General features: G+C 33.9%; 1 long non-coding RNA gene across 1 annotated transcript; it reads right to left on the bottom strand.

Moving 5' to 3' along the window:
* Positions 1-26,402: 26,402 nt before the first annotated feature.
* LOC145271329 (uncharacterized) lies at positions 26,403-59,861 on the bottom strand. Its single transcript, XR_013865822.1, has 2 exons — positions 59,624-59,861; positions 26,403-29,098 (listed from the first exon to the last, which is right to left on the bottom strand). It is a non-coding gene; the product is annotated as an uncharacterized LOC145271329 (long non-coding RNA).
* Between the last annotated feature and the right edge of the window lie 3,806 nt (positions 59,862-63,667).

Below are 63,667 nucleotides of genomic sequence, written 5' to 3' on the forward strand. Positions count from 1 at the left end.
AACAATTTTTTTTAAATAAATGATAGTTTTAGAAATAAATAAATACATGCATGATACGAAAGTACTTTTTTTATTTAGTATAAAACATTTTTTTTAACCAACCAAAGATAATTATAACTGATATTGTTCTCTGATGCATATTATTATACGCGGAAATATTTAATTTAATACACAATATAATTTAAAATAAAAGTAAAATAGTTCACTATAAGTCAGCGATCGAATTGCTTCTACATTAATTATTTTAATACTTTTATTAAATACTTATTTACAATACTTTCAATTCTTAAATTCTATCTGAACTTTAAAAAATTCTTTTCACTGGAGAGCTAATTAACGTTTTTTAAATTTAAAATAAAAATAAAATAGTTCACTACAAATCAGCGATCGAATTGTTACTTAAACTTAAATGACTAACTTTTAAAAATACTTCTACATTAATTATTTTTATACTATTATTAAATTCTTATTAAATTCTTTTACAATAATTTCAATTCTTAAATTCTATCTTAACTTAATTTTTTTTTTAAATTCTAAAAAATACTATTAATTATTAAATACTTAGTTATTAAATTCTTTTCCAATTCTTTTTCAACAATTTCAATTTTTATCAATATTTCATAGTAATGACGTCATAATTTCTTTATCCAATCAATGGCATTCTTTCAACCGGTGTCAAACAGCTGCTGTTCCTTTTCTATCTTCCTAATTTCCATTTGCCCAAAGTGCAAGAGGGTCATTAAAAGACTCTCATAACACAACAATAATAATATATAATATCTTCAAATATGTAACCAGTATCAAAACTTAAATTCTCACAATGTATATTATGTAAAGAAAGTAACAATCTGTTTCCTACAACACTGAACAAAATCAATATGTACTAATAACAATGCATATCAAAAATCACTCCTGAATGCTGCTGTCATGTTATGTGGATAACAGTTTGTACACCATACATGAAGGACTTGTCAGAAAAAATTGAAAGAACCTTTAATTTATAAAATGTCCTGAATACTTCTACAAGGCCACAAACTTATGAGAAAAAACTATTCAAAATTTCTTAAAAATAACAAACCTTTACCATAAAATATAAATGCCATCAAATAAACTATTCCAAAACATTACCCGAATATATCCAGCAAAAATCGACTCTGAGAGTCTCAAAAAGTTTAAAACCTCATAGACAGCATTAAATGACCTAAAGACGGTCGATATGCTGGTCAAACACACAAATAAACATCAGAATTTTGTATAGATTAGTGCGTTGAAGAAAAAGATTCCGACAAAATACACCTGAATAAAATCGCAGGTAACATAGAAACATTGTGAAAATAACACTCAAAGCCGTCAACACTACTACAATGCCCCAAAGTTAAAAGAACTCTTCGATAATGAAAACTCTTAAACCATTGTAAATTTTCTAAAAAGTGCAAGCTTTTACCATAAAATATAAATGCGATCAAAAAACAAAGTATTCCAAAACATTACCTGAATATACCCAGCGAAAATCGACTCCAGAAGTATCAAAATTTTTTAACATAATTAATTGACCCAAAGAATGTTGATATGCTGGTTAAACAAACAAACATAAGAATTTTGTATATATTTGTTCGTTAGAAAGATTTCCAAGTTCGAGAAAATACATCCAAATAAGATATTCAGAGGTAACATAGAAACGTTGTGAAACTAACACCCAATATAAAAACAGTATTCTGAAGAATTCAAATAATATGAATAATCAATCCTCATCTCTACAATAAATGAATGTAAAATTTTTAATTAAATATTTGAAAAAAGAAACCATTTTCTTAACAAACCAGTATTGATTAAAACTATACTTATTTTATTTTGTATTTTATTATTAATAAATTTATATTTATAAAAATAAACATAATAAATTCAATTAAACTAAACGCTGTTTCTTCCAAATTTATTATTTATTTTCAGAATTTGCAACACTGAAAAGAAATATATTAATGAAAATGAAGGATCTTACATCATTGGTGACGTAAATAAGTTTATAATAATATAATTTCTTCAGATAAATTTTCTAAAGTCGAAATTTATTAGCATATCTTATCATACGTTCCATTGCATATAATTTTTCTGGAATTTGGTTCGAGCAAACATGGGAGACAAACCTCATTCTTGTGAAAGATGTGATTATTCATTTGCCCGTAAGTCACATTTGTTGAGTCATATGAAAATACATACGGGAGAAAAACCACATTCTTGTGAAGTATGTGGTTCTTCTTTTGCATGGAAGTCAAGTTTAATGACTCATATTAACAGACATACAGGAGACAAACCACATTCTTGTGAAGTATGTTGTTCTTCTTTTGCAGAGAAGTCAACTTTGTTGAGTCATATGAAAAGACATACGGAAAACAAGTCACATTCTTGTGAAGTATGTGGTTCTTCTTTTGCACGGAAGTCAACTTTGTTGAGTCATATGAAAACACATACGGGAGAGAAACCACATTTTTGTGAAGTATGTGGTTTTTCTTTTGCATGGAAGTCAAGTTTGTTGAGTCATATGAAAACACATACGGGAGAAAAACCACATTTTTGTGAAGTATGTGGTCTTTCTTTTGCATGGAAATCAAGTTTGTTGAATCATATGAAAACACACACGGGAGACAAACCACATTCTTGTGAAGTATGTGGTTCTTCTTTTGCACGGAAGTCAAGTTTGTTTAGACATGCAAAAACACATACAAGAGAGAAACCATATACTTGTGAAGTATGTGGTTCTCCTTTTGCATGTAAGTCAAATTTATTGACTCATATGAGAACACATACGGGAGAGAAACCAAATACTTGTGACGTATGTGATTCCTCTTTTGCACACAAGTCAAGTTTGGTACGTCATATGAAAAAACATATGGAAGACTGACAGTGATATTGGACAAGAGGGAGAAAGTGTCAACCCTAGTGGAAGTAAGCGTCTCTAATTATGTTCGCCTTAACAGAGCATAGAGGGGAAAATAACAAAATATCAAGGACTTATGTACGACATGAAAAGAAAATGGAATTTTAAGAAGATATCAATTATACCAGTCATTGTAGGAGCAATCGGGCTAATGGGATGGAATTTCAAAAACTATCTGGCGAATATACCTGGTGAACCAAGTGCAAAAGAAATACAAATAATAGCACTTAAAGGGACGGTTATAATCTTTAAACGATCTCTTGGTTGGAGTAACTAAACTAATGGGATTATATTTGGCATTCGGTAGAATGCCCCATCCCCAGAAAAAAAGAAAGTGATAAAAAATTAAAACAAAAGAGACAAACCATATTTTTGTGAAGTACGTGGTTCCTTTGGACAGAAGTCAGATTTATTGCATCATATGCTAACACATACGGGGAAACAATATCTGATGATCTTCCAAATTCCATACTTCAAAATTGTATACCAGCATCATGAAGCAAGAGCCAGTAGTACAACCTCTATCACATAGTCATCAGCCAACTATGTTGCACAAGACCATTTTACAAATATGACATGTCTGCTACAGAAATCACCAAAATGAATCTTTAAAAATACTCCAGAACTTTCATTACATAAAATTGAACAAATGAGCCAAACAATAGCATGACAAATCTTTTCTGGATTTGTTCATCCAGGAGTTTACGAATAAGGAAGGTTTTATAGACTGGCTTAAAAGAGGATAGCGCCACTATTATAAGGAAAGAATTATAATGACTGCTCATGATCAAGGTTTCATGTCCAATGCTTCTAATAAGATGAAGGATCTCAGTAGGACAAGTGTAATTTGTGCAACAGAGAAGTTAGTTTGAACCATTTGGCATTTGCTATAGGATGGCTACTATACAATGAAATACAATGGATTGTGTAAATATATCCATATCATCTGTAAAATGTTGAATATTGAATGCTGCAGCAAGTCATGGGAACAACAGTTGGACATATACACCATCGACTATGACTCTACGATTCCTACAGCTACGTGCTTAGAAAACGGAACTATTAAAGCTGATATAATAAAATGAGACAAGAATTAGAAAGGATCAACGTTAGAAGTTAATTTCCCCAATATTATTTGGTTAAACAGAGTGAGAAAAAATATAATGAACCACCAGGGTTTTATGTATGAAACTAATCTTTAGAAAATCTGTATTATCAGGAAGTTTTATTAGACAAAACTGCCAGCCAAATATTTCTTGTACTTGGTGAACCAAGTACAAGAGAGATTGGCATAAAAGGAACTTGTTGTGTCATATGCAAAAATATACTGAATCAAAAGAATTTTAATAGAACATACAAATATCTATGTATCTCATATAGAGTGTGAGCCACAGGTAGGAAGCCCTTTGATTTCTGAGTACTTTGACTTATCAGGTTAATAATACACTTTTAAAAACTTCCAATTCAAAATATTTACATTCTGTTATCAAAACTTGCTACTCCAAAACTTTACACTTTGTTTTCAAATCGTCCAAATCCACAAGACACCATTTTGTCAAAACTATTAACATCACAACTCGACATTCTGTTGTCAAAACTATTAACTCAAAAAATCAACACATTTCAAATTTTCTTGGACATGCCTACATACGCAGCACATATTTTTAACTCGTCCTCTATTCTGTACGCGTCTTTCTTAAATTCACCTGTTTTTTTTGCATAGAAATGGCGACATTCTGAATCACGGTCATGTCGGTTATCCATAAAATCAATCGGATGTAACCATTTTAAGCTTTCTTTCTATATTTTTGTTACACAACTGACCATTTGAATCATGCACACATGCAAGCTAAGTAAGTTCGATTCTCCCTACAAAGTAAAATAAGAAAAACTGAAAATAATTTTTGTAATATAGCTCTTCTGTCTATATGAAATCAGCTTTAGACAAACATGTGAACACACAATTGTACTGTTTTGAGATTTTGTGAATGTCTGGCATCTGGTAGTACGTTCTATTCACAAATGATAACATTTTGAGAAAGTTAAAAACCATATTTTGGTATTCTTATTATATGTGTGTGTGTTGGTATTCTTGTTATATGTGTGTGTTGATATTATTGTTATATGTGTGCGTTTGTCTTCTTGTCATATGTGTCTGTTTGTATTCTTGTTATATGTGTGTGTTGGTATTATTGTTATATGTGTGTGTTGGTATTATCGTTATATGTGTGTGTTGATATTATTGTTATATGTGTGTGTGTTGGTATTATTGTTATATGTGTGCGTTGGTATAATTGTTATATGTGTGTGTTGGTATTCTTGTTATATATGTGCGTTGGTATTATTGTTATATGTGTGTGTTGGTATAATTGTTATACGTGTGTGTTGGTATTCTTGTTATATGTGTATGTGTGTTGGTATTATTGTTATACGTGTGTGTTTTTTTAAAATATAACACATCTCCATAAAACGTTTTAACAGTTTTTATTTTTTATAAATGTAACACATCTCAATAAAACGTTTGAACAGTTTTTAATTTTTTAATGTAACATGTGCTACAAAAAAATTCCTGTCTTTCCTCTCTTACTTTCCCTCTCTGTTCTGCTCTAACCAAGTATGCTGACCTGTTCCACAAACCCCCAAATCCTCAACATGAAATATCTCAAAAAAGAAAACACGAATAAACCTAGAACCCTATCCTCCTACGTAGACCCCTACTACCATGTCTCCTGCTCCAACATCAGTGGTCTACATTCTAACTTTCCAGAGGTTGAAACCATTACAGGAGACGAAACCTGACATATTCTTTCTAAGCGAAACTGGAATAGGGCCGATCACCTCCCTAGATGAGTTCATAATTAAAGGATACTCTAACCTAACAGCTAAATCTGATCCCAAGATCGCCATGGGCATGGAATATGTGCCTACATTAAAGATGGCTTCCCATGTGGCAGGGATATCTCCAGAGAAGACCCCAATCTACCTTATATATGCTTCCGGGTTGCACTTGCTTACACCACCGCATTTATATTTGCCCTCTATCGTCCCCACAACAGTGGAGTTAGTGTCTTTAAGAGTATATCAGAAAAAATTGACCACATCCTGTCTGCTCATCCCTTGGCTAACATTCACATTTGCGGTGATCTCAATGTCCATAATGTGGAATGGCTGACCCACTCAAATAAGACTGATGATGAGGGGAGGTTCTGTCATGATTTTGCCATTGCCTATGACCTCACTCAGATTGTCTGCGAACCCACCCGTGTGCCCGATAGTACCGATCAGTTCGCAAGCCTCCTAGACCTTTTTCTATCCACTTCCCCTGAACTATGCTCATGTTCCGTTCTATCTCCTCTGAGGTCCTCCGACCACTGCGTCGTATCAGTTAAGATAAAAATGAAATATAATAAATCTACAGACGTACCTCTCCACCGTACTGTATATCGATACTCTATGGCGGACTGGGATAGCTTTCGTACATTTATATCTGATCTCCCTCTCCATTTCATGTTTAAAAAGGATGTGTCCTCTATAGTATCAGACCTGACCGAATGGTTACTTGTAGACATAGACCAATTCATACCATCCAAAAAATTCCAACAAAAACCTAACAGCCAGCCATGGTTCTCTCCCGAATGTGCTGCTGCCATCGCACACAGAAATCAGTTTTTCCATTGCTACCAACGTAATAGACGCACTGAAACCAAAGCTGCTTTCAGAACCGCCAGCAACCACTGTAAAAGAGTAATAAAAAATGCAAGAGAACTATATGCGCAATCCGTTAAGCTCAAAGTAGCTGAGCAGCGGCTTGGTTACCACCAGTTCTGGTAAATAGCAAATAGGATCTTGAACAGAAACGTGCGTTCTATCCCAACCATTATCAATGTCGACAGCATCTGACAAGGCCAAACTATTTGCCAAAAACTTTGCGGCAAATTCTACACGGTGTGATGAAGGCCATCAACTCCCCATATTTCCTCCTATAACAGACAACACGCGATGCAACATACAAATATCTGTGCGTAAGGTCGCCAAGCTAATCAAGAACCTTGATTCCGGTAAAGCAACTGGTCCCGACGGTATTCCCATTATAGTGTTAAAAAAATTACAACCAGATCTTGCCCCCATACTTTCCAAACTGTTACAGCGTTGCCTTAAGGAGAAGTGCTTCCCAATACCCTGGAAAACCTCCTCAGTATGCCCTGTATTTAAGAATTCAGGTGATAAGTCATCCCTCTCTCAGTACAGACCAATAAATCTCCTGTGTGTCATGAGTAAGTTGCTGGAATCCACAATAAATAGAGAAGTAGTCAACCACCTCAGCAGGAATAACCTTCTTAGCGACACGCAATATGGTTTCCGTTCTGCTAGATCTACAGCAGATGTGGTAACGGTTATATCTCATAAGATTAGTGAATCTCTCGACAACGGCTTCATTTCTAGAGCAATTGCTCTCGACATATCAAAGGCCTTCGATAAGGTTTGGCATAAAGGCCTACAACACAAGATTTCCAGCTTCGGTATAACTGGAAATGTTTTCTCTATCATTAAGTCATTTCTCTCAGATAGGCTCATAAGAGTAGTTGTTGATGGGCAGAAATCAGAGGCCCACCGTATTAATGCTGGAGTCCCTCAGGGGTCCATACTGGACCCAACTCTCTTCCTGATCTACATCAATGATCTCCCAAAACACATACTAAAATCTTTCGTTGACATCTATGCTGATGACACGACAATCTATGGCAACACATCAAAGGCCGTAAATGATGATGTTCTCTCTGATTCTCTCTCCTCTGATCTTGAGCGCGTGGTACAGTGGAGAAAGAGGTGGCTGGTTACCTTTAATGCATCTAAGACCAAGCTCCTATCTCTACATCATAAACGCTCTGATCCCCATCTGGCATCAATTGAAATGGATGGCTCTCGTCTAAGGGAGGCCCCAGGCTTTGATAAGCTCATGGGTTTGACCTTTACACCTGATCTTAAATAGAACACATACATCAAGTCTGTGGCCAAGGTCGCTGGGAAAATGGTGGGATCCTTCTACCGCTCCAGAAGATATCTCACTAATGATGCAATTCTCTATCTATGTAAGAGCCAGGTACGTCCAAAGATGCAGTATTGCTGCCACATCTGGGCGGGGGCTGCTAAAAACTGTCTATCCTGCCTTGACAGAGTACAAAATAGACTCCGTGGCTTGGTGGGGGATGCCCTTTTCTCTACCCTGCAACCTCTTTCCCACAGAAGAGACGTAGCTGTCATTGTTCTATCGTTATTTCCATGGCAGGTGCTCGTCTGAGCTCCATTCTCTGGTCCCCCCTCGCCAATCTTTCACGAGAAACACCCGTCTGGCTGAAACTACTGCCAATAATTTTCCCAACTCTTTATCTGTGCCTAAATCAAAACGTAGATTTTTTTTTAAATTCAATTTTCACCCCAAACAAGGCACAGTGCCACTTTGAAGCAGGGGGCTACTATTAGGGACTTAATTAGCGGGGTCATTATGAAGGGAGAAGAGTAGAAATATGTTTGTTAACATTACACTTGAACTTCTGCATATCATTGCAGTTGGGAAAGCAGAATCCCGGAAGGGAGTTCTAAAGACCCGCAGTTCTGGGGAAGAAACTATTGGAGTAAAAGGCTTTCTTGCACCTAGGGATCTCTACTGTAAAGGGATGAGACTAAGTAGCTTGTCGGGTTTGTCGGGGGTAGTTACGTCGGGGAAGTACAAGTATTTGCAGTTCGTCAGAGCATTCACCATTAAAGTATTTGTAGAACAGTCAGAGGGATGCAACATCTCGTCGATGGGACAGAGGCTGAAGCCTAGATGACAGTTCAGGATCTATCAGGTTGGCGACTCTCTTTTGAACCCTGTCCAGGAGCGAGAGACAAGCAGCAGATGCACCAGCCCAGATGTGACAACAGTACTCCATACATGGGCGAATGGTGACCTTATAGAGGTATAGGATACTGTCAGGCGTAAGTAGTTTTCTAGCACGGTAGAGGGAGCCAACCTTCCTTGCAGCAGCCTTGGCAATGCTCTCAATGTATCTATTCCAGTTCATATTCCCTGTAAACGTTAGGCCGAGGAGTTTAAAAGAAGTACTTTCAGGCAATGTGTTTTGGCCATTGCTATTGGTGATAGAGAAGGTTTCTTGTAGTTATTGAAAGGAAACAAGCTTAGTCTTAGCAGCATTGAATGTGACCAACCATTTTTGTCCCCATTCCACTACGGATTGGAGGTCATCCTCTAGTGTTTCTGCCATTTCCTTGGATATGTGTTCATTTGTTTTCCCCTCATATCTGTTATAGAGAGTGGTGTCATCGGCAAATATACCCATCTCCGAAACAATTTTATCAGAGAGGTCATTTATGAATATCAGGAATAATAGGTGTCCAAGGATAGACCCCTAAGGTACTCCCTTATTTATGTCATATTGTTTGGATGTACGACCGTCGAGGACAACTTTGATTTTTTTATTACTTAATAAGGATTTAATTACATTATGAATTCTTCCAGTGATTCCATATGATCTAATTTTCCTTAGAATACCATCGTGCCATACCCTGTCAAAAGCCTTAGATATATCAAGGGCCACCGCTCTACCCTCCCCTGTTTTATCCAATGAACGGTATATACGTTCAGAAACTACAGTTAAGATATCTGCTGTTGAACGGGCTTGCTTGAATCCATATTGTTTGTCAGTCAGGAGTTTAGCAGCTGTTGGGTGCTGGACTAGGGCTTGATTAACTAAGGACTCAAATATTTTGGCGAAAAGCGGGAGGTGGCTAATGGAGCGATAATTTAGTGGGTCAGTTCTTTCACCAGAATTCTTGAAGACTAGTACCACAGAGGCGGTTTTCCAGCAGTCGGGAAAACAAGATTCGTTAAGGCATTTATTGTAAAGTTTGGACAGAACTGGAGCAACCTCGGCAGAGCATTTTTTTAATAGCACAGCCGGGATGAGATCTGGTCCACATGCTTTTGAGGTGTCTAGGTTTTTTATTATAGCATGTACCTGAGAAGGGGTGATTTTCAAATCGTCAAGTGTGGCGTCTGTTCGCAGAGAAAAATCAGGGAGTGAGTGGTGTAACGAGTTCAGTGTGGAGTTTGAGGCAAACCGACTGGCAAGCAGTTGCCGTGCAAGCAACCTCATGATTGTTTGTTAGTGGGGGAATAGTTGACTGTCCATTATTAACTACGCTGTTGTAGATTTTCCAAAAATCCCGAGTTCCTAATTTCTGTGCTTCGATGCGCTTTCTGATGGTTTCAGAGTAATCTGTCTTAGCTGTCTCTATCACTCTCTTACAATTATTTCTAGCCGGTTGAATCTGCGGAACGCATGCTGCCTTTGACAAATGGCAGCTGCACAAGCAGAAGTAAACCATTGGGGAGAGTGGGGCTTGCTATAGAATTTCCGTGCGGGAATATGTGGTTCAATAGCAGTTTTGAACCATTCAGTTGTCTCATTTGCACACTGTTCCGCTGGAAGAGTAAAGATATTTTGCCATGGGGCATCTCTGATGAGCTCCCTTATTGTTTCCCAATCAGCCTTTTTGTAATACCTCGTTGTTTTGAGTAGTGGGGCTTCAGTTTTAGGGCGAGAATTTAGGCTGATTTCTACCATTATCACAGCGTGATCAGCATTCCCGAGTGGGATGTGGGCATGTGTTGTACAGTCATTGGGAACCGTTGTCAGAAAGAGATCTAGAAGTGAGGCATGTTGATCGTGCTGGTCTGGGAACCGTGTCGGAAATGTAACTAACTGAGATAGGGAATGGGATATAGAGAAGCTATGTGTTGCGCTACCAGCTACGTCTGTGTGATTAGAGAATCCTAGCCAGTTACTGTGGTGGACATTGAAGTCACCAAATACATGTATTTGTGCGCTAGTATCGAGGGAGAGTGCTATATCTATGCTGTCTGAGACTTTGAACAAAGCTTCTGCACACCTGTGGAACTCTGTTCCGCTTGCCTGTTTCCCTCCCGACTTCAACCTGAATGTCTTCAAGTCCAACACAAACAAATTCCTGATGAACCGCCCCCCCTAATTAATGACACCTTACCAATTCTCCAATACTATTGTTACACTATCCCTTTGATTACTGTAAACACAATAACCCTTATCCCTGAGTGGACATTGGGCCTTGATAAAAAACACATCTCAATAAAACGTTATAACAGTTTAAAATTTTTTTTTAATGTAACACATCTCAATAAAACGTTTTAACAGTTTAATTTTTTTTAATGTAACACATCTCAATAAAACCTTTTTACAGTTTAACATTTTTTAAATGTAACACATCTCAATAAAACGTTTTAACAGTTTAAGAAAAATTTTAAATGTAACACATCTCAATAAAATATTTTAACAGTTTTTAATTTTTTATGTAACACATCTCAATAAAATGTTTTAACAGTTTTTAATTTTTCATGTAACACATCTCAATAAAACGTTTTAACAGTTTTTAATTTTTTTTTAAATGTAACACATCTTAATAAAACGTTTGAACCGTTTTTAATTTCTTTTTAATGTAACACATCTCAATAAAACGTTTCAACAGTTTTACATTTTTTTTAATGTAACACATCTCAATAAAACGTTTTAACAGTTTTTAATTTTTTCTTTAAATGTAACACATCTCAATAAAACTTTTAATAGTTTTTAAATTTTTTTAATGTAAGACATCTTAATAAAACGTTCTAACAGTTTTTAAAAATGTTTAAATGTAACGCATCTCAAAACGTTTTAACAGAGCTGTTTGTCTACAACAGTTTCGATACGTTCACATTAATCGTTCCTTGTTAGAACTGTTGCATAAATGTTAAAATATACACACTAGACGATCAACTAAATGATATGGCGTGTATGCATACATGCATTTACACGTACATGAATATGCAGATAAAATATAAAACCAAACTATTAAACATGTATGTCGTTATAGAACTATGTATATACATATTCATACACCTGCCTATATAACATTTCGGTCCAACAAGCTTGAGAAATTTGCAGAAATCTGATTTTCTTACCCAAGGTACTAGTTATATAGGCTTGGTTAATTTAACTTAATGTAACATTTTAGTGTTCAACAAAAGTTTGTAAACGGTCTTTTCATAAACGAATGTTTTATCTCTTGCGTTTTCACCTTCTAGCCATCAAGATTTTTGTCTTATAGTCGATTTGATTATTGTTCCTCACTTGCCGTCATAATCCCATGATTTTTCCTCCTGACCCTCATGTAACTAGATTTAGTTAACAAACAAAAACAACACGTGTAGTAAAGCACAATAAAGATCTACTGATTTAAAAGGTTTTATTTAAACAAAAATTGTTCATGGGAGAAAAGACCAATATCTAATTAACTAATTAATTCATATTCAGTTTTTCTAAGTTATTCTTAAAAATGGAAATTGAGAGATGCAGATGGCCAGACATCTTGCCTGTCTCCCCTCCCAATTCAGGCTGCCTGGAGACACTCTTCTATCCTCAAAGACGAAAGATATTTATTTGCCATATCATATGACAATTGCATTTCTTATGCGTTTATCTAGGGAACGAAACTTTTAAATCACGCTACCTACAGCATAGCATATTTGTCGACAGGTTATTATTCTGACTTGTATGACTCAAACCCTTGCTAAAATGTATACAAATTAACAAAATTGTTACGGAGGTACGGTTGCAATATATAACAATTATAGTGTAATTTTTCTCGTTTAAAACAATTGTCGAAGGTTATGAATATTGTGAGTTAACACGTTCTTGCGAGAACTTGTTTTGGAAATGACGATAGAAATTTATCACCACTACAAAGTATACGTACGTAGTATGCTAAGTTTCTTCTTCAATCCTCAAATATAGCATGCCCCTCTCATACATCAAATAAATTTAATCACCCCCAAAAAATCATTTGTAATAATTTTATTGCGGAATGTGATTCATCGTTTATAACTAATATATAGTTAAAACATTCTAGCTTTCAAAAAAGACAGAACACACTACGCTATATGTGTCAGAATTTGAGGGGAATTTTTGAAACCATTAGCACAAAACTGCGAATAAAATAAACAAAACTCGTAATTTTTCTTTTTAAAGTGGTTTGTTCAATTACTTTATGAAATATACTTCCAAAATAAACTTTTAAAGTTTTTTAGATATATTATTTTGTAATTTTAAAAAAAAATAATGTTTACAAAGTGCCTGCGCGCTCATGCAGCCATTTTTTCTACGTAATAAAATGAATTGAATTTTACCTGCTAAATTCTTTTCAATTTTTTCAATCTAAAAATCTATCAAAATTTTTCTATTTGTTCATTTTTTTCAATATTTGCAGTTTTAAGGTAAAATTTTATGCTTTTTCTAATAAATTGAATATAACATTTTAGACAAACGTTTTTTATTTCCCCTTTTGAAATGTTTATTAAAATGAAACTAATTAATTTTCTCATCTCAGATTTATATATAAAAAATGAAAATACAAGAGCAATAAATAATATTTCAAGATCAATAAAAAAATCTAATTGAAAACAAAAAAGAACAGTTTTGTATAAATTTACCTGTAAAGTCAAAAGTTTACAATCTTTTTTAAAACCACGTTTATTTTTTTAAGTAAAACCTCACATTCGTAGAATATTGTCCTGAGAAAATTGAACGCCTACAACATTTTTTCTGTTTCATTCAATGTTTTTTTATATTTAAAAAAATAGCTGCATAAAGAAGAAATAAAATATATTAAATCAAAAGCTCATGTATTATTTTAAGAGAATAAAAAAATGGAAAATTGGTCGAGTGAATTGCGTTTAGACGACAAAAACTGATAAGTGAAATGTGATCATTTTTTAATAATATTTTCAACGCACAAGGCACGATGGCTCATGCATATGTGGTGTTTTTACGTTTTTGAAATAATTATGAATGTTTTAGGCATCCGTATTTGACAACTGCAAGAAAGAAAGGAAAAACCGGTTAGTTTACACTGGGTAATCACTTACAGAATGGCGGTGTTTTCAAATGGTTGCTTAAAATTTATTTTATTTAAAAAGTTCATGTATTATAATATATAAGTATGAACAAATTCTTATAAATGAAGAATGGAAGCACCCATTGATTAGTATTTATATAGGTAAGTGATTTTTTTAAATCTACATATATTTATTAAATTTAGATTAAGTTAAAATTCGTTAAATTTCGAGAAATCTTTCAAAAAAACGAGTTAAAAACAATATTGCATATTTTTCGAGTAAACCTTTTATTATTTTAAAATTTGGTCTTTGCTCCTTTTATGAAAAAAATAGGGTTTAAATTACATTATTCGAAAGATAGCAAGTCTAATTAATCACTGTTTCTGACACTCCTACTGCTGTGGAATATGGCCAGTGATTGAGGAATTTTCGGCCGACAGTTTTCAGATGGCACAAAAATTGGTTGAACGCTTGACATATGTTTATATACGTTCAAAACACGTCATGCCGATGTAAAATAAAGTAATAACTTGTTAAAACAATAAAAGATTAAAAAATGGAAGTTTTCAGATGTCACAATAATTGTTTGAACACTTGACAACCCCCCATATGTTCGAAACAGACTTGACAACGCATTAGAAAATTAATTTTATTCCAAAACTTGTTAAGACAATAACAGATAAAGAATGGCAACACATCCATTTATTTATATACATTCAAAACACAAGCATGCAAAACATGTAAATCAAAGTAATGACTCGGTGGAAATATAAAATAATAGAACACAGAATGAAGATCCGATTTTAACACATGTCTACCAGCAATAATTTTGGATTTTTTGTACCAATAATAGTGCATCCCCTGTTTACATTTATTCTTTTTTTTTCTAGTTCTTAAATTTGATTTTCTGTATCCTTTATGATTCTTAGTTTCGTATATTTTGGGTTTGTACGAGACTCCCTTTAATTTGAGAAAAGGGAAATGCTAGCACCTTGATAAACATTAAGAGCCCAGCGCAAAATTCGGCCTCTTTTGAAATTCCAGCGACGAGGATATTGGACGTCGTTTCATTGCCCGGTGCTGAAAATGTAATTTGTGCTGTACGAGTTACTTCCCTTAGAAAATAAAGATGTCTGCCGTAATCTAACACGCTTCGTTTCGCCTTCTTTATAATACGCATTCATACTAATAATATTACAAAAAAGGTACAACATGGTGGCAGCGATAAAACTCGACTATTAGCTAGTACTATTTAAAAAACAAAAGAAGAAACTAATAAAAAAGAGAACTTTGAAAACAGCCCGACAACAATTCAGTCTTCTTACCAGACTTTTGAGAACACGTGTGTCACTAAGGCGCCATATTGGATTCGTACTCGTAAAACTGATTTTTTCCTCTTTTCCCTAACTATCTTCTTTGCATTCTCGTTTATCGTTTATCGTTTATAAGAAAATGGCCAATCCTTCACTGGAACCAGACATGTGCTGGGATACCAACAACTTAGTGGAGTCTTTTAAATTCTTTAAACAACAGTGTGAGTTATACTTCTCCGTCAGATGCAGGCTGCAGGCGCAAAAATGCAAGTTCCGGGACGAAACTGGAACAGAAGAACCCATCATCGACCAGATAATTGCGGGGACTAGATTCCCAGAGGTGCAAAAGCAGCTACTATTCAATAATGAAAAACTGGCGATGCCTGAAGTTCTAAACATGTGGAAAAGCTACAAAGCTTCAGTGGATCTCATGAAAAAAATGAGTGAAATAAAGGGTGAATGTGAAAGCCAGAATAGCTCTATCAACACAGAATTGAGAGTGCAGATGTCTGTGGAAGATGTGGATTCCGTCATAAACCAGGAAATCATCCTGCTCGCGGCAATACGTGCTCAGCATGTGGTCGTAAGAACTACTGGGCCAAAAGGTGCCAGACCCGAAAAACTAAAAACACTAATAGGCAGCCACAAGCAAACAAGCTAACCAAGCAGAGAAATTTCGGACCAGAACGGGATACGTTTAAAAACCAGCAGAAATGTATAAACGTACAGCACGATGAAATGGCAGGTGATGTTGAAAGAATGTTTCTATATCATATAAATCAGAAAGGGGACAAAACCTCCCGAATAGAAGCATTTGCCAACCTGAATATCGTCCTCCAAAACAAAAAAGGCATTCATTAGCTGAAAATCAAAGGAAACACAGGTGTAGAAGGGAATACACTCTCTTTACGCACGTTCCGACAGATATTTCCCAAACATGTGGACCAGAATAGGCATCCACATCCAGGCACAACCAACAAAGAAACTGCAATCCTTACAGCGTACAACAGCTCTGATATCCCGCAGCACAGATCCATCGATATAAAATGTGGGTACAGGAGTCTATGGAAAGCAGTAAAATTTATGTGGTCACATCAAATGGTCATAGCATATAAGGATTACCCTCTATCCAAGATTTGAGATTGGCAATGCTACACTGTTCCATACAGAGAACAGCAGGTACCCTGAAACATTATGTAAAGGAATACCAAAACATGAGATTCATTTATGAGAAGCGAAATACAGTCTCCATTTTTATTGAACTTCAGGTCCGTGTCAAACGGAAGTGAAGGTATACCCGAGACTTCTTTACTGAAGAGTTCTTTAAGGGGAGGTAATGGTTCATACTATCATATCCCTCTTCTTTCAATAATTGAAATGGAAAGAGAAAAAAAGGAATTTATTTACAATGATGAGATAAAAAAGAAAATAAAAAGTTAGTTAGTAACTGCGTCATCTCTGAATCTTTTTTTTGGGGGGGGGGGTCTGACGACACGTCCAGATCTGGTAGTTTGAACTGTTGTATGGTTGCTATAGGTGCCCGTGTCTGACACTCCATGGAGTGTACGTTTGAAAGGTGCCTGTTGACATTGTGTACTGTCCGTCTCTATACTCGATGAACCGTCCCTGGTAGGTTCCTGAGGAATTTAAGTGGAGTGCATCTCTGGATGTGCTATGCTTCTGGAGGGGATTACTCTTAGATGCTATCGATTTCAACGAAGAGTTTTTCCGAAGGAGGTCTGTACTATGTACGACCTTGGTTCTCGGTCCAATTGTGTGACAACTGCAGGATACCACTCACCTGCTTCTTTATTTAACACACGTACAAGTTGTCCGATGGGCAGCCTGGGCAGCTCTTTTGTATGTTGATCATGGTACATCTGTTTTTCTTGCTTCTGATACAGTCATTCCATTATTTTCTCCTTGTTAGCGTTTTGGTTGGTGCATTTGACTGGGATGTTCCCTGCTAACTTCCTTTGGTATATAAGGTCACCTGGTGAGGGAAGGGTATGATCTAAAGGAGTCGAACGCAAGCATAATAGTACCATATCCAAGTCATGACTGCTTGAGGCAGCTTTTTGAATGCAGATTTCACTCCCTGGATACAACGTTCAGCAAAGCCATTTGACTGCGGAAACTTAGGTGAGGATGTGTTGTGTTCAAAACCCCATTCTTTTGCGAATTGCTTGAAATGTATCGAGCTGAAGTGTGGGCCATTGTCACTTATCACTCTCTCTGGAATTCCTTGTTCTCCAAATATTTGCTTTGTCAGTTTAATAACTTCCTGACTGGAGAACTCCTTCAACACTCGCACAAATGGGAACTTGGAATGATAGTCCGCAATGAGCATAAAGTCGGTAGCCACTATCTGCCATGTCCTCACCTAAATCTCATGGGGCATCAGGGGTTCAGCACTCTGCATTTTTTGGTGCTGCTAGCAAATGGTACATTGTTGTACTATGTTGTCGATGTCTTTGTTAATGTTGTGCCAAAAAACTCAACTTCTGGCTCAGAGTTTACATTTCTCCATCCCTTGGTGCCCATAATGTATTTTCTGTAATACCTCTTGTTGCATCGATTTAGGTATTATTATTCTGTTAGCTTTCAATAATATGCCATTTTCAATGGAAGTTCGTCTCGATAGGGACAATAAGGTTTCATATTCTTGCCCATTTCTCTGAGAGTGTCGGGCCAACCTCTCAGAATAATGTCCCTCAATTCACATAGTGTGACATCTTCACTTGTCGCTTGGTTTAGATGAGCTAACTTTTGGGTTGAAAATTGAAAAAAAATCAACCCTCACATCCAAGTCAAAAACTTCTTTAGCTTTTTTATTTAGTAACCTTCAGAATCCATCTACTAGTGCCATATCTTTTCCATATCATACCCCTGCAAACATAGTAGCATGCGTTGGAGGCGAGGTGGAGCTGCAACCAAATTTTTTAAGTTGATCATTTCCAAGGGTTTATGATCACTTTCCACCTGGAACGCACTTCCATTGATATAAGTCCGAAATCGTTCGCAGCCGTAAACAACTGCAAGGAGCGCCCGCTCTATGTTGGCATAGCGTTGTTCAGTTTCTGTTAAGGACTTGGATGCAAAATCTATGGGTTTACCTCCTTGGAGGGGTGCGGCGCCGAGTCCTTTACTTGATGCATCTACTTGGATAACAATTTGCTTGAAAGGGTCGAAGTATGATAGCAACATGTCTTTGCAAATTAGATCCTTGATTTGCTGGAGGGACCTCTGGTGACTTTCTGCTCACTGGTATTCCACTTCTTTCTTTAGGAGATCTCTCAAAGGTGCTGTGAGATCGGACAGGTGTGGAATGAAAGGTGCCATATATGTGATGATTCCTAACACCCTCTGCAGGTCGGTAGTGTTTGCTGGACTAGGTAACATTTTTATTTCTGTTACCTTGCTGGGATCAGGGTGCATACCATTCTGATCATAGATTGCGCAAAAAAAACAAATTTGTTTCTTATTGATGTCCTTTATTTTGAGCAATTCTCATTAGATTGTGGAGTTTCCTATCATGCTCCTCTTCGATTTTTCCAAAGACAATGACATCGTCCACTAGCCTTAAGGTGCCAGAGCACTTCTCCAGAATCATGTCCATCCTCTGGGCAAACACATCCTGAGACATCACCAGACCAAAAGGCATCCGTTGGAAACAGAATCTTCCAAAAGGGGAGTTGAAGGTAGTCAACAGTTGTGAGGCTACATCTAGTTTGATGGACCAATATCCATTCTTGGCATCCAACTTGGAGAAATATTTGGCATCAGAGAGTCTTTGTGCAAGTTCTTCCATTGTTGGGGTCTTGTAATGGCATCTCATGATGGCCTTGTTTAAATCTTTTAGATCTAAACACAGACGGAGCTTTCCATTGCCTTTCCGCACATAAACCAAGCTGCTGACCCATGGTGTAGGCTCGGTTACTTTCGGTATGATGCCTTGTTTTGTCATATTTTCCAATTCGGTCGAGATTTCCTCCCTCATATGTATAGGACATTTTCTTTGTGCATGTATGACAGTGGTGTTGTCTGGTTTCAGAACAATGTGATATTCACCCTCAAAATTGCCGATATTGTCAAAACGGTTTGGGTACATATTTACCAGATCCTGTGTTGAACATACTGAGACTGGTGTTTCCTGGATTGCGCAGTGTAACGTTACCACTCTCAGGTCTCTGATTGAAGGTAGTCCTATGATGGTAGGCCCCTCTGTTGTCACCACAAAGAATTTGATGGTCTTCCATATTCCTTAGGCTGTTAGAACCGCTGGTTCATCCTTTGTTGCACCGGGGAGTAGCTGTCCTGCTGCACTTATTAGGTGTGGGAACATCTTCCGGAATGTACGTAATGGAAGTATGTTGCCTTCGGCTCCTGTGTCAACCTTAGCTTTCAGAAAATGGGTGTCTGGGAGGTTGGGAAGCTTGATTACAAGGTCTGTGAAAATCTCTGTCCGACTGGCACCTTGTTCTTGATAGAGTCGAAAGACATTTGTTCAAACTTGTTATAAATCCCTCAATTGTCCCTCTGAGAGGTATTTACCGAGTGAATACGGTTGCCGTGTTTCCAGTGTTTGTACTGGTCCCTTTGTGCTTCTCCGTGTCCTGGTTTATTACCTCCATCTTTGCATGTTGTGCGTTTCGGAAAACGTCCTGCTGCATTTTTATTTTTGCTTGCGCAGACCTTAGCCCAATGATTTTGTTGTCCACATGCGGAACATATGGTACCCCATGCTGGACATGTTTGCCTCGAATAGGAGCTTTCGTATCTGTTACACTGTTTGTACTTGATTGCATCTATTTCATTCTTATTCTGCTCTAGTTCAGCCAACTGTCTCATAATGCTTATGGAAACTTCATGTGTCCTACCACAGTTTATAGCTTCCGGCAGTGTCAATTGTTAGCCTTTCGCTAGAAGCTGCTTTTGGAGTTCTGGGTGCTTTGTTCCTGATATAACCTGCTCGATGAGGCGTTCCTCCATTTCCTGGATATCCCGGAACTTGCATTTCAATGCCTGCGATTTACACCGGGCCAGAAAGTCATCGAAAATCTCTGATTTTTTTTTTTATTATACTGGCGCAGGTAAAAACGAGCGATTCGGAATTTTAATTGCGGCTGCAGTCTTTCCTCGAATTTTTCCCAAATTATTTCTGGATTATTCCTGTCGGCCTCGTTTTCGAATGACCAAGTGTTGTATCTTTTAAGGTCTTCTTCTCCGGACAGTGGCAGGATGTGGTCGACCTGTTTTTCCAATGAAATATTTTTAACTGAGAAGTAAAGATTACAACGTTAGCAGTATCAGAAATTTCGTGAAAATAGTGAATAATTCCACCCCATCTTTCCAAGCTTATAACTCCTCGAAAAATGTAATTCAAGCCCTAATTTTTTTTTTCAATTAAAGGAGTAAGGACCAAGGTTTTATTTAAAAAAAAAACAAAACAAAACAATGTGTTTTTTTTTTTTTTTAAAGGTTTTAAACTTCGGACTTTACAGGTAAATTTCTAAAAAACTGATTTTTTTTTTTGTTTTAAATTTGAATATATTATTTATTGACCTTTTCTCTTCAATTTGTGATATATAAACCTATTAAACATAAATTAATTATTTACTTTTTAATAGACATTTCAAAATGAGAGGCGTAAATTATTCGACCCCCTATCTTTCTAAGCTTATAACTCCTCGAAAAATGTAATTCAAGCCCTAATTCTTTTTTCAATTAAAGGAGCAAGGACCAAGGTTTCATTAAAAAAAAAAAAAAAAGACAAAAAGAAAAAATGTGTTCTTATAAAATAAGGTTTTAAACTTCGGACTTTACAGGTAAATTTCTAAAAAACTGATTTTTTTTTTTGTTTTAAATTTGAATATATTATTTATTGACCTTTTCTCTTCAATTTGTGATATATAAACCTATTAAACATAAATTAATTATTTACTTTTTAATAGACATTTCAAAATGGGGGGGGGCGTGAAAATGGGGGGGCGTGAAAATGGGGGGGCGTGAATTTAAAAAAAACGTTTGTCTAAAATATTATATTCGGTTTATTGGAAAGAACATAAAATTTCACATTGACCCTGAAAATATCGTAAAAATAGAATCAATAGAAAAATTTTGATAGATTTTTAAAATTTAAAAATTTAAAAATATTGAGTTTAAAAATTGAAAAATATTGAGTTCGGAAAATTCATTACTGTTTTAAAAAAAAAATAAAAATATTTTTATTACTTTTAAAACAACTGTAATAGTTTATTTTGGAAGTATAATCCATAAAGAAAATAAATAACCCACTTTTAACAGAGAAATTACGAGATTTTTATATTGTATTCGCAGTTTCGTGTTAGGGGTGTCAAAAATTCCTACAAAAATTCTGATACTGCTATTACAACGTTGCTTAAATTATCGAAATTCTTCGGTTAGGTCTGTGGACGACCAATTGATCGACGGTTCGTTTGTAGCCATTGTATTTATTGATTTCGTTTAGTTCCAGACGATATAAAATTCAGTCTTCCGTTTATTTATTTTATTTATTTTTATTTTTTTAATAAACTGACAGAACAAATGTACATGTAGATGTGTTTTCCGTGGAAGACTTAAACGTCTGAGAACTTATACATATACTTCCTAATATATGTATTTTTTAATGACAGTAATGTATATATATATATATATATATATATATATATATGCAACGAAAATAAATAAATAAATATATATATACTTATTTATTTATTTTCGTTGCATTTGAAACACGAAACATGAAAAACAATGCTTACTCACAGTTTGAAGCTTGGCGCCAAGTATTAATTTTTCCCATGCGGTTTGAACGTGGCAAATTTTATTCATTTATTTTATTTTTTTATATTCCTTTTACTGTCGTGTGTAAATAATAGGGACGACCTGTTCGTAAGGTTTCCCAAATGGGAAACACCACCGCTTGCCACCATGAAAAATTATGTGAAAGAATACCAACACATGAGATTCATTTATGAGAAGCGGAATACGGTCTCCATTTTTTATTGAACTGCAATTCCGTGTCAAACGGAAGTAAAGGTATATCCGAGACTTCTTTAGAGTTCTGAAGAGTTCTTTAAGGGGAGGTAATGGTTCATACTATCACATACCCCAGTTGATCCTCCATCAAACACCACGATAGATGCTACGAGAGATCTCATGGAAGCCTATCCGGACCAATTCGACCGGATTGCAAACTTTCCAGGAGAGTACCACATCGTACTTCGTCCTAACAACTTACCCATGCACCGAGGAAATGTCCCATCAATATGAGAGACGAGATAAAAGCGGAACTAGACCTAATGGCGTCTCTGGGGGGAAAATGATGAACCAACTGACTGGGTAAGCAGCATCGTTTATGTGCGGAAGAGCAACGGCAAACTGCGAATATGTTTAGACCCTAAATATTTAAACAAAAACATAATTCAATGCCATTACAAAACCCCAACCATGGAGGAGCTCTCACACAAACTCTCTTGTGCCAAATTCTTCTCATAGCAGGACGCCAAAAACGGCTACTGGTCAAACTTGAAAGGAGTCACAGCTACTCACGACATGTAACTCTCCTTTTGGAAGTTATTGCTTTAAGAGGATGCCCTTCTCAGGATGTTTTCCAGCAAAATATGGATATGATCATAGAAAAATGGCCTGGAGCATTATCGGTAATTGATGACGTGATCATCCATGGAAGAACCAAAGAGGAGCACGACCGCAAGCTGAGAAAATTAATGGATACTTCAAAAACTGCTGGCCTCACATTCAACAGAAGCAAATGTGCTATAAATCAAAATCAAGTCAGATACTTTGATGAGGAAAAAAGAGGAGGAAATAAAATCACTTCCGAGTCAAACTAATGTTACCGATCTGCAGAAGGTATTAGGGATCATTACCTACATGGCACCTTTCATTCCGAGGCTTTCTGACCTCACAACAAGCCTCAGGAAACTCTTAAAAAAGATGCTGACTACCAATGGAACAATAACCACCAGAAGTCACTGCAGGAAATAAAGGACATAATATGCAAGGAGATGCTACTCCGACACTATGACCCATCAAGATAATCTACCATACAATTGATGCATCGTCCAGAGGGTTGGGAGCCGCACTAATACAAGAAGGCTAACCTACAGCTTTTGCCACAAAATCACTCACTGAAACCGAGCCGCGCTATGTCAATATCGAGCGCGAACTCCGGACTGTCATATTTAGTTGTGAACGCTTTCAAACATATATCTACAGCTGCTCTTTTGAAGTTGAGAGTGACCACAAGCCTTTGGGAATAATCTGCCTCAAGAACCTAACAGCAACACCCCCTCAAAGTTTAAAAAACCTCCAGTGGGGCATCTGTTCTAATAGACTCTCTTCGCTACATTATTTAAAAACGTGGAAAGAGTTTCTACGTGTTTTAAAAATGTTTTACTTATGATCCTCTGTTACTTCCTATCCATTCCCTGCTACTAAATTTATGATCCTCTTTTCCTTCCTACCCCTTCCCTACTACCAAACTTATGATCCTCTGTCCCTTCCTACCACTTCCCTGCTATCAAACTTATGATCCTTTGTTCCTTCCTACCCCTTCCCTGCTGCCAAACATGATCCTCTGGTCCTTCCTACCACTTTCCTGCTAGAAAACTTGAAAAAATGTTAGCGATTACATGTCTAATTGATAGCTGTCTGGTTAAGAAGTGAGTGCTCACTTTACGTTTAGTTGATAAAGGAAATTGATGGCCCACTTTCAAATGTTTACTTCTTATCATTTTTTCAAAATTCCTTTTTTAATATTATCTTCAATAATATGCCATTTTCAATGGAAGTTCGTCTCGATAGGGACAATAAGGTTTCATATTCTTGCCCATTTCTCTGAGAGTGTCGTATGCTGTATGGATGAGCGTGCTATATTTGAGGATTGCAGATTAAACTTAGCACAATAACTACATATACATTGTAGGGGTGATTAATTCCATTTGTCACTTCCAAAAGGAAGTTAGTTCTTACAGGAACGTGTTAACTCAAAATATTTCTAAACTTCGACAACTGATTTAAACAGTAAAAATATCACTTTTAATGCTATATATTTGAACAGTACGCCCGTAACAATTTTGTTAATTTGTATGAATTTTAGCGAGGGTTAGAGTCGTACATCTCAGGATTACATGTCGGCAAATAGAAATATGCCGCACGGCAGATTGAATAATTGGAAGTTCCCCAGATAAATGCATGGGAAATGCAAGTGTTGGCAAACGGAAATGAGGGGATAAAAGTTTTCAGGCTGAAATCTGAATTGGCAAGCAAGATAGGCAAAATGCCTGATTATCTGCGTCTCTTACTTCTCATCCTTAAGGCTAACAAAAAACTGATAAAGAAGTAATTAGTCTCTCCTCCCATGAACAATTTCTTTTTAAATAAAACCTTTAAAACTAGCAAATATTTATTGTACTTTACTACAGTGAGGGCCAGAGGTCAAGAACTACGAGAATATAACGGCAAGTCAGGGACAGTATTTAAATCGACTATAAAACAAAGACCTTGATCACTTCAAGGCAAAAACGCAAGAGAGAAAAAACATACGTTCATGAAAAAACTGTGTACGAAGTTTAGTTGAATATTAAAATGCTACATTAAGTGTAATTAAAAAAGCATATATAACTAGTGCCCTGGGAAACAAAATCGGATTTTTTTTAAAAAACTTAGCATAATGCCTACGTATACTTTGTAGTGGTGATTGATTCTATTTGTCATTTCCAAAAGGAAGTTAGTTCTCACAAAAACGTGTTAACTCAAAATATTTCTAAACTTCGACAACTGCTTTAAACAGGAAAATGCTATATATTTAACAGTAAGTGTAATTTAAAAAGCCTATATAACTAGTACCCTGGGAAACAAAATCGGATTTTTTCAGATTTCTTAAGCTGGTTGGGCTGAAATTCTCAAAAAGTGTATATCATCACATAGCTATACGCAAACTAAAAAACAAGGTAAATCAACACACATACACATTGTCATGCACTCACATACATATATTACTTACTTGTGCATATTATTCACACTATGAACATATTGGCGCACACATCTACAAGGCTTTGTGATTACTTACTTTCATTTCTGTACCAAACACGACTTTTAATAAAGAATCCTTACTGATTGAAAATAATTGTCTTTAAAAATGTTCGCAAAAAATATAAAATTAACTGTAATGCCGTGATCTAATTTTTCATATAAGTAGAACAACGAAAATTGTCAGTTATTAGTTTGTTTTCTAGATAAGAACGTCAGAGAGTTATACATTTCTCGCATCTTTTAAATCAGAAACGAAGCTGCATCATCTGGCAAAGGCGTTCCTTTCAAAAACAATTTACAGGCATAAAAATGTGAAAATTAGATCGTGCAAGGTGAGGCAAAGTGTATCGCAGAGGATTTCACAGACATCTTCAATTCTGATCTGTGTTGTGGATTGGAGTTATATCTTGCATGGGAGATATTTCTTGATCTGCCCCCTGCTCTGGATTTTGATAGCTTTAATATATTTTCTGAAAATTGAAGCGTAATAAGCTCCTGTAAATTGTGGATACCGGTTTAAGACACCTAGAGTTAATACTTCAGTACAGTAGGGTAATTTGTCAGCAACCTATGAATCCATCAGATAATTTACACAGACACTGCACTAGTCATGAGTTTTTAGCGATCTGACAAATATTCAAGCATGGATCTTCAAAGGAGGTTCACAATAGCTAACAGTTGTCTCATTAATGACGGATGGAGGGCAATAAGACCTAGGTGCTGCTCCTACAGATTTCACAATGTCAACATTTTGACAAGAATATGATGTGACATGGTTTCTTTTAATTTCATCAAATTTTCTACAGTGTATTCTGTGGTGTATCTGGTTGCAAAAAGAGAACTGATCACTGCATGACACTTGACAGGCTCCATTTCACACTTAATTGATTTCAAACACTTGTAAATCAGGAACAACTTTGCCACATGATCCACAGAGATATAAATCATTGCATATGCAACATTTCTACTAGATCAGACAACGGAAGTTGTTTAGGGTCATTACTTATTGAACGTCAATCGTATTTAAAAAAATCTTGCACAATAAAGATTTGTATGAAAATAACAATGATAAAAGTTTAAAACATGAATTAGATATTTAATCTTGAAAACTTGATATAAAATAGATGTTTTATTGAAATATATTAAATTTAAAAATAAAAGTAAAAAAACTGTTATGACATGACCTCAGTTCTTTTGGGTTGTTTTAAAGATTTACATGAGAATAAAAACCTTGTTTCTAAAAGAAAATTTACATAATCAAAGTATCATATTCGTTTCTCATGTTTTTTTACCACAAGAATAACAACACACATAACAAGAATATGGTTTTTAACTTAATTTTTTTTTTATCATAGTTCTCGCTGTTGATGGACGTGTAAGAAGAAAGCATGTTACATACATAGTTGTGTGCAACTCAACTTGAAAGAGTGTTGAGTTTATGAGTGGGAAGTTTTGAAACAAGTGTCGAGTTTTGGAGTTGGAAGTTGTGACAACAAAGTGTCGAATTTAACTGATAAATAGTTAGTTTATCCATACATTTTAGTTAGTTTGAAGAGATTCTCCTGGAACTTACACGTAATTTTATTAGAATATATAGATATTTATACACAGTTATTATCCCTATTATCGCTTCATTGCAAAAGTTTGGTTTTCTAGAAATTGTGTGCAAATATTTTTTAAGATTTTTATTAAACCTGTTAGTATATTTCATACATTTTTCTCTTTTGTTTCAATTTTGATCAGTCGAAGTTCTCAGAAATCAATGGCCTTCTTACATGAAACTCGCATTAAACTCTATATGGTCTTTCTATGCAAAGAACCACATATGTCAACGGAATGTTGTTTGGCTGTTTTTTAATTTAATGTTTTTGTTTAAGCTGGTGATGGCATACCCTATCGGATGCCAGGAATTCACCCTTTATCGTATACATTTCCAACGAACAATCATTTTAAGATTCTAAGTCTCTTTCTGAGCAATTGTTTGAATCTTTCTTGCACTTGGTTCACTAAGTACATCTGCCAGGTAGTTTTTAATATTATTTTTTCTAATTTCATTTGCTCCTATAATTTCTGAAATAGAGATTTTCCAAAGATTCCACTTCTTTTCACGTCATATATAAAACCTAATATTTTGTTATTTTTACTCTCATTCTTTTTAACCCAGTATTATTCAAGGCATTAACTTCTAAGGTTTTGACTTTCTACTTACTGTCTCATATGATTATGTCAGGTTTAACAGTTCTGTTTCAAGGCACATAGCTTTAGGAATCATAGAGTCATAGCGGATGGTGTATAACATGTCCAACTGCTTTTCCCGTGACTTGCTGCAGCATTCAATATTCAACATGTTATAGATCGTCATGTGGATATATTTACACATTCCATCGTATATTAGCCGTCCTCTTTAAGAACAAGACAGCTCGATGTGAAATGGCTGTTCCTCACTATTTCAAACAAATCTCACATCTGTGTAAACATTTTAATTTTCTTATCTTTTTAGCATCAACGCTATAAATTTTACCTTCCTTCAAAAGAAGAACAATATACTTTTGAAAACTTCACTATGTTGCATATTGGTTTCATTAAAAGAGAGAGAGTCTTAGAGAGAGATGTTGTAGTAAGAGAGGCTTTTATTAAGAGGGATGTTGAAAGACTCAGAGAGAGATTTTTGTTGTAGTTATATAAGGGGTTATTGATGTTGTTGTAAGAGTTCTAAAGAGATTGCTCATGTTATGATTCTTATATTTTCAATGTTCATTCCTTGGATGTGTAGAAGAAGAAACTCTTTGAGTGAAGGGGATAGTGTTCACTGTTCACTGTTCAGACATTGTGTAGACATGATGATGTTGTCAAATGACGCAACAAATGCGACTTCTGTGCAAAAGAAGAATCACATACTTCACACAAATGTGGTTTTTCTCCCGTATGTGTTTTCATATGATTCAACAAAGTAAACTTCCGTGCAAAAGAAGAACCACATACTTCACAAGAATGTGGTTTGTCTCCCGTATGTGTTTTTATATGACAAACCAACTGTGATTTCCGTACAAAACAAAAATCACAGACTTCACAAGAATATGGTTTCTCTCCTGTATGTGTTTTTATATGATCCAACAAATTTGACTTCTCTGCAAAAAAAGAACCACATACTTCACAAGAATGTGGTTTCTCTCCCGTATGTGTTTTCATATGACGCAACAAACTTGACTTCTGTGCAAAAAAAGAACCACATATTTCACAAGAATGCGGTTTCTCTCCTGTATGTGTTTTTATATGACACAACAAACTTGACTTATGTGGAAAAGAAGAACCACATACTTCACAAGAATGTGGGTTGTCTCCTGTATGTGTTTTCATATGACGCAACAAATTTGACTTGTGTGCAAAAGAAGAACCACATACTTCACAAGAATGTGGTTTCTCTCCCGTGTGTGTTTTCATATGACACAACAAACTTGCCTGATGTGTAAAAGAAGAACCACATACTTCACAAGAATGTGGTTTGTCTCCTGTATGTGTTTTCATATGACGCAACAAATTTGACTTCTGTGCAAAAGAACCACATACTTCACAAGAATGTGGTTTGTCTCCCGTATGTGTGTTCATATGAATCAACAAATGTGACTTCCGTGTAAAAGAAGAACCACATACTTCACAAGAATGCGATTTGTCTCCCATGTTTGCTATGTAATGTAATGATAGTAACTTGTAACTTTCAAAAATTCATCTGAAGAATTATTGTAAATCACCAATGAGGAAATGTCATTCTCGTCCATTAATTCATTTTTTTCATTGTCGCAAATTCTGGAAATATAAATACATTTTATTTAAAATATAAATATTTATTTATTTAAATATAAAATACATTTTAAAATAATATTTCATGTGGTTAACTTGAATTATGTTGATTTTTATTAAAAATATTCAAAACGTTTTTTATTAATGAAATTCAAAAAAAAGAAAATTAGTATAGTTTTATGCAATACTGGTCAGTCAAAAAATTAATGTGTTTCTAATATCAAATATTTAATTAAAAATCTTTACGTTTCTTCATTTTAGAGATGACGATTGATTATTCATATTATTTGAATTCTTCAGAATACTGTTCTCATCTTGCGTGTTATTGTCAAGTATTTAATTAAAAATAATTACGAGTCTTTATTTTAGAGATAAGGATTGATTATTCATATTATTTGGATTCTACTGAGGATTGAAACTTCAATGTTCAGAAGTGTGTGAGTTACAACTGAATTTTACTAAGTACTATAACCATAGCACCAGGGTCCCTAGTCAACAATCCTACTATATAGTGGCACCAAAAAAGTCGCAGTTATAATCTTTTTCAAAACCTGCAAATATAAGCTAAATCGAGTGTAATAGTTTAAAAAAAACTATACCTCATTTTAATCATCTTTTATTCCTCTATAATTTTACTTGTTCATATTTGACTTTTTATTCTAGTGTTCACGTCAATTTAAGAAATTAACTTCAATGTGAGAAGGCAAAAAAAACTCTGTACTATGTAAAATTGTATTTTAATATAATGTAGAATATTACTGTAACACGAATACAATAGGAACACAATGAACTAGTTAAAATTTAGTAGTATAGTTCTTCTGCAATTTGACAGGCTGCAATCTTTTGGGCATTCCTTGAATTAGTCTTCAGTAATACTCTGGTAAAAGGGTATCATATTTTTCTTTCATTTTTGTCGAAAATTCTAACCGATTTGAAATTTTATCATTATGTAGCTGTAGCTTGATATAATGTCATACGTTTTTGATAGGATTGATGTCTGGAGATTGTGCAGGCCAATTCAAAAACGGAATACCATGCCCCTCAAGTAATTATGCTTAATAAACAAAATAATTAAATCCCCGATAGGGTAAAAAGTCGGCTTAAAAATGAAGCTCGCAGATATTGTTGAACTGTCAATAATAAATTGAATAAATATTTTCATAGTATAAAGGTTACTATCTATAAAAATCACATACCTCTAGAATATTTATTCAATATTAATATTAAACTCGCCTATATAGAATAGGAAAATACAGGGATGGGCTTAAAAGGAGAAGGAAAATGTTTGTGTGGATCTTTTGTTATGCATCGTTGATTTGAGCAGAGACAATTACGTTCCCTAGAAGAAATAGATGGTAGGAATTACATGGTAAATAAGAAGGTTAAATGCTCATTAGTATCACATAAACATCATACGTTATTGGGTTTTGATTTGATTAGGAAACAAGAAGCAGATAAGGACATTTCTAGATTTAAAGACGCAGATGAAGAACGGTAAATCATCGAAAATGAAACAAAAATGTTTATGGTGATGAACGAGATAGTGTTTACTTATTGCAACCGGATGACAAACAATTGTGAAGGTTATATGTACTAGCATATGATCACAATATATATATATATATATATATATATATATATATATATATATATATAATTTACATTATATAAGCAAAAATATTGCGTGGATCTTTTGTTATGCACCATGAATTTGAGCAGAGACAATGACGTTCTCTGGTAAAAATAGATGGTAGGAATTACTCGGTTTGTGCGATACATTTTGATTCACTAGACTAACTCGATTTCATTATGAATGTAACGACTGCAAGAGAATTGTTCAATTTGCATTTTTGATTGCATATTATTAATTTTCTTTTCTTTCTTTTGTTCTTTCTTTTTTAAGTAAGCCATTTAACATATGCATGTATAAAGTTGGCTGTTGAAAAAGTGAGGGAAGAGACAGAATTTTTATTACTTTCTCATGATTTCAGGGGAATTTTTTGTGGGGTGGAAACTAGAAACCATTTTGATGATTTTGGACATGTCAGAAAATGATCAACTTCTTCTCATTCTAATGATGCTTTTTTAGCGCTTTTTTTTCAAAAATAGAAAGAGTCTGCATTGCACAAGTGAAGGTTAAAAGTTCATCAGTATCGAACGAACATCATACGTTATTGGGTTTTGATTTAATTAGGAAACAAGAGGCAGGTAAGGACATTTTTAGATTTAAAGATGCAGATGAAGAATGGTAAATCGTCTAAAATGGAACCAAAACCATTTATGTTGATGACTCATGTATTCCATGCCAAACTAGAAATATAAACAAGCAAAAACCTTGAATGCAGGAGTACAATTTGCTTCCTTTTGCAAAACTGGCAATGGATATTTCTGGCCTCTACCTTACAGTTTTGCATAACCAGTACATAGTGATGTTCTTTGATATGTATAGTGGTTGGCCGGAGGTTTTTGCAATCCCTTACAAGAAGGCTGAAACAGTGGTTCATCTGCTGTTGGATTAAATTTTCCTCAAATTCGGGGCACTACTCCAGTTGTTAACAGACAATGGGTCCAAAAATGTTAACAAATCGATGAAGAAGGCATTGTAGGACCTCAACATGTGAGCACATCATTTTATCACCCCAAAGTAACAGCTGCTCTAAGTTGGATAGTGGCAGACATCAGTTTGGACGGATCACAGAGAAAACCGTAGATAACGTGCACCTAAGCTTAATATAAAGCAAGTTCCTCAACATGACATGTTTAAAGTCAACTCAAGTATAACTCGAGTATGTTTTCAAATATACTGACACTCAAAACCTGCAAAATCCGACAATCAAGTCTTCCTCATTCATACGAGCTGATCTGAGTTGGCTAAGAATATCAATAAAATATCGCATATAAAATTGGCCCATTTTAACAGTGATCATATCACACTAGGACTGACCACCAATACCTATAATGGATGTCAGTTTTCACGTTTTGTAAAAGTAGTCATGTATTTTAATTAGAACCGAAGAGAATTGGTCAATTTGTATTTTTGATTGCATATTCTTAATTTTCTTTCCTCCTCTTGCTCTTCCTTTTTGAAGAAAGCCATTTAACCTATGCAGAAAGTTGGCTGTGAACAGAGGGAGGAAAGACAAAGAATTTTTGTTAGTTTCTCATGATTTCAGGGGAATTTTTTTTGTTGGGAGGAAACTAGAAACCGTTTTGATGATTTTGGACATGTCAGAAAATGATCAACTTCTTCTCATGCTAATCCGAGAAATGATGCCTTTTTAGTACGTTGATTTTACAAATATAGACACAGTCTGCATTGCCCAAGTGACAGTCAATTATGCACAAACGTTCTTGTAAAATAATGATGTATGATAGCTTACCAACCATAAAACTAACTGGGTTTTATCATTCTAACCTTTACTTTTGTTGCATTGCCAATCCTTTGAAGCACACACATGCTATCCAAGTAAGTTATAATTTTCCATACACAAATTCAAAACATCTACTTCTGAAAGCCCCATTTATAATAACTTCCTTTTCATCTATCAAAATTAATGTCCCCAAAATACAAAATAATTTAATTTTATGTCATCTTCACTTTTCAAAACAGAATTAAAATTAAAGGGTCATATCACAATCCAGTAATTATGGAATCTCCATTATTTTCAACATATATTTTTCGTATCATTTGGATTATTTGAACTTTTCCTCTCATCTTAAGTGGTAATTTTACAATGTTTGCACAATAAATAACACTCAAAATGAGAACAGTAGTTTTAATAATCTAAATAATACAAAGAATCATTCCTCATCTAAAAACTTCATAACCCTAATATTATAATTTGTTTAAAAATCAATATTATTTTTTTATGAAGTCAATAGTAAGGTTTGTTGAATGTATTTTTGAGAGAACTTACCAACCATAAAACTAACTGTGTTTTGTCAATTTAGCCTTTTCTTTTCTTTTGTTACATTGCCAATCCTTTGAAGCACACACACACACACACACACACACACACACACACAATAATACAAAATAATTTAATTTTATGTCATCTTCACTTTTCAAAAGAGAATTACAGTTAAAGTGTCCTATCACAATCTGGTAAGTAATTATGGAATCTTCATTATTGTAAGAAAAAAACAAGTTTTCAACATGTAAAAAATACATGTAACGAAAAAACAAACATTTTCTGATTTGTTCGTATCATTTGAATTATTTGGACTATTGTTCTCATCTTAAATGTTATTTTTACAATGTTTGCACAATAAATAACACTCAAGATGAGAACAGTCGTCTTAATAATCTACATAATACCAAGAATCATTCCTCATCTAAAAAATTCAGAACCGTAATATTTTAATTTGTTTAAGGATCATGATTATTTTTTTTAATTTAGTCAAAGTTATTTGTAAGGTCTGTTGTTTTGCACACATGTTTGCAACAAACAAGTAGTTTTTCAAATATTAAGCAATGTAATTCCTTATGTTATCAGTGGTGGCCAATTCTGAATGTGCAAATGCATACTGAATTGGCCACCACTAATAACAATTACAATGTTTAATATCCAGATACGTACTTGTTTGCAACACATTTAAATGTGATATTTGTTTTCAGCATATCCGAAAACCTATAAATGTTGTCATGTTTAAAAAGAGTGTTACGGTGGAAAGTAAATAAGAAGTTACCAAAACGGCTTTAAGGCAGGTCAACAAAACAAATAAAACAAATTATCACCATATGGCCAGAAAGTGGGTGCTTATTTTATATTAAATTTATATAGAAAACTGATCCCCACTTTTTGAAAAAGTAATTTCCTCAACCTCCCCCTTCCCATTTTTTATGATTACCACTTTTAAAAGTTTTCGAGGGTGCTGAATATATGCTTTAACAGTGGTGCAGAGAAATAGTTTTCATCATATGAAAAATGTACTTTTTTAAAAGTGGGGTATCACTTTTCATTATGAATTTATGGCAACCTAGTGAGTGGAGATAAAAGTTTTTTTTCTAGTTTCATATTTCAATAAGGCCCGAGGACATTAAAAAACAAAAAAAGAGGAAAATCTGCATACAAATATGTGTTATTCCTTATGTTATCAGTGGTGACCATTTTTGTATGTGTAAGCATATGCATATGTTTGCCACAAAGAAGTTTTCTGATTATTAAGCAGTGTAATTCCTTATGTTATCATTGGTGGCCAATTATTTACATTGTATAATATTCGGAAAACGACTTGTTTGTGACAAAGTTTAATGAGATATTCGTTTTCAGCATACAAAAAACCTATAGAAATCGTCATCTGATTGTTAAGGTCAAAAGTAAGTAACAAAAAACGAACGGCTTTCAGGCAGACCCCCCCAAAAAAAACTATCACCGTGTGGCCTGAAAGTGAGTGCGCATTTGGTGCTAGATCACTTATTGATCTGCACTATTTTTAAAATAGTATTTTCAAATTTAATTAAAGTTTTATATCTTTTTTATTCAACTGTAAGGTTAAAGTACAGAATAGGTACAAAACATCCTCCTCTCCTATGTTTATAATGGCTTTCTAAAAATAAAATTATTATTTCAGCATGGATCAATAAATGCACTTTATTGCAATAATTGTTTTGTCGAATTGTGAAAAAAGAAGTGTAAATTGATGAGGCACTAGAGAGCCTTGAGACAGAGGGGGAATGGAAAAAATATATGTGAATATTTCTCTGAAAATAGAGAGGGGGAAAGTGGTGAGTTGAGCGTGCACACACAAAGCAACACATGACAGCTCGTAACAAACACATGTGATCAGGTTGTAAGCTTTGATATCATCAGTGGCAGAAAGGTCAACTATTTGACGCATGCAGCTGTTGAAGATGAGCGCACTTGCAAAAAGCAGGTCACATATATAGCCCAGAGGAAAATGCAAAAGAAGAAAGAAGCTTACACTCAGCCGGCAATCAACATCACATATGTATGGCTCAATGCATACTAGCTAAGAATATCAATAGCATATCTCATAGAATATCGACCCATTTTAACATTTGATCATATTACTCTGTGACTGACCACAAATACCCACAGTGCATGTCAATTTTAAAGCTTTGTAAAATTAGTCATATATCTTAATTAGAACTGTCTTAATGTATTTTCTTGTTTTTAATCACATAATTTTTCTGATGGCTAACAGAGATGAAATACGAAATATAAAAGGAACGAACATTTTCCTCCTGTAGCACGTTTCATATACTCTTAGACTCCAACCAAAACCTCATCATTAGAACCAATCATGCAGCTTCCAGGAAGTTAAGTAACTCGATTGCGAGATAATTGACCTAACGCATTGTCAGGAGAATTGTTTAATTTGGATTTTTGATTGCATATCCTTAATTGTCTTTTCTTTCTCTTGTTCTTCATATATCGACAAAGCCCTTTTACCTATGCAGGTAGAGAAGAGAAGCAATTTTTGTTAGTTTCATATGATTTTAGGGGAAATATGTCAGGAAATGATCAGCTTTTTTGATGCTACTCTGAGAAATGTTCCTTTTAGCAACCGATAAAAGTTGCCCAAACATATCCAAATCGAATGACTAGTAGTTTATTCTCTCTGATCTCAAGATGTGACACTCAAATATCTAAATAGAACTAACAAGCACGTCTCCTCCTTATGAAATAATCAGCTTTCTCTCATGCTAATCTGAGAAATCATGTCCTTTTGGCAACCATTAAAAGTAAGGTGCCCTATATCTAAATAGAACTAACAAGCACGTCTCCTCCTTAGGAAATAATCAGCTTTTTCTCATGCTAATCTGAGAAATCATGTCCTTTTGGCAACCATTAAAAGTAAGGTGCCCTATATCTAAATAGAACTAACAAGCACCTCTACTCTACTTGTGACAATCACTAGGACTTTATCCTCTCTGACCTCAAAATGAGGAAGAGGCTGAAAAGTTTACTTGCTTACATCCTCCCAGATAATTATCAAAGGTAACATTTGAAATGTATCCAAATTTCATAACTAACACATGCCTAGGGATCTAAAAGATACACACGTTCTTTTACTCATAAGCGAAAGAAAAATAAAAGATTATACAAATAACAAGAGGCGCATAACGGTTCCTTACTTTATTTCCATGGACAAAAGGCTACCTTCAGTCATAATCAGAAGAAAAATAAAAGTCCATAACAATAGCAAAGGGGGAGGGGTAACAGCAGTAGTAATAAATAACAGCATTTTTAATTTTCTGAGAACTGACGTCCTTTTAGCAACCAATGTAAATAAGGTGCCCTATATCCAAATAGAACTAACAAGCGCATCTCTTCCTTATGACAATCAGTAGGAGTTTACCCTCTCTGATCTCAAGATGAGGAATGAGATTAAAAGTTTACTTGCTTACATCCTCCCAGATGATTATCATAGATAACATTTGAAGCGTATCCAAATTTCATAACAAACACATGGCTAGGGATCTAAAAGATAGATACACACGTTCTTTTACTCATAGTCGAAAGAAAAATAAAAGTTCATACAAATAACAAGAGGGGGATAACAGTTCCTTACTTTATTTCCATGGACTTTTACTTAGTTTCTATGGACACAAGACTACTTTCAGTCATAACTGCAAGAAAAATAAAAGTCCATAACAATAGCACATGCTGATGTCACGCGAAGGAGAAGAGAAAAAGGCATGATGACAACAATCAGCAAGTTTGAGATTTTACCAAATAAAAGGCTATTTCTTAGTACAGCTTAGCACATGACAAATGCAGTTCATCCACTTATGAAAACCCCATTAATAATAATTCAAATCTTTTCATCTATCAAAGTTAATGTCTCCTAAAATACGAAATAGTTTAATTTTATGTTGCCTTTACTTTTCGAAACAGAATTAAAGTTTAAGCGTACTATCACAATCTGGCAAGTAAATATTCGACAGGTGTTATTTTTACAATGTTTGCTTAATAAATGACACTCGAGATGAGAACAGTAATCGTAATAATCTAAATAATACAAAGAATCATTCCTCATCTAAATAATACATAATTAAAAAAAAGAATCAGAACCATTATATTGTAATTTGTTTAAGGATCATGATTATTTTTTATTTAATTAAGTTAAAGCTATTTATAAGGTTTGTTATTTTGCTTAATGTTTAGAATCTTTCCGAACCCACAAAAAACTCTATCATTCCCTATGTTATCATTGGTGTCCATTTTTGTATGTGTAAGTGCACACATATATTTGTCACAAACAAGTAATTTTCCAAATATTAAGGAATGTAATTCCTTATGTAATCGGTGGTAGCGAATTCTATATGTGCAAGTTAATACTTAATTGGCCACCACTGATAACCAGCAATTACATTGATTAATATCCAGATACTTACTCGTTTGCAGCAAATTTAAATGCGAGATTCGTTTTCATCATACCTGAAAACTTATCGACGTTGTAATGTTAAAGGTGATTGTTAAGGTGGAAAATAAATAACAATTAACAATTTCAGGTAAAAAAAAAAAATTATCACCATGTGGCCAGAAAGTGGGTGCTCATTTTACATTAAATTTATATAGAAATATGATCCCGACTTTTTGAAAAAATAATTTCTTCATATAATGAAAACTAATTCTCTGTGCAAGTTTTAAAGCATATATTCGTTTTAGCACACCCGAAAAACAATAAAATAACCCGCTGAAAAAAACAAAAACAAAAGACAAATTTTATACTTAAACCTTGTGAAATAGTTAAAAACATTTAAAATTTATAAATTTTTTTTGTAAGCAATAAAGAAGTTATTTTTATGTTTAAGTCAGTATTGAAAACAAAAAACATTCGACAGCGAAAAATGTTCAACAATAAATCTACATTTTCATTAGGATTATTCGTTTAATAAATGTAGTTATCTCCCTTACATTTCGATTGTAAAAAAATATAATTTTTTGATAAATCTCTGTGTGGCGTACCGCTGAATAATTTTTTAGCTAATGAACATAAAAATATATGTGCACATCCAGTTAATCCTGAAAAAAATAAAAATTATGCAATGGGAATGAAGTTGGCTTCTTTTTTCTTAAACGAAACTGACTTTGTTTGATAAATGTGTTTTCGGCGTACTGCTGAATTATTTTTTTCTTAAGAATAAAATTGAATAAAGTTTATTTTTACAAGAATGTTTATGAAATTTTGCACGTGACGTACTTTTTGATGTGCCAAAAACGAATTACTCATTATAGGTAGGAATTCATCTGTACCAGTTATATTCTACTGGAAGTTGTCTTCTCACTTCGATCAAATTCCTTTTTTCTTTTATATATCCATGGACACATGTTTCGTCATCTCTTAAGTCTCATTTTTGGTTAAACGTACATAGATTAAATAATGAAACTTCAATTCTTGGTGCATATCGCTCTACCGGTTAAGCGATTGAAGCTGCTGGTGACTGTGAAACTTGAATGAAGCTCATCATCTTATTTTCTTTCACACGACTTAATAAGACACGCGTGCTTGAGATGTAGCAATTACAGAGAACTATTTTCGCTAGTAAATTAATACCCCCCGAGTTCTTCGGCCACAGGCTGACCTATCAGCTAACAGGCGCATTGATTCATTTGTTTCCTAAAAAAGACTTGAGGGAACGTCAGTCAGTCAGGTCTGGACCTTCAGCCAAGCAAAACCTCTCCTCTTTCGTCCCCTGTCCACCGGACATCTTGATCTAGCATTGACGGTCTTCATTGAAAACAACTAATAATAACTGAGGACAACACAGGAAATGTACTGACTGACCGATAACGACCTCAAAAAGAACATTCTTCCTTTATCTCCGTTTGACATTCAAGTTTCTGTTGCCATTTTGTGTTGTGTTACCTTCCTAAAAAATGGTGACCCGATGAATACAAACTTTTTGAAAACATAACAGAACTCACAGAACAAGCCTTCGTTGAAACATTCAAAAATAAACGAAGACCACACAAAAGATTGTAAGAAAAACTTCTCAGCTTCACACACAAAAAAATATTTAATATCTTTCGCAACAGATATAGAAATCTTCCCTCTTTTTACAAAAAACAAAAAAAAGAAAAAAAGCAACATATACATTTCAAGTGGAACAATAACACCACGTGTGCATACAAAAACACGGTGACATGCTCGTGTTTGTGCGTGCGAAAAAATCCTTTTTCATGATAACTTATAGATATTCCGTTTCGAAAAAAGAGAAATGTGACATTCTAAACATTTTTTAAGTGATTATTTTTTTAATTATCAAACTCGGAGGTGTGAGAATATTCCTCCATTCAAGAGACATTCGAATTCTAATCGTCGCAGAGAAACGAAACACAAAAGAGAATTATTTCTATGACAAAAAAACTTAAATTTTTTTCTTCTTCTTTGACCAAAACTTATCTCGCTTCACTTAAGAGCACACACACACACAAACACACACATTTCGCCCACATTTTACAACTGGCCTACCTTTTAAAAGTATATTTTTCTATTTTATTTTATTGTAATTTTTTTATTCACCTCTTAAGTATTTCCGCTATTATTTTTGTCTCTGGCTAAATATGTTCCTTGTTCCTCCACGTGGTCCCACAACAATTTTCTTTTTCCATTTTCTTACCCTTGATTTTTTGTCTCTTGTTGCTTTATATATATATATATATATATATATATATATATATATATATATATATATAATAGTTGCTGTGAACCTTCATAATAATGCCACAGCCTAACGACATCTTGTCTCCACTTATACAGGCAATCCAACCACTCGTGAATATGACTATTTTTAAAGCCATTGAGAGTTACACTCACGAGGTAAAAAAAAACTTGGCAAGCTGGAGCCGTAGTCGAACAGGCGCCGACTCCAGACTAACTCCTTATCTTCAAGCCGCTACCATTGTCATTCAAACAAACCGAAACTGTGGTCTTATCACAGTTGATATGGCTAATCAGTTTATTATTGTTGATTTTTTTTCGATATCCTGATGCTGCAACAGTAAATAATACTGCCACAGTCTAATTTTTAATATAAGTAGACCACCGAAAAATGACACAGTTATTATTTTTTCTAGATAAGAACATCACAGAATTACACATTTCTCGCATGTTTTAAATAAAACATCAAACTGCATCTTCTTGAATTGCTTTCCTTTCAAAATCAAACTTTTTGGCTTCAAGAGGTGAACATCGGATGGTGCAAGGTGATGCAAAGTGCATGGGAAAGGATTTCATATATGTCTGTGCTTCTGATCTCAAACAATGTGTGTTGTGGATCAGAGTGATATCTTGCAGTGGGGATATTTCCTGATCTGGTCTTGGCTCTTGATTTTGATAACTTTCATATATTTTTTCTGAAAATTCAAGCGTAATAATCTCCTGTATATTGTGGATACAGGTTTAAGACACACAGACTGAATACTTCTTCGGTACAGTACCGTAATCAATGTGGTTTTGCTTTTGGAAAGTTGTCAGCAACCTATGAATCCATCAGATAATTGTCAGCAACCTATGAATCCATCAGATAATTGTCAGCAACCCATGAATCCATCAGATAATTGTCAGCAACCCATGAATCCATCAGATAATTGTCAGCAACCCATGAATCCATCAGTTAATTGTCAGCAACCCATGAATCCATCAGATAATTGTCAGCAATCACAGTTGATATGGCTAGTCAGTTTATTATTGTTGATTTTTCTCGACATCCTGATGCTGCAACAGTAAATAATAATGCCATAGTCTAATTCTTAATAAAAGTAGAACGCCGAAAAATGACACATTATTTTTTCTAGATAAGAACATCACAGAATTACACATTTCTAATTTTTAATATAAGTAGAACACCGAAAAATGACACATTATTTTTTCTAGATAAGAACATCACAGAATTACACATTTCTAATTTTTAATATAAGTAGAACACCGAAAAATGACACATTATTTTTTCTAGATAAGAACATCACAGAATTACACATTTCTAATTTTTAATATAAGTAGAACACCGAAAAATGGCAGTTATTATTTTTTCTAGATAAGAACATCACAGAATTACACATTTCTAATTTTTAATATAAGTAGAACACCGAAAAATGACACATTATTTTTTCTAGATAAGAACATCACAGAATTACACATTTCTAATTTTTAATATAAGTAGAACACCGAAAAATGACACATTATTTTTTCTAGATAAGAACATCACAGAATTACACATTTCTAATTTTTAATATAAGTAGAACACCGAAAAATGACAGTTATTATTTTTTCTAGATAAGAACATCACAGAATTACACATTTCTCGCATGTTTTACATAAAACATCAAGCTGCATCTTCTTGAATTGCTTTCCTTTCAAAATCAAATTTTTGGCTTCAAGAGGTGAACATCGGATGGTGCAAGGTGATGCAAAGTGCATGGGAAAGGATTTCATATATGTCTGTGCTTCTGATCTCAAACGATGTGTGTTGTGGATCAGAGTGATATCTTGCAGTGGGGATGTTCCCTGATCTGGTCGTGGCTCTTGATTTTTATATCTTTCATAGATTTTTTCTGAAAATTCAAGCGTAATAATCTCCTGTAAATTGTGAATACCGGTTTAAGATATACAGACTGAATACTTCTTCGGTACAGTATCGTAATCAATGTGGTTTTGCTTTTGGAAAGTTGTCAGCAACCTATGAATCCATCAGATAATTGTCAGCAACACATGAATCCATCAGATAATTGTCAGCAACCTATGAATGCATCAGATAATTGTCAGCAACCCGTGAATCCATCAGATAATTGTCAGCAACCTATGAATCCATCAGATAATTGTCAGCAACCTATGAATCCATCAGATAATTGTCAGCAACCTATGAATCCATCAGATAATTGTCAGCAACCTATGAATCCATCAGATAATTGTCAGCAACCTATGAATGCATCAGATAATTGTCAGCAACCTATGAATGCATCAGATAATTGTCAGCAACCCATGAATCCATCAGATAATTGTCAGCAACCTAGGAATGCATCAGATGGTTTCTAGAGACCTTACACTAGTCATGTTCTTTTGGTCGATATTGCAAATAGTTCAGCCTGGATCTTCAAAAATGGTTGTCACAAAATTGCTGACAGTTGCCTCATCCATGACGGATGGATGGCAACCAAATCTAGGTGCTGCTGTTACAGATTTCATGACATATTGGAATTCACAATGGCAACGTTTTAAAAGAATATGTGACATTTCTTTTAATTTCATCAAGAGATTCCTGTGGTAAGCGTGATTTCAAATAAGACAACTGATCACTGCATGACACTTGACAGGCTCCATTTTACACTTAACTAATTTCAAACATTTGGAAATCAGAAACAACAATTAGTTCAGAGTTGAAATTTGCCGCATGAGGATATAAATCATTGCATATGCAACATTTCTACTAGATCAGACAAACGGTAGTAGGTCAGGGTCATTACTTATTGAACGTCAATCATATTTTTAAGGAGTAGATAGGCTCTGTCTATCGCCCGGCTTCCATACTCCTTCTTTGCCTATTAGTCAAGCGCAGAGACACTATCTCGGTGATTCGACAGAAACACCCAGCGGTAGATCTTGTTTCGCCGTTCTTCCCCATTCCCAGCACGCCCCTTCCCCAAAACTGAACATTTGGGAGTGCTTGAGTATAAGATATGCCTGAGCGATTAGATTGGGTTGACCTTCTTCTAATGGGTTGAGGGTACCGGATTGACAGTTCCTGGCTGCTGTTCCCAACTGGTAGTACAGGAGCCCTAACTCTGGTAGCGCTTAGAGCGGCTGTTCCATCATTAGTTGAATAATATCGGATTGTTTGTAGTGCCATGACGCGCATGGAAAGGGACCCTGCACTCATCCCCGGTGGGCTTTCCTGGGGCCACAATCCTAATTGGAGAAAGGTCAGCTGATGGTCTACTTGTGATGCATGTCTGAAGCTCTGCATAACCTCTTGTTTAGCTCCCCCTTACCGAAACTCTTAAAAAAATATGACGACAGCACAATTTAAAAATAAGCTTAAACCAGGATTAGGGACAAAGAAATTCAACTTGCCTCCTCCCTTGAGGCTCTCATTCACAAATATCCGTGGGCTTAGAACTAACTTAGCTGATGTTGAAGCATTTCCTTAACAAATACCCCGGATATCTTAGCACTAAGTGAGACTAACCTACACTCCTCCATTCCCTCTAACCACTTTTACATGCCTGGATATCTCCCACTCTGCCGTAAGGACTCTGACAGACATATGCACGGACTTGGAGTTTACATTCGTAATACCCTTCCCTTGACTAGAGAAACAAACCTAGAAACAGATGATCAAGCCTTTATGTGCTTTAGACTAAACATGCAACACAATATTAGCTACTATTATTTTCTCTACCGCTCTCCCTCGACTCAGGACTGCTCCATAATAAACAAAGTATCTGACAGCATAGACACGGCACTGTCCCTCGACACCAGCGCACAAATACATGTATTTGGTGACTTTAATGTCCACCACAAAAACTGGCTTGGATTCTCTACTCACACAGATGCAGCGGGCAGCACAACCCATAGCTTTGCTATATCTCACTCCCTATCACAAATTGTTACGTTTCCAACCCGTTTCCCTGACCAGGAAGAACAACACGCATCACTTCTAGATCTGTTTTTGACCACAGTTCCCGATGACTGCATAACGAAGGCCCACATCCCACTTGGGAACGCTGATCATGCAGTGATAATGGTTGAAATCGCCCTAAACTCTAGACCCAAAACTGAAGAGCCAGTGCTCAAAACAACGAGATATTATAATAAGGCTGACTGGGAAGCCATCAGGGAACTAATTAGAGATGCTCCATGGAAAAATATTTTCTCTCTCCCTGCTGAACAATGTGAAAACGAGACCACTGACTGGTTCAAAACTGCAATCGAAGCGCATGTTCCCATGCGGAAATTTTATAGAAAGCCCCACTCTCCCCAATGGTTTACGTCGACTTGTGCAACTGCCATTGCTCAAAAGCAGCATGCATACCGTAGGTTTAACCGACATAAGTCCAGTTCAAAAAGACTGAAGTATATAGAAGCTAGAAATAACGTTAAGAAAGAAATAGCGACACTAAGAGAGAATTTACGGAAACCACTAAAAAGCGCATTGAAGCACAAAAACTAGGAACTCGAGACTTCTGGAAAATCTACAACAGTGTAGTAAATAATGGGCAATCAACAATTCCCCCACTAACCAACAATCACGAGGTTGTCTCCTCAGCAACTGACAAGGCTAACATGCTTGCCAGACGGTTTGCCTCAAACTCCACACTGGACCCTTCCAACCACCTCCTACCTGACTTTCCTATGCGGACAGACGCCACACTAGACGATCTGAAAACCACCACTGCTCAGGTGCATGCTATCATAAAAAACCTTGACACCTCAAAAGCATGTGGACCCGATCTTATCCCAGCTGTGCTATTAAAAAAGTGCTCAGCCGAAGTAGCTCCAGTTCTCTCCAAACTCTCCAACAAATGCCTTAATGAAGCTTGCTTTCCGGGCTGTTGGAAAACTGCTTCTGTTGTACCAGTATTCAAGAATTCTGGCGAAAGGACAGACCCATCAAATTATCGCCCCATTAGCCTCCTCCCACTTTTTGCCAAAATATTTGAGACCATAATTAACCATGCTCTATTCCATTATCTTACAGATGCTAAACTACTGACTGACAAACAATATGGATTTAGACAAGCCCGTTCCACAGCAGACATCCTAACTGTGATCTCTGAACGTATATACCATTAACTGGACAAAGCGGGGGAGGGCAGAGCGGTAGCTCTAGATATATCTAAGGCTTTTGACAGGGTATGGCATGAGGGTCTCCTCAGTAAAATCAGATCATACGGTATCACTGGTAGAATACTTAACATAATTAAATCCTTCTTAGATGAGAGAAAAATCCAGGTTGTCCTCGACGGTCGTACAATATGATATAAATGCGGGGTTGTCCCAGGGTTCTATCCTCGGACCTCTATTGTTCCTGATATTCATAAATGACCTCCCCGACAACATTGCCTTTGAGATGGGTATATATGCTGATGACACTACACTCTATGGCAGGCACGACAGGAAGACGAATGAACACATTTCTAAAGAAATAGCAGAAACACTAGAGGAAGACCTCCAATCTGTAGTGGAATGGGGACAAAAGTGGTTGGTCGCGTTCAATGCTGCCAAGACTAAACTAGTTTCATTCAATAATTACAAGAAACCCTCTCTACCACCCATAGCAATGGCCAACGACTCTTTATCTGAGAGTCCATCTTTCAAACTCCTTGGCCTAATGTTCACAGGAAACATGAGTTGGAACAATTACATTGAAGGCATTGCCAGGGCCGCTGCAAGAAAGGTGGGCTCTCTCTACCGTGCTAGAAAACTACTAACACCCGAAAGTATCCTGTACCTCTATAAGGCCACCATTCGCCTATGTATGGAGTATTGCTGCCACATCTGGGCTGGTGCATCTGCTACTAGTCTCTCGCTCCTTGACAAGGTTCAAAAGAGAGTCGCAAACCTGATAGGCGCTGAACTGGCATCTAAGCTTCAGCCTCTGTCCCATCGACGAAGTGTTGCATCCCTCTGCCTTTTCTACAAGTATTTTAGTGGTGAATGCTCTGACGAACTGCAATCACTTGTGCCCCCACGACGTGAGCACCCTCGACAAACCCGATAGGCTGCTAAATCCCACCCCCACACTGTAGAGATCCCTAGATGTAAAAGATATTTTTACTCCAATAGTTTCTTCCCCAGAACCGCTAGACTCTGGAATTCCATTCCAGGTCCCTGCTTCCCCAACAGTACTGACGTGCAGAAGTTCAAGTGTAACGTGAACCGACACCTTGCTGCCCAAATCCCTTCATAGTACCCCAGAAGTTGTTGCCCCTGACAGTAGCCCCCTACACCAAAGTGGCAATTTGCCTTGTTTGGGGTGAAAATGTAATATAAAAAAAAAAATTTTTCTAAATCTTTCAAAATAAACATATATATGAAAACAACAATGATAAAAGGCTAACACTTTAATTAGATATTTAAAGATGAACACTCAATATAAAATAGTCGTTTTTTTTAAATATATTAAATTTAAAATTAAAATTAAAAACATGACCTCAGCTCTTTTGGGTGGTTTTAAAGATTAACATGAGAATAAAAACTTTGTTTTTAAAAGAAAATTATAAACAAAATCAAAGTATCATATTCGTTTCTCGCGTTTTTACTTGAAAGAATGAAAGTTTCTTTACACAAGTTTGGTTTACGAGGAATTGTGTGTAAATATTTCTTAAGATTTTTTATTAAACCAGTTAGTATATTCCATACATTTTTCTCTTTTGTTTCAATTTTGATCAGTCGAAGTTCTCAGAAATCAATGGTCTCCCTACATGAAGGTCGCATTTAACTCTCTATATATATATGTTATAGAGGAAGTAATTTAACTCTCTATATATATGTTATAGATGAAGTAATTTAACTCTATATATATATATATGTGTTATAGAGGAAGTAATTTAACTCTCTATATATATGTTATAGAGGAAGTAATTTAACTCTATATATATGTTATAGATGAAGTAATTTAACTCTCTCTATATATATGTTATAGAGGAAGTAATTTAACTCTATATATATATGTTATAGAGGAAGTAATTTAACTCTCTATATATATGTTATAGAGGAAGTAATTTAACTCTATATATATATATGTTATAGAGGAAGTAATTTAACTCTATATATATATGTTATAGAGGAAGTAATTTAACTCTATAGATATATATATATATATATATGTTATAGAGGAAGTAATTTAACTCTCTCTCTCTCTCTCTATATATATATATATATATATATATATATATATATATATATATATATGTTATAGAGGAAGTAAGTCCTGGAGAAGAAATTTAAAAGTACGAGCTGTACATTTTTGACGTGTGCATTCGCTCCAGTTTCTATAACAACAAAATGAAGAAAAACTATGAAGTGACTAACTACCCTGATGAAGCTATTTTTAGCGAAATATTGGACTTACAACACCAACAAAAGGACATAAAAATGATTTTATCATTTTCTTGACACCTTAAGCTTTCAAAATATTAAAATTTCTATTCAAAACAAGTGTCTTCAAATAGTGTGCAACTATTTTCTTATTTCATATTCCTGCTCGAAAATGGCGCGAATGAACACGTCAAAAATGTAAAGCTCGTACTTTTAAATTTCTTCCTCTTTATCAACAAAATGAAGAAAAAAAACCCACTACGAACTGAAGCCATTTTTCGCGAAATATTGGACTTACAACACCAACAAAAGGTCATAAACATGACTTTATCATTTTCCGGACACCTAAAGTTTTGGAAATACTCAAATTTCTATTGCTTGTATTTATTTTGCACTTGGTTCACTCGGCTTATTTAAAATTGTTCATTAGCCTGGTTGATCCTATGTCCCATATCACTATGTAGGTATGTAGTTGTAGGAATTTCATAGTATTAGTGAAGAGTGTATGACTTACTTCCAACTGTTTCTGGTACATGTCCCCAGGATTTGCTACTACATTGGAGATTGAGGTTTTTACAGTTTTTCTAGTGGAGAAATTTTTCTCCTGTATGTGTTTCATGTGAATAAACAAATGTGACTTCTGTGCAAAAGGAGAACCTCATACTTCAAAAGAATGTGTGTGTCTCCCATATGTGTTGTCATATGACGCAACAAATGCGACTTCTGTGCAAAAAAAGAACCGCATATTTCACAAGAATGTAGTTTGTCTGCCGTATGTGTTTTCATATGATTCAACAAAGTAAACTTCCGTGCAAAAGAAGAACCACATACTTCACAAGAATGTGGATTGTCTCCCATATGTCTTTTCATATGATCCAACAAATTTGACTTCTCTGCAAAAAAAGAACCACAAGAATATGGTTTCTCTCCTGTATGTGTTTTCATATGCCGCAACAAAGCTGACTTGACTCCAAATGAAGAATCCCATATTTCACATGAATGTGGTTTCTCTCCCGTGTGTGTGTTCATATTACGCAACAAATTTGACTTCTGTGCAAAAGAATAACCACATACTTCACAAGAATATTGTTTCTCGTCTGTATGTCTTTTTATATGACACAACAAACTTGACTTATGTTGAAAAGTACCACATACTTCACAAGAATATGGTTTGTCTCCTGTATGTATTTTCATATGACGCTACAAATTTGACTTCTGTGCAAAAGATGAACCACATACTTCACAAGAATGTGATTTGTCTCCCGTATGTGTGTTCATATGAATCAACAAATGTGACTTCCATGTAAAAGAACCACATACTTCACAAGAATGTGGTCTCTCCCGTATGTGTTTTTATATGATTAAATAAAGTTGACTTCCGTGCAAAAGAAGAACCACATACTACACAAGAATGTTGTTTGACTCCCATATGTGTTTTCATATGACGCAAAAAATTTGACTTATGTGCAAAAGAAGAACCACATACTTCACAAGAATGTGGTTTGTCGCCTGTATGTGTCTTCATATGATTCAACAAATGTGACTTCTGTGCAAAAGAAGAACTACATACTTCACAAGAATGTGGTTTGTCTCCCGTATGTGTTTTTATATGATCAAACAAAGTTGACTTCCGTGCAAAAGAGGAACCACATACAACACAAGAATGTGGTTTATCTCCCGTATGTGTTTTCATATGATGCCACAAATTTGACTTATCTGCAAAAGAAGAACCACAGACTTGACAAGAATGTGGTTTGCTTCCCGTATGTGTGTTCATATGACTCAACAAAGTTGACTTCTGTCCAAATGAAGAGCCACATACTTTGCAAGAATGTGGCTTGTCTCCTGTATGTGTTTTCATATGACGCAACAAATTTGCCTTCTGTGCAAAAGAAGAACCACATACTTTACAAGAATGTGGTTTGTCTCTCGTATGTGTGTTCATATGAGTCAAGAAATTTGACTTCTGTGTAAAAGAAGAACCACATATTTCACAAGAATGTGGTTTGTCTCTCGTATGTGTTTTCATATGAGTCAACAAATGTGACTTCTGTGTAAAAGAAGAACCACATACTTCACAAGAATATGGTTTATCTCCCGTATGTGTGTTTATATGACTCAATAAATTTGACTTCCGTGTAAAAGAAGAACCACAAACTTCACAAGAATGCAATTTGTCTCCCATGTTTGCTATGTAATGCAATGATAGTAACTTGCAACTTTAGAAAATTCATATGAAGAATTATTTTAAATCACCAATGAGAAAAGTTCCTTCTCGTCCATTTATTAATTTCTTTTCATTTTTGCAAATTCTGGAAATATAAAATAAATTTTAAAAAATTATATTTCATGTGGTTAACTTTAATTATGTTAATTTTTATTAAAAATATCCAAAATATATTTTATTAATGAAATTCAAAAACAGAAAATTAGTATTGTTTTATGCAATACTGGTCAGTCAACAAAATGAATGTGTTTCTATTTTCAAATATTTAATTAAAAAGAATTACGTTTCTTCATTTTAGAGATGAAGATTGATTATTCATATTATTTGGATTTTCCAGAATATTGTTCTTATCTTCAGTGTCATTTTAACAACGTTTCTGTAACCTCCGATCTTATTCAGGTCTATTTTATGAAACCTTGGACTTTTTCCTTGAACTAAGAAATATGTAGATAATTTTGAATGAAACCTTTTATTTAGTACATGAGTGTTGCATTCTTCTTGTTATTAGAGATGACTTGTAAAAAGCCTTTTTAAAAATTGTATTTTCAATCTTAATGAGGATTGAAACTCCAACGTTCAGAAGTATATAAGTTACAACTGAATTTTACTATAACCATAGCACCAGGGTCCCTAGCGAACAATCCTACTATATAGTGGCACCAAAAAAAGTCGCAGTTATCATTTTTTTCAAAACCTGCAAATTTAAGCTAAATTGAGTGTAACAGTTAAAAAAAACTATTCCTTATTTTAGTCATCTTTTATTCCTCTATAATTTTAATTATTCGTATTTGACTTTTTATTGAAGTATTGTAGTGTTCAGGTCAATTTAAAAAATTTAAAGTAAGAAGCCAAAAAGAAACTCTGTACTATGGAAAATTGTATTTTAATATAATTTAGAACATTACTGTAACACAAATACAATAGGAACACAATGAACTAGTTAATATTTAGTAGTATAGCCCTTCTGCAATTTGGCAGGCTGCAATCTTAGTAATACTCCGGTGGAAGGGTATCATATTTCTCTTTCATTTTTGTCCAAAATTCTTCCAGAGTTGAAATTTTATCATTATGTAGCTGTAGCTTGATATAATGTCAGCACGGAAAATTATGTTAAAACACCAGCATCTGCACACATGCATGATTTGTGTGGGTTTTAGAAATTGTTGTAAGTTTGTAAATTGCAGGTTTCGATTGCTTACAATAAACAATGCCAACCAATCACCTTGAGAACAGGTTACCAAATAGATAAGTGGCTTTTAACATTACTGTGATTATTATGTTTTATAAACAAAAGAATTAAATCCCTGATAGGGTAAAAAGTCGGCTTAAAAATGAAGCTCGCAGATATTGTTGTACTGGCTTATCCCAATCAATAATAAATTGAATAAATATTTTCATAGTATGAAGGTCACTATCTATACAAATCGCATACCTCTAGAATATTTATTCAATATTAATATTAAACTCGCCTATATAGGATAGGAAAATACAGGGGTGGGCTTAAAAGGAGAAGGAAAATGTTTGTGCGGATCTCTTGTTATGCATCGTTGATTTGATCGGAGACAATGACGTTCCCTAGAAGAAATAGATGGTAGGAATTACTTGGTAAATAAGAAGGTTAAAAGCTCATCAGTATCGTATAAACATCATGCGTTATTGGGGTTTGATTTGATTAGGAAACAAGAGGCAGATAAAGACATTTCTAGATTTAAAGACGCAGATGAAGAACGGTAAATCATCGAAAATGAAACAAAAATGTTTATGGTGATGACCGAGATAGTGTTTACTTATTGCAACCGGACGACAAACAATTGTGAAGGTTATATGTACCAGCATATGGTCATAATATACATACACACATATATATATATATATATATATCATTTACATTAAGCAAAAATATTTGTGTGGATCTTTTGTTATGCACCATGGATTTGAGCAGAGACAATGATGTTCTCTGGTAAAAATAGATGGTAGGAATTACTCGGTTTGTGCGATACATTTTGATTCACTAGAGTAACTCGATTTCATTATGATTGAACGACTGCAAGAGAATTGTTCAATTTGTATTTTTGATTGCATATTATTAATTTTCTTTTCTTTCTTTTGTTCTTTTTTTGAAGTAAGCCATTTAATATATGCATGTATAAAGTTGGTTGTTGGAAAAGTGAGGGAAGAGAAAGAATTTTTATTACTTTCTCATGATTTCAGGGGAATTTTTTGTGGGGTGGAAACTAGAAACCATTTTGATGATTTTGGACATGTCAGAAAATGATCAGCTTCTTCTCATTCACATGATGCTTTTTAGCACTTTTTTTCAAAAATAGAAAGAGTCTGCATTGCACAAGTGAAGGTTATATGCTCATCAGTATCGCACGAACATCACACGTTATTGGGTTTTGATTTAATTAGGAAACAAGAGGCAGGTAAGGACATTTTTAGATTTAAAGATGCAGATGAAGAATGGTAAATCGTCTAAAATGGAACCAAAACCATTTATGTTGATGACTCATGTATTCCATGCCAAACTAGAAATATAAACAAGCAAAAACCTTGAATGCAGGAGTACAATTTGCTTCCTTTTGCAAAACTGGCAATGGATATTTCTGGCCTCTACCTTACAGTTTTGCATAACCAGTACATAGTGATGTTCTTTGATATGTATAGTGGTTGGCCGGAGGTTTTTGCAATCCCTTACAAGAAGGCTGAAACAGTGGTTCATCTGCTGTTGGATTAAATTTTCCTCAGATTCGGGGCACCCTCCAGTTGTTAACAGACAATGGGTCCAAAAATGTTAACAAATCGATGAAGGTATTGTAGGAGCTCAACATGTGAGCACATCATTTTATCATCTCAAAGTGACAGCTGCTCTAAGTTGGATAGTGGCAGACATCAGTTTGGACGGATCACAAAGAAAACCGTAGATAACGTGCACCTAAGCTTAATATAAAGCAAGTTCCTCAACATGACACGTTTAAAGTCAACTCAAGTATAACTCGAGTATGTTTTCAAATATACCGACACTCAAAATCTGCAAAATCCGACAATCAAGTCTTCCTCATTCATACGAGCTGATCTGAGTTGGCTAAGAATATCAATAAAATATCGCATATAAAATTGGCCCATTTTAACAGTGATCATATCACACTAGGACTGACCACCAATACCTATAATGGGTGTCAGTTTTAACGTTTTGTAAAAGTAGTCATGTATTTTAATTAGAACCGAAGAGAATTGGTCAATTTGTATTTTTGATTGCATATTCTTAATTTTCTTTCCTCCTCTTGTTCTTCCTTTTTGAAGAAAGCCATTTAACCTATGCAGAAAGTTGGATGTGAACAGAGGGAGGAAAGACAAACAATTTTTGTTAGTTTCTCATGATTTTAGGGGAATTTTTTTTGTTGGGAGGAAACTAGAAACCATTTTGATGATTTTGGACATGTCAGAAAATGATCAGCTTCTTCTCATGCTAATCCGAGAAATGATGCCTTTTTAGTACGTTTATTTTACAAATATAGACACAGTCTGCATTGCCCAAGTGAGAGTCAATTATGCACAAACGTTCTTGTAAAATAATGATGTATGATAGCTTGACAACCATAAAACTAACTGGGTTTTATCATTTTAGCCTTTACTTTTGTTGCATTGCCAATCCTTTGAAGCACACACACATGCTAGCCAAGTAAGTTACGATTTTCCATACACAAATTCAAAACATCTACTTCTGAACGCCCCATTTATAATAACTTCCTTTTCATATATCAAAGTTAATGTCCCCAAAATACAAAATTTTATGTCATCTTCACTTTTCAAAACAGAATTAAAATTAAAGGGTATTATCAAAATCCAGTAATTATGGAATCTCCATTATTGCTGGAAAGGCAAAAACAAGTTTTCAACATATAAAAAATACATGTAAAGAAAAAACGTGATTTTTCCTATCATTTGGATTATTTGGACTATTGTTCTCATCTTAAGTGTTATTTTTACAATGTTTGCACAATAAATAACACTCAAAATGAGAACAGTAGTTTTAAATAATCTAAATACTACAAAGAATCATTCCTCATCTAAAAACTTCAAAACCGTAATATTATAATTTGTTTAAAAATCAATATTGTATTTTTTAATTAAGTCAATAGTAAGGTTTGTTGAATGTATTTTTGAGAGAACTTACCAACCATAAAACTAACTGTGTTTTGTCAATTTAGTCTTTTCTTTTCTTTTGTTACATTGCCAATCCTTTGAAGCACACACACACACACACACACACACACACACACACACTAATACAAAATAATTTAATTTTATGTCATCTTCACTTTTCAAAAGAGAATTAAAGTTAAAGTGTCCTATCACAATCTGGAAAGTAATTATGGAATCTTCATTATTGTAAGAAAAAAAACAAAAACAAGTTTACAACATGTAAAAAATACATGTAACGAAAAAACAAACATATTCTAATTTGTTCGTATCATTTGAATTATTTGGACTATTGTTCTCATCTTAAGTGTTATTTTTACAATGTTTGCTCAATAAATAACACTCAAGATGAGAACAATAGTCTTAATAATCTAAATAATACAAAAAAATCACGAACCTTAATATTGTAATTTGTTTAAGAATCATGATTATATTTAATTTAGTCAAAGTTATTTGTAAGATTTGTTGTTTTGGTCAAGTGCACATATATATGCCGCAAACAAGTAGTTTTCCAAATATTAAGCAATGTAATTCCTTATGTATTCAGTGGTGGCCAATTCTGTTTAAAATATAGTTTTTTTTCTTTGGTAAACGAAAATACAACATTAGTTAAAAATATTTAAAATTAATAAAATTACTTTTTTCTCCGGAAAATAAATAAAGACAAAAATGGAGAAAGAAAAACTAATATGCAAATATCATACTGAAAGGGTAATTGACCTATGGAATACCTTTGACACTGATTTTAAATGTTGTATAATGTTTGTTGTTGGTTATTTTGTGTAATAATTGTGTTTTGTTGATATGAAAAAGAATATATATCTTGTTTTTATACTGATTTTGGAAAGTTTCATTATTGTATTTGTTTTTTATTGTAATAATTGTTCTGTCGAATTGTGAAAAAAGAAGTGTAAATTGATGACGCACTAGAGAACCTTGAGACAGAGCGGGAATGGAAAAAATATATGTGAATATTTCTTTGAAAATAGAGAGGGGGGAAAGTAATGAGTTGAGCGTGCACACACAAAGCAACACATGACAGCTCGTAATAAACACATGTGATCAGGTTGTAAGCTTTGATATCATCAGTGCCAGAAAGGTCAACTATTTGACGCATGCAGCTGTTGAAGATGAGCATACTTGCAAAAAGCAAGTCACATATATAGCCCAGAGAAAAATGCAAAAGAAGAAAGAATCTTACACTCAGCCGGCAATCAACATCACATATGTATGGCTCAATCCATACTAGCTAAGAATATCAATAGCATATCTCATAGAATATTGACCCATTTTAACAGTGATCATATTAGTCTGTGACTGACCACAAATACCCACAGTGCATATCAATTTTAAAGCTTTGTAAAATTAGTCATATATCTTAATTATAACCGTCTTAATGTATTTTCTTGTTTTTAATCACATAATTTTTGTGATGGCTAACAGAGATGAAATACGAAATATAAAAGGAACGAACATTTTCCTCCTGTAGCACGTTTCATATACTCTTAGACTCCAACCAAAACCTCATCATTAGAACCAATCATGCAGCTTCCAGGAAGTTAAGTAACTCGATTGCGAGATAATTGACCTAACGCATTGTCAGGAGAATTGTTTAATTTGGATTTTTGATTGCATATCCTTAATTGTCTTTTCTTTCTCTTGTTCTTCATATATCGACAAAGCCCTTTTACCTATGCAGGTAGAGAAGAGAAGCAATTTTTGTTAGTTTCATATGATTTTAGGAGAAATATGTCAGGAAATGATCAGCTTTTTTGATGCTACTCTGAGAAATGTTCCTTTTAGCAACCGATAAAAGTTGCCCAAACATATCCAAATCGAATGACTAGTAGTTTATTCTCTCTGATCTCAAGATGTGACAATCAAATATCTAAATAGAACTAACAAGCACGTCTCCTCCTTATGAAATAATCAGCTTTTTCTCATGCTAATCTGAGAAATCATGTCCTTTTGGCAACCATTAAAAATAAGGTGCCTATATCTAAATAGAAATAACAAGCACCTCTATTCTACTTGTGATAATCACTAGGACTTTATCCTCTCTGACCTCAAAATGAGGAAGAGGCTGAAAAGTTGACTTGCTTACATCCTCCCAGATAATTATCAAAGGTAACATTTGAAATGTATCCAAATTTCATAACTAACACATGGCTAGGGATATAAAAGTTAGATACACACGTTCTTTTACTCATAAGCGAAAGAAAAATAAAAGATTATACAAATAACAAGAGGCGCATAACGGTTCCTTACTTTATTTCCATGGACAAAAGGCTACCTTCAGTCATAATCAGAAGAAAAATAAAAGTCCATAACAATAGCAAAGGGGGAGTAACAGCAGTAGTAATAAATAACAGCATTTTTCATGCTACTCTGAGAACTGACGTCCTTTTAGCAACCAATGTAAATAAGGTGCCCTATATCCAAATAGAACTAACAAGCGCATCTCTTCCTTGTGACAATCACTAGGAGTTTACCCTCTCTGATCTCAAGATGAGGAATGGGATTAAAAGTTTACTTGCTTACATCCTCCCAGATGATTATCAAAGATAACATTTGAAGTGTATCCAAATTTCATAACAAACACATGGCTAGGGATCTAAAAGATAGATACGCACGTTCTTTTACTCATAGTTGAAAGAAAAATAAAAGTTCATACAAATAACAAGAGGGAGATAACAGTTCCTTACTTTATTTCCATGGACTTTTACTTAGTTTCTATGGACACAAGACTACTTTCAGTCATAACTGCAAGAAAAATAAAAGTCCAGTTAAGGATCATGATTATTATTTTTTTTAATTAAGTTAAAGCTATTTATAAGGTTTGTTATTTTGGTTAATGTTTAGAATTAAGTTAAAGCTATTTATAAGGTTTGTTATTTTGGTTAATGTTTAGAATTAAGTTAAAGCTATTTATAAGGTTTGTTATTTTGGTTAATGTTTAGAATTAAGTTAAAGCTATTTATAAGGTTTGTTATTTTGGTTAATGTTTAGAATTAAGTTAAAGCTATTTATAAGGTTAGTTATTTTAATGTGTAGAATCTTTCCAAACCCACAAAAAACCCTTTACAATGACGATTTTTATAAGTTTTTGAGAGTGCTAAAAACGAATGTATACTCCAAAAATCGCGTAGAGAAATAATGATATGAAAAATTTACTATTTCAAAATTATTTTTGTTTTTTTATTTTGATTTCCTCTTTCAATAAGGATCCGAGGACATTAAAGAACAAAAATAAAGTATAATCTGTATACAGACACGTATCATTCCTTATGTTATCATTGGTGTCCATTTTTGTATAAGTGCGCACATATATTTGTCACAAACAAGTAGTTTTCCAAATGTTAAGGAATGTAATTCCTTATGTTATCGGTGGTAGCCAATTATGTATGTGCAAGTTTATACTTAATTGGCCACCACTGATAACAAACAATTACATTGATTAATATCCACATACTTACTCGTTTGCAGCAAATTTAAATGTGATATTCGTTTTCAGCATACCTGAAAACTTATCAAAGTTGTAATGTTAAAGGTGATTGTTAAGGTGGAAAATAAATAACAATTAACAATTTCAGGTTAACAACAAAAAAAAAATATCACCATGTGGCCAAAAAGTGAGTGCTCATTTTACATTAAATTTATATAGAAATATGATCCCCACTTTTTGAAAAAGTAATTTCCTCATATAATGAAAAATAAGTCTCTATGCAAGTTTTAAAGCATATATTCGTTTTTAGCACACCCGAAAAACAATAAAATAATCCGCTGAAAAAAAATTAAAAACAAAAGACAAATTTTATACTTAAACCTTGTGAAATAGTTAAAAACATTTAAAATTTATATCTTTTTTTGTAAACAATAAAGAAGTTATTTTTATGTTTAAGTCAGTATTGAAAACAAAAAACATTCAACAGCGAAAAATTTTCAACAATAAATCTACATTTTCATTAGAATTATTCGTTTAGTAAATGTAGTTATCTCCCTTACATTTTTAATGTATTCTGCAAATGCGCAAAAATCGATACTAAATTCATGTATTAATACTTACGCTTTTGTTTTATAATCTGTTTTCGATTAACTTTATCTGCTTTTATAAAGAAAACGATTTTTTAAATGTTATTGACTTTACAAGCTCAAGTTAACATTCAAGATGACGAATGGAAGAGCAAGTTTGCAGAAAAGAAAATTGAAGAAGAAAAATAAAAAAGAAATCATTTCGAAAAAGAGCCGATCTATTTGGTGAATATCACGTATAAAATTAGTATTATTTTATTTAACATTTTAATATTTACATGAGAGATAACAGATTACAAGTTTCACCTTTATTAATTCTATAATTAGTTGCATGATACGTACAATTTAATGGCGGAAACTGATAGGTGAACATGGTTTAAAAAGCTGACTTATCATATTTTTTATAGACATTTTTATTTTTTTATCGTCTTTGAAAGATTAAAGTCGAAACTTAATTTCTGTATTGGAAAAAATTACACATGAAAAAAGTTTATAATGAAAAATGTTTTCACGACAGCTTCAAAGATAAGTAATAAAGTAAAGTCTTAAGATATGGAATAAAAACAGATATCTTTATTAGCCGCTCATCCCAAAGCGAGAGAGCGTCACACAACCAAAACAAGACACAACGTATTTGGGTGTAATCAGCAACAATCGAAACCAAAATCAAAACTGTAACATTCAAAGCTGGTGACGTTACCACTGTACAAACGTAACACGCATATGAACTTATTAAAAATAAACTAAGATGAATGCACAAAATGTAGTACGATTTTTTTTTAATTCTGACCTCATAGAACTCATAGAAGTGATGTTAATTTGTAAAAACTAACCGTGGAGTCACTAACTTCTACATGTGTGACTCTGTGTTTTCCCATTCATAATTGGGATCTATTAATTTTTAAGACCGAGGTTGCAGGAATCTCTTGAAGTCAAAAGTAGGACCGTTAAAGGTAAATTTAACGAAATCGATTAATAGAAGGTTTCCACCAAAGCAATCCCAACATACATAAAATAAAAATATAGAAATAACTCCAGAAAATAACGACACTTGAAATAGAACTCGAAATCAATGTATTCATGCCAAATAACAACATTTGTTTTCATGTTAAGAATATTAATTCAAATCGCTCCAACATAAATGTTTCTTGTAACGAGTGCTCATTATACAGGCTTAGTTAAATGAGGATCTCGTAAGAATAGCATGAAGTTTAAGATTACTGATTTTTATGAACAGAGTGGCACACGTTGCTTATCGTAATGTTCCTGAAATAATAAAAGTATTTTTAATTCTTAACATCTCCAATGCATTATTTTTATTTAAAAAAAAAAGAAAAGAAAAAGAAACTCATGTGTTATTTTTAATTTGCGATTTTAGTCATCATATCAGTGTCACTGGACACATGTATCCATAAAAATAAAACTGAGTTTTTACAGAAAAGAAATAATAAAATCAATTCAGTAATTGATATTTTAAAGTTTATTATCCATTTTTATATTAAGTTAAATGAAATGACAAAAAACAATAAATAAACCTTTAAAATATAAATTCAAGATGACGAACGGAAGAGCAAGTTCGCAGAAAACAAAAATAGTTTGAAGTTTATTATCCATTTTCATATAAGTTAAATGAAATGACAAAAAAATAAATAAACCACGATAAAATATTTAGTTTAAAATACAAATAACGATTTACTAAACGACGTTTTATTTACTGGATATTTTTTCGGCATTCACCGGAAGTTATTATCTTCCCTAGTAAGTTCGATTTTTTATTTTTAATCCTTTTAATTAACACACGCGTACTAAGAGTAGATATTGTAAAACTGAAATAAATAATAAAAAAATAAATAAAGATCAAGAAATTATAAAGACTTAATGGGGAGTCGTATGCGTAAGGAAATGAACAACACAACACGGCTAGAAGTAAGGGGGGGTCGGACATGTGAGTAAAGAAAATAAACAAAGTTCGTAGTTAAGATGAAATAATATATAAAAATAACGTTAAAAGTATCTTAAAAAGTGTCTTTAAGAAGGAGATATATAATGTTTCTTACCGGAGATGGCTTAAAACGGCGAAGGACAACAGAAGATAAAAGACAGAGACACGTGAGACTAGAAAGGGAACTGACTAGGGAATGAAACACCGGTCAACTGCTGGTGCCGGTGTCGAGTCAGAGGAAACTCTAAAAGAAAAATGTCCGGCCAAGGGAGATAACTGTTAAAGGGACATAATACATGCAAAACAGACAACTATTTTAAAAAGAAAACTTTTATAATTATTGTATTTTTTAAATATTTTAAAACAAATATGGTGTTTTTTAATCCAAAAGAAGTTTAATAGTTTATCTTGGCACTTAACTCTACTGTTTTGTTAAGTAAACTACTTTTAATTTATTCGATTTCGAAATTGATTTTCACTTAAAATTATTTTTTGTATTTATAATTATATGTGTGTGGGGGTAGCAGTATCAGAATTTTTGTAGGAATTTTTGACACCCCTAACACGAAACTGCGAATACAATATAAAAATCTCGGAATTTCTCTGTTAAAAGTGGGTTATTTATTTTCTTTATGGATTATACTTCCAAAATAAACTATTACCGTTGTTTTAAAAGTAATAGAAATATTTTTTTTTTTAAACAGTAATGAATTTTCCGAACTCAATATTTTTCAATTTTTAAACTCAGTATTTTTCAATTTTTAAATTTTAAAAATCTATCAAAATTTTTCTATTGATTCTATTTTACGATATTTTCAGGGTCAATGTGAAATTTTATGTTCTTTCCAATAAATCGAATATAATAAACGTTTTTTTTTTTAAATTCACGAACCCCCCCATCCCAATTTTTAAGTGTCTATTAAAAAGTAAATACTTTAGGCACCGCCAAAAATGGCCGCAAAATCAAGTTGTTGTTGTTTTTTAAAACTAAATTACATTTCTGAGTAACTTTTTTTTTCCAGAAAGATAAAACCAGAATTTTATCATATAGAAAACAGAATAATGTAAAACTTTTTCTACTATTTTTAATTAAATTTTAAATGTTAAATTTTCCCAAAAAGTTAACAATTGACATTTTTTGTCTTGCACAAAAAACGTACATAAATATAAAAAAAAAAAGGTTTTTGAAATAATTAATTTATTTATTTATTGTCTAACTAAGATTTAGGATGATTTTCTAAGAGAATATGCAAAAATATTATAATATAAGTACCTGAATTTCAAATAATTCCACTTATTCATATAGGTAACCAGATATTTCGTGTCGATTTCGCGACTCTGTTTACGTTTGCGGCTGATAAGGAGAAAACTATGGAAGACCAAACAGGCCAAAAAAACTTATTTTTCATTGACGAAAATTTCAATGTATTATTAAGCTGAGGCTGGCCAGTACCAGATGGGTGACCATTTGTATGAGTTTGGTCTTTAATGTGTATGTGTGTGGGGGCCAGGCTCCCCAAAATGGGGTGGGGGGCAATTTAAAGCAGAACAAAAAAAATTATTTCAGCGCGTTTGGTCCACCGTAGTCGAAAGGCGGCAAACGTTTTCAAACGGGATCGAAAAAAATGATGCTATTTTTAACACAAAGGGCACAATATTTATCGATTTTTTTTTTGTATCGATTATTCAAAGCATGCCCTGTTTAATAATGGTCATGCATTATTCGGCTCGCTAAAAAAAAATTGTTAATTTATTTATCAAAAATTTTAAAATGGCTTTTTTCGTATAAATATTAAAATTTTTTTTTTTTGTTTTGCTTAACATAAATGAATTATTTTACTTAACATATTCACCGAATTTCACACTTCCAAACTCAAAAGCGGGATAATTAAACACAATCGAAGTTCTGATATTCAGACGTCAAAATAAGGTATGCAAACAAGTTTTTTTTTTTTTTAAATCTATAATTCTGTCCCTTACAACAACACAATATGTTGTGTTCAGTTTCAGATGATTATTTTAAGCATATTTGTTCCCACTTCAAAACAAGGGGGGTTTTGTAAGCAAAAAAAATATATATATAAATATCGTTTATGAAAAATAAGTACACTGTTATAAAGTTCATTCTTCTCCTAATAATCGCTGAAAATTTCGTATTGATCGGATAATTACCTGATTTTTGGTAGATTTTTAGAAAGACGGTCCGTCAAAAAGTACTGACCTGCCCCCCCCCCAGTTTTGGCGGTGCCTAAAATACTTAATTTAGTAACCCGAAAGTAAATAATGAATTTACTCACAAATTGAAGAGAAAAGGTCAATACATAATATATTCAAATTAAAAAAAAAGAACATAGTGTTCTTTTAGAATTTTACCTGTAAAGTTTGAAGTTTAAAACCTTTTTTTTAAACCACGTTATTTGTTTTTTCTTTTTTTTTTTTAATGGAACCTTGGTCCTTGCTCCTTTAATTGAAAAAAAAATAGGGCTTGAATTACATTTTTCGAGGAGTTATAAGCTTGGAAAGACAGGGGGTCGAATAATTCACGCCTCCCATTTTGTAAATGTCTAATAATAATTAATTTAGAACCCGATAAGTACATAATTATTTACTCACAAATTGAAGAGAAAAGGTCAATACATAATATATTCAAATTTAAAACAAAAAAAATCATAGTGTTCTTTTAGAATTTTACCTGTAAAGTCCGAAGTTTAAAACCTTTTTAAAAAAAAACACGTTTTTTTTTGTTTTGTTTTTTTAATGAAATCTTGGTCCTTGCTCCTTTAATTGAAAAAAAATTAGGGCTTGAATTGCATTTTTCGAGGAGTTATAAGCTTGGAAAGATGGGGAGGAATTATTCGCTATTTTCACGAAATTTCTGACACTGCTAGTGTGGGGGGTGGTGTATACATGTGTATACTTCTAAATTCTACACTAAATACAACCATTTGTCCCATATAACTAATTACTGTAAGCAAAACAAAAGAAAACTCCACCTCAATCTTCCTCTACCTATCCCATCCTATCTTTTCCCGCTTTATCCTCTCCCAGATACGGTAAAAAAAAACCCTGAAAGGAACAAAACAAACGAACAAACCAACAAACATTGTTGAGAACACAAAGAGAAAAGATAAGAATCGAGAAGTTATAAAAGGCTTCCCCCCCCCTTTTTTTTTCATTTTTCTTAAACTTTTTCTTCTAGGGGATGGGACATCCAACCAGATGTCTGACATTCACCCCTATTTTAGTGAGTCCAACCAAGAGATCTTTTCAGGATTCTAGCCGTCCCTTTCAATGCAATCGTTTGTATTTAACTTGCACTTGGTTCACCGGCTATGCTTGCTATGTACTTTTTATGCGTAAGGAAATGAACAACACAGCTAGAAGTAAGGGGGTCGGACATGTGGGTAAAGAAAAAAAGTTCGTAGTTAAGATGAAATAATATTTTAAAAAATAACTTTGTCGAGTCAGAGGAAACTCTAAAAGAAAAATGTCCGGCCAAGGGAGAAAATTGTTAAAGGGACATAGTGCATGGAAAATAGGCAAAAAAAGAAGAAACTTTTATAATTATTGTAATTTATTTATATAAAAAAGAAACTTTTATAATTATTGTAGTTTATTTATATTAAAAAAAAACAATTTTTTTAATTGAAAAACGGTTTAAAAGTTAAATTTTGTCAAGTAAACTACTTTTAATTTATTCGATTTCGAAATTTATTTTCACTTAAAAATATCCGTGTATTTATGTTTATATATTAGGTACGAGCAAAATGGGCGGATACAGAAAAAGGGACCTAGTTTTGAAAGCCGATTTATCATCATTTTTTGTAGGTTTCCGACTACTTTTTGATTGTATTTAAAAGTGTAGAGACTAAAGTTAATTTCCAAAAGAAAAAAAAATATTTGTACACGTGAAAAAAAGAAAAGTTATGAAAACTTTTTTTCACGGCGATCGTCAGCTAAATTTTGAAGTTAAATATATTCATTGTAAAAATCCTTTAACAGATAATTATTAGTTTTCTGTGTCTATTTCAAAGATAAATAGTAAATTGAATACTAAGATATTGAATTAAATATAAAAAACAAAGAAATAGTTTGTGCAAAAAATAACAATTAGCCCTCAAAAAGCAAGTAATTTTATCGTCCGCCCCAAAACGCAACA

The sequence above is a fragment of the Euprymna scolopes genome, chromosome 46, assembly GCF_053919585.1.
Source record: "Euprymna scolopes isolate OS-2025 chromosome 46, ASM5391958v1, whole genome shotgun sequence".
Taxonomy (NCBI): Eukaryota; Metazoa; Mollusca; class Cephalopoda; order Sepiida; family Sepiolidae; genus Euprymna; species Euprymna scolopes.